Raw genomic sequence first — 71931 nt, forward strand, 5'->3', positions numbered from 1 at the left:
GACATGCTTTCCTTTTCTTTTCTTTTTTGCCGCGGTCGGGTGAATTAATTAATGCTCGTGATTCCGGCCGTGTTGGGTCCGAGATTCAACAAGCCGGTCGGGTTTTACCGTAGGCTAATTACAGGCAGTATGCCCGTTTATCACCAATAAACACAGTACCTAGATGAGGTGGGTGAGTGACTGAGCTGACTGAGGCTGTAACACGGGGGGGGGGGGGGGGGGGGGGGGGTGGGGGAGCGGTGCGGGTCTCTGACTGCAGCGGGACTATCATGTCTCTGCTCCGTGAGACTGACCGCCTGTGAGCGCTGTGGGACCGGGGCTCGCGGCAGCACCCGCTAATGGTTGAAAACAGCGGTGTTACGTGCTTCCACTTCGAGTTCAACAAACCAGAAACGTCTGGAACAACATTCGCTAAAGAAAAAAAGAGAGAGAGCGAGAGAGAGAGAGACCGCCGTGCCGTGTAAAAAACAACAACAACAACAAAAAAGTGTCACGTGTCATGACTTCCTGTATCTGGCCCTTCAAATTAAAAGCCTACAGCCTTTCACAGTTCAGTCATATTGATTTTGACTTAATTTTGACAAGACAGGGCTCCAAATGTTGTTGTTTTTTCCTGCAACCAATTGACCAAGGAAATTTTGGCAGCCCTAATTTATATATTATATAATTTATGTAGATATATTACTTAAATTAATAACATTTTAAAACTTTATATTAAAAAAAATAATCGGCCGATTAATCGGTTATCGGATTTTTTACCCCCTAATAATCGTAATCGGCATCGGCCCCAAAAAATCCATATCGGTCGGGCCCTAATATGTTGTCATGGCGATGTCGTATTGTTTATCTGACCCACGTTTTACCGGCTTTCTCTCGTCGAGTAAAATAACATCCAGTCGGTTTGCCGATGGCGTCACTCACGGCGTCATTCAGGTGTCTGACTGCACCTGAAGGCAACACCAGTGCCTCTGTCCTTCCTCACACTAGCCTACACGGTGGTGACAGTTTTAACAGGCGCTGTCTGGAAAACTTTCTCCCCGAGCCGAGAAGCTCCGGCGGCCCTTTGTTTCGCAAACCCGGCGTCATACTGACCCTTGTTGAGAAAGCTGTCAGAGCTGAAGTGACGATCACAAACCACGACATTTGGCTGAGGCCGTTGGTCAACAAAAACAAATCCTTCCCAGAGCTTTCTACTTTCGTTGTCTTTGGGCAAGGAAAACAGCTGTGAATGTCCTTCACAACCCAAAAAACAATAACGGACTGTTCGGCTTTTTTCAAAATTTCTTTGAAGAAGCAGGGAGAGATGCCGGCTGGGGGTGGGCGTCGTGGGTTTGTTTTGGTCAGAACCTGGTCAGAACCCTGGCAGTTCGGACAATAGTCCTGATTGGATGGTAAAACCTTATGTCAGGTTTTGCACAAATCTCGCGGAGATATCGTTACCAAGGGTACAGGGAGACTGAAGAGCAGGTGAAATCTCGTTGGGGGATTACAGCAGGACCCCTACAGCTCATGTTGTGCAACTTCACAGAGGTTCAGCATAGACATATGGCATTATAACATTGTACACATGATCTGAAATAGGGAACAGCATAATATGTCTCCTTTATCCCTCCTGTTGACCTAACATTGGGACATACGTCCCCTGATCTTTAGGGTCAAACTGTCTTCCCTCTAGGTCAGAATTACCCAGCTATGGCACAGGCCCTTATGCGTGTGTGTGTGTGTGTGTGTGTGTGTGTGTGTGTGTGTGTGTGTGTGTGTGTGTGTGTGTGTGAGAGAGAGAGAGAGAGAGAGAGAGAGAGAGAGGTGCAACATTGTTACCCACCAAGGGCAAAGGAAGATATTATTATTATTATTATTATCATCATCATCATCATCATCATCATCATCATCATCATCATCAGTCTCTCCTATTCTCTCTGGGTCTCATTTACCCAGCCAGGGCACAGGACTTTGTGTATGAAAGGAAAAGTCAGGAAACACACGCGTGTCCTCTCGGGTCAGAGTGTCCCATTTCTCCTGTCCGGGTCAAATGTGGGGACTGTGTGTGTGTGTGTGTTGTGTCTGTGTCTGTGTGTGTAAGATAGAGGACACCTGCACGTCTCTAGGGTCAGAGTGTCCACCGTGTCCTCCCCCCGGGTCATAGGTTCCACTTACTGCAGGGGACAGTGTGTGTGTGTTAGAGGTAAGATCGGGCCTAAAAAATCCAGCCCGACCCGACCCAGGCCCGCGGGATTAAAACCCGACCCGGCCCGAACCCGAGCAATTAACTTGATTTGCAGGCCCGAGCCCGAACCAAACCTGAAATTTCATATTTTATTTGTGAGGACTCAGAGACTCTAGCGCGGCACTTTAAGAGAGAGAGAGAGAGAGAGAGAGAGAGAGAGAGAGAGAGAGAGAGCGCGCGCGCAGAGAGAGAGACGGGGAGAGGGAGATTTTTTTTTGATTTTTAAAACCAAACTTTAATTATCAGTCCATACTATTGCACACAACTCTATCAAATTCAATCACACAATTGCAACAGAGAAAAACAGGACATAATCAACTGAGCAACAGAAAAAGACTCAGAAACTCAGGACTAGTGAGTCCTCCTGGACTGAACACAAAACACCATTTACAGCCCAGGTCTTTACAAAACCTTCTGTCTGGTCAGTCAGCCTGTAGAAGCTGAACTCCACCCTCAGCCGAGAGAGAGAGCGCGCGCAGAGAGACAAAGAAGAGCAATGACGGGGTGGATAATAGACAGACTTGGGCTTAAGATCTTGGGCTTACACTGCAAGACTATTCGTCTGTTCACATCTCAAACTGCACGAGCTTCCCTCTTCAGTCCTACGTCTCAGATCAGTCTCAGACCCCCACTAATTGCACGTCGTTCTACGATTGCTCTCCACCACGATTACCCTGCGATGCCGCTGAGATTTGTGCTGCTCTATAATTGCTCGATTGTAAACATCAAATTGACATTGGTTCCTGATGTTGGTTCCTATAGCAGAGTCCATGTGGACGATCAGACCGACAAACACACAGACAGACAGCGCGCATCACCTCCAAGCCCGGTGCTGCAGAGAGAGAGAGAGAGGGAGAGAGGGAGAGGACGGCGCTACTCTCTCCAGCCAGCTGACGTGTAGTTCACCTGCGGCTCACCTGCAGCTGTCAGAGGAGCCTCACTAGTTCTCTCTCTGGCCTGCACTTTAAAAGTTCAGCTGATCAGGTCAGCTGAGCTGAGCCAGAGCACAGTGGACGTGGCTGGTGTGTAGGCTCGCTATTTTATACTGTAACGGCAAGAAAAAAATAATCGTCCTCAATCGCTGATTGTCTGATAGTAGCCTACGTGTGTGTGTATTTGTCGGGCTGATCTTCCACCACGGACTGCGCTGCATTACTGATCATCACCCGGTCACCCTGTCTGTCACAGCTGTGGTCTAACTTCAGCTTCTCACTTCCCTGTCCCTCCTCTCTCTGTCTGCCCGTTCTAACTCCATCTGACGAAGTTCAGCATCACATTCAGGTTCATAAAGGCTCTGTGCTGTGATGAGGCGACTTCTGTTTTTTTGTGGACCACGGTGTCTCGTGGCCAAACTACTCAGTCAGGTCCTCGAAACGCATCAAAGTCGGCGCACTGTGATGTTAGTGTAGCAACATCACAGTGAGTTGTGACAAGATTACTGATTTAATCTCGGTGTTTCCTACACATCATGGCCCACGCCACTAACTCGGCTCTGCCTCTGACACTAACAGGGCATTTTGCAGCACTCATCCAGAGTCTGGCTCTGCGCTGCGGCTCCTGTCCTGTTTAGTTAAATAGCAATTACCTTACAGCGCCCTCTCTGTTTTTTTTTCCCTAATTATTTATTTTATAACAAGTATTCCTCAGTTTAGTATCTCCACACATCGTTTATACATTTCTATAAACATATATTAAAAAAAAAAAAAAAGTCAGCGAGAGAGAAGCCCGGCCCGACCCGACCCGAACGTAATGATTGACATTTTATACCCGACCCGACCCGAAATTCGGGTAGGGTCGGGGTCGGGCTCGGGCTTAAGATCTTACCTCTAGTGTGTGTGTGTGACCGTATCTCTCTCTCTCTCTCTCTCTCTCTCTCTCTCCCTCTCTGTGTGTCTTTCTCTCTCTGTGTGAGACAGAAGACACATGCACGTCTCTAGGGTCAGAGTGTCCACCGTGTCCTCCCCCCGGGTCATAGGTTCCACTTACTGCAGGGGACAGCGTGTCTGTGTGTGACCGTATCTCTCTCTCTCTCTCTCTCTCTCTCTCAATTCAATTTCAATTTAACAAGCTTTATTGGCATGACTGTCATTACAATATTGCCAAAGCATTACAAAAATGGTAAAATAACACATACAATATAAATAAATAAACAGATAATATAATAATACAGATGATACTAATGAACAAACAGTGTAGATATCATTTAGCAGGTAAAACTCAACAGGAGCAGCAGCAGCTGCTCATATAGAGGAGCTCATGTTGAGCAGCTCTTCTCTCTTTTTGTGACAGGCACAAACATATTTTGCTGCTTCTAGAGCAGTGGCTCTTTGTTCTCCTAACAAATTACAGAATTTGTCCTGGTCTGAGAGTTGGGTGAAGTTGGGTGTTGTTAGTGTGATGTTAGTGTATGTCTGTGTTCTGATGTGTGTGTATGCGTCACAGTGCAGCAGGAAGTGCTGCTCTGTCTCCACCTGTCTATGTGGACAGAGCTGACAGAGGCGCTGGTCTCTGGGCAGCCAGGTCTGTCTGTGGCGGCCGCTCTCTAAGGCCAGGCTGTGGCCGCTGAGTCTGTACATAGTCAAGGTTTTCCTCAGTCTGGGGTCAGTTACTGAACTCAAGTAATTTGCCATGGAGTATTCTTTGTTTAGGGCCAAATAGCATTGCAGTTTGCTTTGGGATTTGGTTGTACACGTCCAATAGTTGATGTAATTGTCTTTTTGTTTTTCTATAATTTGGTGGGGCCGGATTGTGTGAGGGTGGTCTTGGTGCTCGGTGCTGGTGGAGCTGAGCCTGTGGACCAGCTGGCTGAGGGGACTCCTGTCTTTGCTCTCCTCTTGGCACTGCAGGGCTCTGTAGTGGTAGGAGTTGGGGTCGCTGGCTTTGAGGTGTTGATAGAATTTTATTGCTCTTTTTTGGATCCGAATTAAAAGGGGAAATTGGCCTAATTCAGCTCTGCATCCATTATTGGGGGTGTTCCTATGGACTTTGAGGATGTTTTTGCACGGCACGGTGGCACAGTGGTTAGCACTGTTGCCTCACAGCAAGAAGGTCCTGGGTTCGAATCCCGGGCCGCCCAGGGCCTTTCTGTGTGGAGTTTGCATGTTCTCCCCGTGTCTGCGTGGGTTTCCTCCGGGTGCTCCGGTTTCCCCCACCACTAAAAACATGTCGGCTAGGTTAATCCTCCAGTCAGTGCCCCTGACCAAAGGCACTGGCTCATAATCTGGAGTTGGTCCCCGGGCGCTGCACCGCGGCTGCCCACTGCTCCTCAGGGATGGGTTAAATGCAGAGAAAGAATTTCACTGTACTAGCTGTATATGTGACTAATAAAGTACCTTTTTTTTTTTTTTTTTTTTTTTTAAAATCTCGGTATGCAGGCTTTCGATCGGGTGTTTGTCCCATTTCCCCCAGTCTTGGGTTACAAGAGGACCCCACACCTCACTACCATATAGTATAATAGGTAGAGTTGAGCCAGATACTCGGCTGAAACGAGTATCCGGTACGGATAAAGCACTTTTGCCGAGTACGAGTATTATACGAGTAATACGAGTCAATATCTGTGCTCGGAAAAAAAAAAAAAATATTGAATGAAAATCCTCATTGGGTAGCTGGCTGTGTCTGCGTTCTGTGATAGGCTACAGCCCCTCCCCTACACACATGCAGGTGTGTTGCTGTGTCCCGCTCTGATCACTCACACACAGAACAGCTGACAGCTCTGTCTCTCTCTGTCTCTCCTTCACTCAGGTCTTCTCCCTTAACGTTTAGGGTTTCTTCAGCTTCAGCTTTGTTATTACTTCAGTCACTTACTTATGAACCAGTAGAGTTCTGGTAAACGTGGGTTCGTTCAGACGTGGTGCCGACTCGCGTTGCGTCTCTGCCTGTCGGAGATTTTTTTTTTTTTTCACACACGCTCTCTCTCTCTCCCTCCGCCGTTCGTCGGAGTTTTTTGTTTTTTTTTAAACCGTCAGCTGGCGCTAATCAGTTCACGCACTGAGTGTCTGACACTTTCTTTCTGTATTTCTTTTAAAAAAATAGTAGTGGTATAAATAATAGGCCTATTACAAAACACACACAAACTCTCTCTCTCTCCCCCCTCCTCTCTCTCTCATGATCAGTGATACAGAATAATGAGTGAAGAGAGAGTAGCTGACATTCAGCTGTCGCTGTCTCTCTCTTACTCACACACACACACACACACACACACACACACACACACACACACACCTGGTGTGGAAATAAAATAAAGTTAAAAATTAAAAATCACACTGATCATTTAAAAAAAAATTAAAATTAAAAAAAGAAAGTTATGTTGAGTATGAAAACTCTTGTTCATTACATTTTACTTAATAATTGCAACCACATGTGTTGTATTCATTGTTGCAAAACTTGTTGTGTAAATGAATAGTTTGTTTGCTATCATGATCAAAACCGCATTGATCTGAAGCTCAATGCTGATGCTGTCCTGTAAATAGTTTTCTAATCAGCAATAAATATAACAATTTCTGATCAATCCATATCAATTGCATGCTTAAAATAACATACCGGTTAAAGCCTCGGCCATTTCAAGACAACCCGACCCACTTCTGGGTTAAACCCTGCCCACTTCCGGTTTAGGCCCCGCCCACTCCGAGTACAGATACAGATACAGATAATTCATATGGTTAACAGATACAGATACAGATACAGATAATGCTGTACTCGCTCATCCCTAATAATAGGTTCAATTACCGATTTAAATATTTTCATCCAGACTCTAACAGGGATATCAATACATGAGGATTTTTTAATGGACCAGAAAGCTCTTCTGCCCTTGTCTCGCAGATCGTTAATGGCCAGATTGAAATTTCCTATGGCTGTAATGTTTAATCCGAGGTATGTGTAGCTGTGTGTGTGTTGTATGTCTGTAGAGTCCAGGAGGAACCTGTGTTGGTCTTTCTGACACTTGGGTCGTTTCTGGAAGACCATGACTCTGGTTTTGTCCAGGTTAATGGTCAGGGCCCAGGTCTGACAGAACTTTTGCAGATGATCTAATTGCTTTTGTAAAGCCTCCTTAGATGGAGCGAGCAGGATTAGATCATCTGCAAAGAGTAGACACTTGACTTCAGTGTCAGAGAGGGTGAGACCAGGGATGTCTGACTCTACCAGGGATTTGGCCAAATCATCAATATAAATATTGAAGAGGGTGGGGCTGAGACTGCAGCCCTGCTTCACCCCTCTACTTTGGGGGAAGAAGTCGGTTTCCATGATTCCAATTTTTACAGCGCATTGATTATTTATGTACATTGTCTTGATTATATCATAGGTTTTTCCCCCAATACCTTTTTCTAGTAGTTTCAGAAACAGACCATGATGCCAAATTGAGTCGAATGCTTTCTTGAAATCTACAAAACAAGAGAAGATTTTGTTTTTGTTCTGGTGGACGTGTTTCTGGATGAGGGTGTGGAGGGTGTAGATGTGGTCAGTGGTTCTGTGTTGTGGAGTGAATCCAATCTGACTCTTGCTCAGGACATTATGTTCACTGAGGAAGTTTTGCAGACGGTTGTTTAAGATGCTGCAGAACAACTTCCCCAGGTTGCTGCTGACACATATGCCTCTGTAGTTGTTGGGCTCGTACTTGTCTCCACTTTTATGAATTGGAGTGATAATCCCTTGGCCCCAGGTGTCTGGAAAATGGCCGATGTTCAAGATGATATTAAATAATTTGAGTATGGCAGTCTTGATTTTATGGCTGCCGAACCGAAGCATTTCATTTAAGATGCGATCCGGTCCACTTGCCTTCCTTGGTTGCAGGGCCTGGATCTTGGTCAGTAGCTCCTCTTCACTAATTTCATGATCTAATGGGTTTTGGTTGTCTTTAACGACTGATTCAAGAGTTTCTAATTTGTTTAGCAGATTATTTTGGGCTGAATTCGGAGTGATTGTACTGTATAGATTTTCAAAGTGTTTTTTCCAAATTTCACCATTTTGAATTGCCAATTCTTCTTTGTGTGATTTGTTGAATGAATGCCATTTTTTCCAAAAATTATTTGAATCAATGGATTCTTCAATTTCTTCGAGGAGTTGCTGTTCGTGTTGCTTCTTTTTAGTGCTTAGTGTTTTTCTGTATAATTTCAATGATTCACAATAGCGAAGGCGGAGCTCATGATTGTCAGGTTGCCGGTGTTTTTCATTGGATAATTTACGGAGTGTTTTTCTCAGACACCTGCAGTCAGAGTCAAACCACTTTTCATGAGTAGATTTGTTTGAACTGTGATGACGAGGTTTGCTCAGATTGGACAGAAGTGCTGTTTTGTCAAATATGTCATTGATATCCCCAACAGCCTGATTGAGGCCATCTTTATTGTGGGGATATAAGGTGGAGAAAAAATGGTCCTACTTCATTTGGATAGTTGGGTGCCCGATGGCTCTCTGGTAGTCATCTTTGCTATGACTTGTCCACCTATAAGGCTGTTTGGATGGGTTGAGTCTGCTGGGCTCTGCTACATGGGGGTCTGTTGGGCTCTTCCTAATGTACAGGTTGATTTTGCTGTGATCTGATAGGGGCGTTAGGGGGCTGACGGTGAATGCTCTTAGATAGGAGGGGTCTAGGTCTGTAATACTATAGTCTACTGTGCTGTTGCCAAGAGGAGAGCTGTATGTGCAGAGACCAAAGGAGTCCCCTCGAAGCCGACCGTTGACTATGTACAGACCCAGCGTGCGACACATCTGCAGCAGTTGATGCCCATTTCTGTTGACTGTTTTGTCTAGATTGTTTCTGTGCTGATGTGGAGGAGGGGGGATGTTGATCTGTATGTGTATGTATGTGTTTGTCCCCATGTGTATTTATTAAGTCAGGTTCTGTGCCTGTTCTGGCGTTGAGGTCACCACAGATCAGCACGTTTCCCTGTGTCTGGTAATAGTTGATTTCGTCTTCCAGAATGGTAAAGGTGTTTTCGTTGTAGTAAGGGGACTCTGATGGGGGGATATAGGCTGTGCACAGGAATAGGTCATTGTCTGTGGAGACAGCCTCTTTTATTATTTTGAACCAAATTGAAAAATTTCCTTTTTTGATGAACTCTATTGAATGAGTGAGGTTTGCCTTGTACCAGATCAACATCCCCCCTGAATCTCTGCCTTGGCTTACATTCTTAAGTTTCATGGATGGAAAAACCACTTCTCTATACCCCAGAGGACAACCAGTGGGCATGTCTCCTCTATTCCAAGTTTCCTGCAACACAATGATATCAGATTGTTCTATTTCTCTATTAAAGTCTGGGGTCCTGCTCTTAAGGCCAAAAGCCGAGGACCTCAGACCCTGGATGTTCCAACATGAAATAACAAACGATTTAGAATTCATTAACTATAAAACTCAAATGATGCATTCAGTGTTAAAATGAGATAAACTTCCAATCCTACTGCCAATGAAGAGATTAATTCTAATGCATTTTAGGTATTCGTTTCAATCTAATAATATAATAATATTTAAAAATGAACAAATAAATAAATAATAATAGATATGATTGTCTACTGTACTTGGCCCATCAGGTGGGAGCAGAGCAGGCTCAGCATGTGTTGGATGTCTCTCAGCTGGCTGTGTGGGGGTGTAGGGGTGGGGGTAGGGGTTGGAAGGGTAAGGGGGGGGTCTGCTGCTCTCCTCACCACCTGGCTGTAGTTCAGTGGGCCGGGGCCTGGCTCCTGGTGATGGCGATGGGATGGGGCTCTTGGGGGTAGGAGGGGCTCTGGGTAGGTGTGAGGGGGCTCGTAGCTGCCCTGGGGTCTCCGTGGAGATGGTCTGGATGGTCTGGAAGGTCTGGAAGGTCTGGGAGGTCTGGGTGGTCTGGGTGGTCTGGATGTCGGTCTGGGGGGGCTGTGGGCCGAGCTGCTCCTTCTGCGGGGGGTGGACTGGTCTCGGTTGAGAGCGACGTCCTTCAGTGTCCGGGCGAAGACAGGGACGATGTTTTTAAAGAGGTGCACGTTGTCATAGAGGCAGCTGATGTCCAGGGAGGGGTGGTGGGCCAGGTGGACGTTGGGCCTCAGGACACAGTCTCTGGAGACGCTGCTGTTGATCCTGTGGATGGTGTCTGGGTGGAAGTCTCTCCTGGGTAGCAGGGTGGACACCACCACTCTGCTGGTGGGGAAGGTGCTGGAGGCTTTCTCTATGACTCCTCTGAGGGACTCTGACACTCTGTCCTGCTGCGTCCTCAGCTTGTTGGTGCCGGTGTGGATGATGATGTGGCTGGGGGAGCCCAGCTGCTCCACCGACAGCAGCTCCAGGGCCTGGCGGCTGGTTGGACACCACAGTTTGGACACGTTGTGGTTGGGGAACAGTTTCTTTTCATCTAAGAACTTTCCATTGGAGTCGATGAGGATGACGATGTCTGGTTGCTGCGCCGGACTGGATGGACGAGGGGTGGAGTCCACCAGAGGGCTGGGGGGGGGGTCTGGGTGTAGTGTTGGTCTGTGGACTAGAAGGGAGCTGCTGGGTTGGTGGGGCCTTTCGGTCCTGGTGGTTCTGAGTGGGTGGGGCCTCTCGGTCCTGGTGGTTCTGAGTGGGTGGGGCCTCTTGGTCCTGGTGGTTCTGAGTGGAGCTTCCAGGGTCCTGGTTGTGGTCTGGGTGAGGGTCTAGCTGTCCTGTCAGGCCTGGAGGGTCTCTGTCTCTGTCCTGGAGCTTCTGTGACAGAGAGGCCAGCTCTCTCCTGGTGTTCTCTCTCTCCTCTCTCAGCTCCTTTACCTCCTCTGTCAGAGCGCTCAGCGCTGCCATGTGTCTCTCCTGGTGCTGCTGCACATCTCTGATCTCCGTCCTCAGTCTGCTCAGCTCAGTCTGGTCCTGGTCTCTGTCCTGTCTCAGTCTGCTCAGCTCCGTCTGGTCCTGGTCTCTGTCCTGTCTCAGTCTGCTCAGCTCTGTGCTGAGGCTGCAGGTCTTCTCCTCCTCCTGGCTCGGCTGATGGCTCATCAGCTCTCTCAGCTGGACCAGCTCTCTCTCCAGCTCACTGAACTTCACCTTCATGTCGGTGATGGTGGAGGTCAGCTGGGGGTCCTGGGTCTGTTCAGAGCAGGGGGGCTCACTCTTCTCAGAGGGCTGGTCGGCAGGGGGGCAGGTGGGGGTGGATGTGGTGTCTGTGTCTGGCAGGGTGGAGGTGTCATCAGGCGGGGTGGTCTTCTCCAGCTGAGCTCTTTCCTTGATGAGGAGGAAGTCCAGCTCAAACTGCCTGAGGTTCCCCTGCACCATGACGGTCCCGTTCTTGTAGAGGTTGACTGAGGTCATGGGGAAGTCTGGGTCCTCTGCTTCTCTGATCTTCAGCTTCCGTCCGTTACAGATGCCCTCCTTCTTCACCGAGGGGTAGTGGCTCCTGATCGCTGAGTGCCATGCCAGTGGCTGCTCAGTAAAGAAGATGAAGTTGCTGATGTCTCCGGTCTTATAGGAGTCAGAGAAGAGTGTCTCTGGCCTTTCCCTCATAACCTTCTGCTTGTAGGCCTTCCTGCTGGTTTCATTCTTCACCTCTTGTGGGTAGAAGAGAGGAACAGCCTTCTGCGCTGTGTCTATGGATGGCAGGGTGTCTGTGACTGAGGCTCTGGAACTCTGCTGGTGCTGCATGGCTGTGTTCCAACTCCTTAGTGACCGTTGCTATGGCTTACTGTCTTGTTGGCTAGCTGTTAGCATTAACTACAAACTAACTTAAATTAGTTTGGTAGTTATTATTTTGTTTTGTAAGCCCTTTTTCAGGTTATACTTCCTCTGGTGTTGTCACTCACTTCAGTTACTGGTTGTTGTCCCTCTTCTTGGTCTCTGTCAGGTCTCTGTTTGTTGTCCTCAGGACTGTTTGACTCACTGTCAGTTTGTCAGTTGGCTGAACTTCTTTGCTGGACTCCTCAGTTCAGATGGATTTCTCCAAGTTTTCTTTGGTGTTTTCTTTTCCGTTCTTCTTCTTTCAGGGAGGTAATTGCTTTAAAAGTGTATCTTCTTCAAAATTTGACACAAAATTGAAAGTTCAGGCAGGCAGGCAGGCAGGCAGGCAGGCAGGCAGGCAGGCAGGCAGGCAGGCAGGCAGGCAGGCAGGCAGGCAGGCAGGCAGGCAGGCAGGCAGGCAGGCAGGCAGGCAGGCAGGCAGGCAGGCAGTCAGGCAGTCCGCTTCAGCGCATAGGTCAGCCTGGGCAGCGCACGCCGGGCAGAAGGGAGGCGAGCAGCTTTTGCACACGTATTTCCTACAGCCACAGCACTTTGTGTGGGTTTTGCTGTCTTTTTTCGTAGGGCAAACTTGACACCTCTTCCTCTTACTCGCCGCGGTCGCGGTGGTTTGAGTACGTGCGGCCCCCGCTGCCGCCGCCGCCTCGTGCCGCCGCTCCTCCTCCTCCTCCTCCCTCCCTTCCTCCTCCTCCCTCCCTTCCTCCTCCTCCTCCTCCTCCTCCCGGTGCCCCTCTCGTTCCCCCTGACCAGCAGCCGCGCGGGCTGCGCGCAGATCGCGAGCTTGGACCGCCGCGGCACGAACCTCTCTGACGAGAGCGGCCGAGGCTTGTGTGCGCGGCACGCGCGTCCTCCTTTCGATCGACGGGGTGACGAGCGCCTTTCCCAGCCGCTCGAGGAACACTCTCCTCTTGTTGAGCTTCCCGGTCAGCCACTCGGGGTGGGTCTCTCGCCAGATCACGAAGGCGTTGTAGGTGGAGACGTCGATCATGTTGTAGAAGACGACCAGGGGCCAGCGGGCCGTCATCCTCCTGCAGCTGTAGGTGCCCACCACCTTGTCCAGGTTATCCACGCCTCCCTTGTTGCTGTTGTAGTCCAGCACGATGGTCGGCTTCCTGTCGCCGCAGGTTTCGCAGACCTCGTCCGCGGTGTGTTTGGTGCTCATGAGAACAACGTTCTTGTTTCTCTTGGACACGTAGGACACCAGCGCGGTGGTGGGCGTGAAGGCGAACCGGGACGAAAACACGCCGCGCGGCGGCCTCGAGGGCAGGACCAGCGCGGGCGGCAGCTCGGGTTTGTTCCTTCGCACCGTGCCGACCATGGTCAGGTTCCTGCTCAGCAGCCGCTGTCCCAGTTCGTAAGAGGTGAAGAAATTGTCACAGGTCACGTTGCGATCCCTCAGTCCCTCGGTGAGTTGGAGCACCACCCGCATCCCCTGGTTCTTTTCTGGGCCCGGGCCCGTGCCCCTGCCCCTGCCTGGGCCTGCGCCTCTTCCTCTTCTTCTTTCTTCTTGTTCTTCTACTCCTCCTCCTCCTCCTCCTCCTCCTCCTCCTCCTCCTCCTCCCCCCTCTCCTCCTCCTCCTCCTCCTCTTCCTCCTCCTCCTCCTCCTCCTCGTTCCTCTCCCCCTGCTGCTCCTACCCCTACCCCCCCTCCCTCTCCCTCTCCTCTCCCAGGTTTCCCGGTGTAGACCTGCATCTTCCAAGCGTAGCTGCTTTTGGCGTCGCACGCTACCCAGGACTTGATGCCGTATTTGGCCGGCTTGTTGGGCATGTACTGGCGGAAGGGACAGCGGCCCCTGAACGAGACCAGCTGCTCGTCGACCGTGATCTCGGGCCCGGGCACGTACAGTCGCGGCAGTCGCTCGGCCCACGCGTCCCACACCTCCCTCACGGCCGCCAGTTTGTCCGTGGCCTTTCGCGCGGCCCTGGTCTCGCGGTCGTCGAACCGCACCAGTCTGGCGTAGCGGTGAAAGGTTTTGAGCGACATGGTGGCGCGGAACAGGGCCCTGCCGCTCTCCGCGTCCCACAGGCTGGCCGTGGCCTCGCCTCGGGACCTGTACACCCCGGCCAAGATCAGCAGGCCCACGAAAGCTCGCAGGTCCACCGGGTCCATGGGTTTCCAGCGCTCTTGTCCGTACCTGCGGACGCCCTCCCGGTTCGTGGTGTCCAAGATGATGTTCTCTATGTCGGGCGTCAGGAACAGGGTGAACGCGGAGGCCGGATCGCGGGCGTGCGCGCGCGCGTATTCGGTTGGACCCGAGGGTCCGGCCTCAGTGTTTCTCTGCGTCGCCGCGGCCGCCGCGGCCGCAGCCGCAGCCACAGCAGCGCCCGCCTGTCGTTCTCTGTCTCTGTACGGTACGCACGACCATTGAATTTGACCGTGTTTTGACACAAAATTCTCTCGTTCCACTAGACCGCCTTGTCTTCTTCTTCTTCTTCTTCTTCTTCTTCTTCTTCTTCTTCTTCTTCTTCTTCTTCTCCTTTGTTTCAGTATGAACCCTGCCGGCACCTGCTGCATCCCCGTGTTGTGCTCCCCAGCCCCTCCGGTACGTTCTCTCTCTCTCTCTCTCTCTCTCTCTCTCTCTCTCTCTCTCTGTCTCTGTCATACACACGTGCTCGGATCCACCTCCTCTCACCGGTCCAGCAGTTTGCTCCCAGCGTTCCCAGCCTGCAGGACTACAAGCCTCCGGAATTCCCCGAAGTCAGAGAGGGTGTGTGTGTGTGTGTGTGTGTGTACAGTAGACATGGGTGTTTTCCATATCGATCTAGGCTAAATGCGGGCTAATTGTGTATATGTTGGGACCGTATGGTTTCTGTAGGCCAAGGGGAATGTGTCGGAAGAGAAATAAAGACCTTTTCCTAAAATGTGTTGTGTCTATTTGTTTTTCTTGGTGCATCCTTTTTTTTTGTTCACACTCTGTCATCAACTGTTTATACACCTGTCAGCAAGCCACTAACAAGGAGTGCAACACCTTAGACCGGATCACCACCTCCACAGCCACATGAGTGATGGCAGACAGACTCAGAGCCAGAGGCAGAGGCAGAGGCAGAGGCAGAGGCAGAGACAGAGGCAGAGACAGAGGCAGAGGCAGAGGCAGAGGCAGAGGCAGAGACAACCGCTGCTGAGACACACAGAGACACAGACACGCAGACCCACAGAAGCGCAGGGACGTGCAGTGAGAGAAAGAGAAGGGGGAGGGGGGCGAGGGAAGGGAATGTGTGAGATACACACGCAGCAGGCCGCTCCCGCTGCCTGCCTCTAACCGCTGGGACACACAGAGACACAGACTCACAGAAGCGCAGGGACATGCAGTGAGAGCTGCTGCTGCTGCTGCTTTACATGACACAATACATTAGTTGCACATTGGCTAGTTATAGTCACAGTAGAAGGTATACCAGTGTGTGTGTGTGTGTGTACAGTAGACATGGGTGTTTTCCATATCGATCTGGGTTAAATGCGGGCTAATCGTGTATATGTTGGGACCGTATGGTTTCTGTAGGCCAAGGGGAATGTGTCGGAAGAGAAATAAAGACCTTTTCCTAAAATGTGTTTATGTGTCTATTTGTTTTTCTTGGTGCATCCTTTTTTTTTGTTCACACTCTGTCATCAACTGTTTATACGCCTGTCAGCAAGCCACTAACAAGGAGTGCAACACCTTAGACCGGATCACCACCTCCACAGCCACATGAGTGACGGCAGACAGACTCTGAGCCAGAGGCAGAGGCAGAGGCAGAGGCAGAGGCAGAGCCAGAGCCAGAGGCAGAGGCAGAGGCAGAGGCAGAGGCAGAGGCAGAGGCAGAGGCAGAGCCAGAGCCAGAGGCAGAGGCAGAGGCAGAGGCAGAGACAGAGCCAGAGGCAGAGGCAGAGGCAGAGCCAGAGGCAGAGGCAGAGGCAGAGCCAGAGCCAGAGCCAGAGGCAGAGGCAGAGGCAGAGGCAGAGACAGAGCCAGAGGCAGAGGCAGAGGCAGAGGCAGAGGCAGAGGCAGAGATAGAGATAGAGATAGAGATAGAGGCAGAGGCAGAGGCAGAGGCAGAGACAACCGCTGGGACACACAGAGACACAGACACACAGACTCACAGAAGCGCAGGGACATGCAGTGAGAGCTGCTGCTGCTGCTGCTGCTGCTGCCACCACCTCTAACTGCTGAGACACACAGACTCACAGACACACACAGAGACACAGACACGCAGACTCACAGAAGCGCAGGGACATGGAGTAAGAGAAAGAGAAGGGGAGGGGGAGGGGGATACACACACATCAGGCCGCTGCTGCTATCTCTCTCTCTCTCTCTCTCTCTCTCTCTCTCTCTCTGTCATATACACGTGCACTCCTCTCACCGGTCCAGCAGTTTGCTCCCAGCGTTCCCAGCCTGCAGGACTACAAGCCTCCGAGATTCCCCGAGGTCAGAGAGGGTGTGTGTGTGTGTGTGTGTGTGTGTGTGTGTACAGTAGACATGGGTGTTTTCCATATCGATCTAGGCTAAATGCGGGCTAATTGTGTATATGTTGGGACCGTATGGTTTCTGTAGGCCAAGGGGAATGTGTCGGAAGAGAAATAAAGACCTTTTCCTAAAATGTGTTGTGTCTATTTGTTTTTCTTGGTGCATCCTTTTTTTTTGTTCACACTCTGTCATCAACTGTTTATACACCTGTCAGCAAGCCACTAACAAGGAGTGCAACACCTTAGACCGGATCACCACCTCCACAGCCACATGAGTAACGGCAGACAGACTCTGAGGCAGAGGCAGAGACAGAGGCAGAGGCAGAGACAGAGGCAGAGGCAGAGGCAGAGGCAGAGGCAGAGACAGAGACAGAGGCAGAGGCAGAGACAGAGACAGAGACAGAGGCAGAGGCAGAGACAACCGCTGCTGAGACACACAGAGACACAGACACGCAGACCCACAGAAGCGCAGGGACGTGCAGTGAGAGAAAGAGAAGGGGAGGGGGGGTGAGGGACACGCATCCACCTCAGTAGCACTTGGCACTTTACACTTATTTATTCTTATATTTATTAAGTTACAGACATAGATCTCTGGCCTTTTTGAAAATGTTATGTCCTTGTCCTTTTTTTGATCCCAGGCTTGAGCCTTTTTAAAGTGTCTTCATTGTGTCTGGTATATCTTTGTGTGTTCTCTTTTTTTGTTTCTCCACCTGACCTGGAACAACCGCACAAAAATTCCTATGTGTGTATGCACAACTGGCAAATAAAGATTTTGACCTCGAATAAAGATTTTGACCTTTGAGATACACGCACACACACACACACACACACACACACACACACACACAGCAGGCTGCTCCCACTGCTGCTGCTGCCTCTAACTGCTGAGACACACAGAGACACAGGCTCACAGAGACACAGAAGCGCAGGGACATGGAGTGAGAGAAAGAGAAGGGGAGGGGGATACACACACAGCAGGCCGCCGCTGCTGCTGCTGCTGCTTCTGCCTCTAACCGCTGAGACACACAGAGACACAGAGACATAGAGACACAGAGACATAGAGACACAGGCTCACAGACTCACAGACACACACAGAGACACAGAAGCCCAGGGACATGGAGTGAGAGAAAGAAAAAGGGAAGGGGAGCGGGCTAGGGAAGCGAATGTGTGAGATACACACACACACACACACACACACACACACACACACACACACACACACACACACACACACACACACACACACACACACACACACCAGGCTGCTGCTGCTGCCGCTGCTGCCTCTAACCGCTGAGACACACAGAGACACAGAGACACAGACTCACAGACACACACAGAGGCACAGAAGCCCAGGGACATGGAGTGAGAGAAAGAAAAAGAGAAGGGGAGGGGGCGAGGGAAGCGAATGTGTGAGATTCACACACACACACACACACACACAGCAGGCTGCTGCTGCTGCCGCTGCTGCCTCTAACCGCTGAGACACACAGAGACACAGAGACACAGACTCACAGACACACACAGAGACACAGAAGCGCAGGGACATGGAGTGAGAGAAAGAGAAAGGGAAGGGGAGGGGGCGAGGGAAGCGAATGTGTGAGATACACATACACACACACACACACACACACAGCAGGCTGCTGCCGCTGCTGCCGCTGCTACTGCTGCCTCTTACCCGGGGGTGGGCAATTATTTTTTCTAGAGGGCCACACTGACTCCAATAAAGTGAGTGAAGGGCCACACGATTCGAAATCAAATTGAAACATCAAATATTTATTGCTGAATTATATATAATTATATATTAGCCTATATAACTACATATATTTGGTGGAAACGATTGCATTACAATAGGCTGACAGCCCACAATCCATGCAATCACATTTTCAACTTATATCCATCATAGATCACTGATGAAACATGCTGTATTATGATATAAATATGGACTCAAGGCAGATTGTTTTATCAAAACTTACTGACCATAAATGACTGCACCAATTAATAATGTTCACAGACACCTGGGGCCGGATTCACCAATATGTTCTTAAGAAAGATCTTAAGAAATGTCTTAAGAAGAAAATTAAGAAGTTCATAAGAACGTTCTTAAGTGCAATTCCTCAATATTTTCTTAAGAACTGTCTTAAGAACAGTCATTTCTTACGAATTTCTTATTTTTCCTACTTAAGAACTTCTTAAAATACGTTATTGCATTGCATTGTATGCACCATCAGCAGCATAGCAGGTAGAGTGTGGAGTTTTGTTCGTTGCAGTTTGTAAACAAAACATTGAAACTCAGCCCCTCCTCTGGGGCTAAGCTGTGTAGCCTCTTGCCCCAGACAGCAGCAGTTGTCAGGACTGCTAAGGAGAGGAAATACAGTCTGAAGCTCTGGAGCCGTGAGCCGATAACCGACCGTCACAGGAGCCTCCGGCGTTATGTAGTTATGCCATCGCGGTGAGCTGGGAAGACGGTGTTAGCGGCGGATGCTAACCGCTAGTTAGCATCGAGCTAGCTCACTACAAGTACCCTGTGTCGGTCGGGAATCGGTCCGCGGCTCTAGCGCTTCATTCAGACTGTATTTCTTTTTCTTTGCAGTCCTGACTGCTGCTGCTGAGGGAGAGAAACGTGCTAGCACTCAGCAGCATCAGAGACAGCTAAGTTAGTGCAGCTAGCAGCCCTCAGCCTCCTACTCTGCTCCACCTGAGCTCTGTCATCAACTCTCGCTCTTCACCCAGAAACGACCCTGTGCACAACAAAACAAAGCAACCACCACACAGGACTAGAAGCCCATTAGGTGATAATTAAAACGGATTTCATATGTATAAGTCTAACATTTAATTTTGGGCACAAATATGACCTATAGCTACTAGTCTAAACTTGTCTAAAATTTGTTGAAAAAGGCGATTTTAGAGGTTTACCTATACACCGTGGGAATTTAAGACAGGTCAGGGTTGTCTTAAAGTTAAGAAAAAAGTAAAGAACAAATTTGAGAACTTTGATTTCAAGAATACCATTTGATCTTAAGTTTTTTCTTAAGAAGAAACTTAAGAACAAAGTTGAGAAAATACTTAAGAACTTTTTTGGAGAATATGACTTCTTCTCTTTTTTCTTCTTAAGACAGAAGTTGAGAAAAAAATTACACTTAAGAAGATTTTTTTTCTTAAGAACGTTTTGTGAATCTGGCCCCTGAATATTATAATTAAGCACTCAGATCCTTTTCAGTTCTGATTCAGTGAGACTGTTCTATTTGTATGTAGATAACCTTTTATTTATGAAGAAACACAATACTCATTTGCTGCTGCCTAACAGCACCGACATGAAAAAAAAAGAGACTGATTTGATTACAAGCGTAGCCATTGGTGGATGGAGGCTTCAGACGCACGTGGCTACAATCAGTCATATGGTCGATCACGTCAGAAAACCCAGCAATCTCATAAAATGCTCTTTTAATCACAGTTTGCTAAACCTTAGTGTTTGGGAAATAATAATTAGGTGCCGTGATGAGGCTTTGTAACCGTCAGCAGTTACGATTCGGCTGACGGAGGGTTGTGAAACACCGGCCCGGTCTAGCCTACCGCTGACAGGTCGTGGTGGTCAGAAACTCCGCTGTGGAGAAAACCTGCACCAGAGCGGCTGCTCTCTCTCTCCTCCGTCGGAGCTCCGGTGTCTGACAGAGAAAGAGACTGAGCAGCCGTTCATCTCTGTCTTCTACCTGGAGGAGGCTACTTTCTGTCTGCGATGCGCAGGCTCCTGTCCTAACAGGGTTGTCACTGTTTCAAACAGCTGATTAGTGCGCATCAACGTAATAAAAGCAATCGGGTCACGATAGCAGTTCGGCTCGCACTTCGGCTCGCGGGCCGGATTGAGACTGCATGCGGGCCGTAAAATGCCCATGTATGCTCTAACCGCTGAGATACACAGACACACAGAGACACGGAGACACAGACTCACAGACTCAAATGGCGCATTTCCACTAGCACGGCTCGGCTCGGTACGGCTCGGCTCGGCGCGCTATTTGCGTGTTTCCACTAGCACGTAGTACCTGCAACCAGGTACACTTTTGGTATCACCTCAGCCCTGGTTCCAAGTGTTGGGGATTTGCATAGGAGTTTGGTGATTGACAATAATTATTAAGCATTACTAATCAATAAGCAGGTCAACTAATTTATTAATTATTGAGTTTAATTGATAAATTAATAAAGTTAGGATTATTATAGGATTATTATTGACTAATAATTACTAGAAAAAAAGAATAGTTGTATTATTAATTAAAGTGAATTAATTAATAATAACTGCGGGGCACCACCCTGAAATCAGGGATCAATGACCAAACAATCAGTCTCGATTATAGAAATCTCTTATAGAATAGAATAATCAATTAAATACGAAGGCGTAAAGTCGAGCACAGACCCTGATAACCAGCTTTAGCGTCACAATAGAATGTACACAAACAACCACAGAACAACTACTTGAGTTCAAGGACATTTATTACTAAAATCATCTAATAGTACACACTCAAGTTCAGGTAATTCAAAGGAATAAACAGTTCAGCAAACATACACTCTCAATGGCTTAGAATGAGCGTATGATGTGTGTGTGTGTGTGTGTGTGTGTGTGTGTGTGTGTGTATATAGGCTATGTGTGTGTGTGTGTGTGTGTGTGTGTAGCCTAAGAGGGGGAGGAGAGACGTCGAGTGACGTCAGAGGGCGTCGAGTGACGTCGGATGGCGTCACGGACGGCGCGCTCGCTCGAGTGAGACAATGGACACGATGTGGCTGTTTCCACGTGTTCCTCAGGTCTACACACAATGATCACTGTCCCGTCGCTCACACTGATCACTCTGATACGAACTCTCGTGTTGGGACGCGTGTTTGGGGCGGAGTCCCTTATGGCGGCCCGTTGTGTTACATAGGCAGGTATATGTGTGTGGGTGTGTGGGTGTGTGTGTGGGTGCGCGGCTGCGCACCTGTGTGTGAGTTAGTAGAGAGGAAAAAGGAGAGAGAGAAGAGGGATAACGGCGGCTAAAAGGGGCGATCGGTTATATTAGTCAGGGCTGAACCCAATCGGTATCCAACTACCACAGTGAGAATAAAAGAGCTGCACTCTGATATCTTACTGGTCTTCTGACGCGGATACGGAGAATTGCGTTCAGCACGTGACTAAGACCTAGTTAATATAACTAGTAAACATCGATCGACCACTCTAGTTAATACAACTAGTAAACATACAGCAAAAACACAATCAACATAACAGGACGCGGAGGTCCTAATAAAATCACGCTTAATTCTAGTCGCTGCCCAGACAAAAGCTCTCTTACTGAAGCGTGCTTCCCAGTGCTGATGAGGTCCGTCGACCTGATGGCCTGGGGCTGCTGTAGCGTCCCACAGCGGGATAAAACTGGTCGTCCTCTGGAAGGGTGGCAGAAAGGAGGGCCAGCTGAGTTAACTCTGTATCGGCGGGATCCTCGGCGGAGTCCGGCGTCGGCGCGTGAAGAAAGGCGTTCTTCACTTCTGCGGCAGATGTAGGAGGGAGAGAGCGGCGGGTTGCGCGGCGGTCTCCACAGGATCCAGGTGTTTCAGATGAAAGTTGAGGCAGTTTACTTGTCCAGCAAGCTCAGAACTGCGGCCTAGGTATATTGAGTCCAAACGTTTGGTGCGCCCCCTTTAGTAACTGGTCGCGTGAAGCCGGAGCTCCTTGCAGCACTTCGTTACCTGGGAAAAAGCATGGGGCTGCGCGTCGCCGCAGCATTTAAACCTTCGGTGACGTCACGGGGTTCCCTGGGGTTTCCCCCAGGTACTGACCAATGGGAGGCCAGAGTTTGAACGTCTGGGTGGAATCATACCTAGGTGTGATTTAACGGGCGTTGTCTGCTGTCGCGCATTCCTTGTCCCCTGCTGGTTTTATGGCCCTTTGTTTGAGAACATGTGGGTTGAGGTCCCAACACAAGCAAGCCGAAGCGTTACTAAAACGTGACGTCAGCCGACTGCCTTCCACTGATTGGCCGATGAGTGTCGTCACTGGAAGCGACGACCAACAACAGAAATGTTCCTGCTGAAGCCTGAAGCCTGTTATTACCAGAGAATTTCTAATATTTAGACTGGCTCTGTTATTACGTGACTTTATTAAGTTTTAATATTTTTTCATGCGAGAAAGTAACTGTTTAGATCCCCATGTGCGGTTAGTTTATCCAAACGACGGCTGTTTAGAAGTTTGCCCCGATGTTTTTCGGAGAAGTGAAGCTCCAGGTCCGAGTAGCGACCGCGACATCACAGAGGCAGCAGCCCGGCTCCTGACATGCTCCGCCGGCCAGCCTACCATCGTCACCCCGAGGAGAACAGACCGCTAATTAACTTACCCGATGGCTTTTTAGAGGTTTACCACCGGCTGGTTAAACTCTTAAATGTTGGTCTCATTGATGAAATCTAACAATTGTGGCTGTAGCAGAAGTTTGTTTGTGGTTAGACAGAAGAGCAGCACTGCCTTGGGGTCTGTACGCACAGAAAACACCACATTTACATCAATAAATAAATGTTTTACAATGAACCAGGCCGATCTCAGAGCTGGCAAGACTCTCCGGTAAGGCATATTGAACGGTTAAATGCCGTTAACGGGACGAGAGCAGTCAAAACGGCGGTTTAAAGCTAGCTACAGCGATGGTAGGTTCACTTCCTGTTTACAAAGTAAAAGCACCAATTCTATCGTAATGGCTTTCCTTATGATAAAAGGCAACGGGTATTTTATTTTGTGAAAATAACCGGAAGTGCGTTGCTCACTACGGCTAGCTTTAGTAACGCCGACTTCGTTGAAACTAAATTGTAAACAGCTGGTATTTTGTCATATTTTCAACACGTTGGGGATCTAAACGACTACTTTCTCGCCTGAAAATGTTTCAAATGTTGCTAAAGTTATATATTTACAGAGTTTAGAGCGTTGCTCGGCGCCGTGTAAATGACGTCACGGCGGCACTAGTGATACTCAGTTGTAATGGAAACACAACCAAACCCAGCCGTGCCGTGCCGTGCCGAGCCGTATCGAGCCGAGCCGTGCTAGTGGAAATGCGCCAAAAGACACACACAGAGACACAGAAGCGCAGGGACATGGAGCGAGAGAAGGAGAAGAGGAGGGGACGAGGGAAGCAAATGTGTGAGATACACACACACATACACACACACACACACACACACACAGCAGGCTGCTGTTGCTGCTACTGCTGCTGCATCTAACTGCTGAGACACACAGAGACACAGAGACACAGACTCACAGACACACACAGAGACACAGAAGCGCAGGGACATGGAGTGAGAGAAAGAGAAGGGGAGGGGGCGAGGGAAGCGAATGTGTGAGATACACACACACACACACCAGGCTGCTGCTGCCGCTGCTGCCTCTAACCGCTGAGACACACAGAGACACAGGCTCACAGACTCACAGACACACACAGAGACACAGAAGCCCAGGGACATGGAGTGAGAGAAAGAAAAAGGGAAGGGGAGCGGGCGAGGGAAGGGAATGTGTGAGATACACACACACACACACACACACACACACACACAGCAGGCTGCTGCTGCTGCCGCTGCTGCCTCTAATCGCTGAGACACACAGAGACACAGACTCACAGACACACACAGAGACACAGACTCACAGACTCACAGACACACACAGAGACACAGAAGCGCAGGGACATGGAGTGAGGGAAAGAAAAAGGGAAGGGGAGCGGGCTAGGGAAGCGAATGTGTGAGATACACACACACACACACACACACACACACACACACACACCAGGCTGCTGCTGCTGCCGCTGCTGCTGCCGCTGCTGCTGCTGCCTCTAACCGCTGAGACACACAGAGACACAGACTCACAGACACACACAGAGACACAGAAGCCCAGGGACATGGAGTGAGAGAAAGAAAAAGGGAAGGGGAGCGGGCGAGGGAAGGGAATGTGTGAGATACACACACAGACACAGCAGGCTGCTGCTGCTGCCGCTGCTGCCTCTAACCGCTGAGACACACAGAGACACAGAGACACAGACTCACAGACACACACAGAGACACAGAAGCCCAGGGACATGGAGTGAGAGAAAGAAAAAGGGAAGGGGAGCGGGCGAGGGAAGGGAATGTGTGAGATACACACACACACACAGCAGGCTGCTGCTGCTGCTGCTGCCGCCTCTAACCGCCGAGACACACAGAGACTGCCTGTGTGCCTGCAGAAACTGCTGCAGGCACACAGACGCACAGGCGAGCACACACACACACACACACACACAGAGGCTCACAGGCTCACAGACACACGTACGGTGGAAATAATGTCAAGTAAGGGTTTGTTTGTTCGTTTTGATTTTTCACTCCAAAGATTTTTATTGCAAGTCTTACACACAAATCACAGATCACTGTTGGCTGGACAAAGCAGGCTACAGGCGGGGATAAAACAAAGCATCTACACTGTGGTACTCAAAACTCACAAGAAAAGAAAGAAAAAAAAAACAGAATAATGCAATGACTTGAAACGAAACAATGAAACAAAGAGTGTGTAGACTAAGTGCAGCGCGAATCACGGGGTTGTTGCCGGTGTTTGTTGTTGAGCCTCCAGGTGTGTACGATCAAGCGTTGTTCCAAAAGGCCCTGGTCGTCCTCGGGAACCTCGTGTGCACGTATGTAGGATTCCTGGATCGCGGTCATCGCGTAGCGGCCGGACCGTCTGAGCGTGGCGAGCGTGGCCTCCACCGCTCCTGCGATTTTGCCCCGCGAGCACAGTATCCGCTTCAGGAAGAGGTAGCTTCGAATCGTGTGGATAAAGTTCTCGTTCCACAGGTGGTTGAGAATGGCCTCGTGGTTCGTGGCGAAATAATCGCTCGGCACGTCTTTCAGGCAGGCGTGTTGTTCACCGCTCGGTTGGCCCAGGAGACAGGCGCCGCATTCGTTCAGCCACACCGCGTTTGCTGAAAAGCTGAGCAGCAGAAGCACCGCGTATCTCACGTGCTCTAGGAATCGGGCGCGGGTCTCGGTGGGCATGAAAGTGTCTTCCTTGTCCACAAACACTTGGTCCGCCTCGCGGGCTGTGCTCGGTGTGTCTGGAGACGCTAACCCTCTAAAACGGAATAAGATCTTGTCCTCCTCCTCATCCTCCTCCTCCTCCTCATCCTCCTCCTCCTCCTCCTCTTTCAGCTCCGGCTGGCACTCCTTAGGGATCCGGTCCGCTGTAGAGAAGCAACCCACACACGCACACGCACAAAGAATAAGATGAAAAAATAAATACATATCAGGAGAGCATGACAAAACTGTTGATTTCTTTTTTTTTTTGTGTTAGAAAAAAAATTAAAAAACTAAAACATGATGTGTCATACAGTATGAGACACTCACCGTCAGTCATCTTTGTTGTTTTCCTCTGGGGACAAAAAACAAACGAGCTGGGGTCTTGCAGTACACTGTGTCAGGGGATGGATGGTCAGCCTGTATTTGTCTTCTTTTTCTTCTTCTTCTTCTTCTTCTTCTTCTTCTTCTTCTTCTTCTTCTTCTTCTTATATAGTATCCAAGATCCGACTGAGCACTTTCGAGAGTTTCGCGGTTAGGCGGTGTTTGGGCGGCGGGTGTTTGGTTGCAGCTCAGGGGCAGCTCAGGGGCTCCATTCCAAAGGCTAGGGTATTTCTGACCCTCTAGGGCGGTACACTGGGGTAAAACCGTTCAGGATGGGCTTTTCTGACCCACCGGGACAACGGGAAGGAGATGTTTGGGTTGTCTAGGGTATTTCTGACCCTCTAGGGCGGTACACTGGGGTAAAACCGTTCAGGATGGGCTTTTCTGACCCACCGGGACAACGGGAAGGAGATGTTTTGGTTGTCTAGGGTATTTCTGACCCTCTAGGGCGGTACACTGGGGTAAAACCGTTCAGGATGGGCTTTTCTGACCCACCGGGACAACGGGAAGGAGATGTTTGGTTGAGGCTCTGGGGGGGGGGGACATGGAGTGAGAGAAAGACAAGGGAAGGGGGAGGGGGATACACACACAGCAGGCCGCTGCTCCTGCTGCTGCTGCTAACTGCTGAGACACACAGAGACACAGACTGACAGACACACACACAGAGACACAGAAGCGCGGGGACATGGAGTGAGAGAAAGAGAAGGGAAGGGGGAGGGGGATACACACACAGCACGCCGCTGCTGCTCCTGCTGCTGCTGCTAACTGCTGAGACACACAGAGACACAGACTGACAGACACGGGTATTTCTGACCCTCTAGGGCGGTACACTGGGGTAAAACCGTTCAGGATGGGCTTTTCTGACCCACCGGGACAACGGGAAGGAGATGTTTGGTTGTCTAGGGTATTTCTGACCCTCTAGGGCGGTACACTGGGGTAAAACCGTTCAGGCTGGGCTTTTCTGACCCACCGGGACAACAGGAAGGAGATGTTTGGGTTGTCTAGGGTATTTCTGACCCTCTAGGGCGGTACACTGGGGTAAAACCGTTCAGGATGGGCTTTTCTGACCCACCGGGACAACGGGAAGGAGATGTTTGGGTTGTCTAGGGTATTTCTGACCCTCTAGGGCGGTACACTGGGGTAAAACCGTTCAGGCTGGGCTTTTCTGACCCACCGGGACAACAGGAAGGACATGTTTGGTTGAGGCTCCATTCTAAACTCCATTCTAAACTCTCGGGTCTTTCTGACCCTGGAGGGCAGCACAAGGGTTAAATACAAAAAGAACAAGTTACTGAACATTTCTGTCTCCACAACAAAGGAAGGAAGACACTGAACCTGACTGTCACTGATGATGTCACTGATGGACTCACCTGAACAGGTGATCTCCACGGTGGAGGAAGAGGAAAGTGATGATGATGATGAACACTCCTTCAGGGTAGATCCAGACTGAACACAGTCAGTGTTGATCCACCACACAGACCTCCAGGGGCGTCACTAGGTTTTAAGGACAGGGGGGGCTTAGCCCCCGGTAGATGCACAGGATGTGAGCGAATGTAGTGCGCAAGCACAAACTTTCACAATGGCCCAGAAAAAACACAATATTTAGAATTTAGAGTAAATTTAGAGTATTGAATCATGGGCTAGTTGAATCTAAGAATAAGTAAAGTAGTACATCTAATGAGTAACTGGGTAAAAGTAGATGCTAAAAAAAGTGAACCTGAGTAATTTTTCAGGTGTTTGACTATCATGGATATGTCCAGGTGGACTGGAAAACTAATTATATTTCACTAGTAGCCTGTGTCATAATGGTTATACACTCCATCCAAATACAGCTGTTTTTGGCTCATTTTGATTTCACCCAGACCTCCTCACATTTTCCAATTCAAATAAGACCAGACAACAGAAATGAAGTGTGACTCCAACTGGAGCAGATATTTATGGTAAAGAGTGCACATTTCACCCTAGAAACCCCTTCATCTTCTACACAACCAGGACCTTCACAAGAAATTTCAGATTTTTTTTTTTTCTGAGCTGAAATAGACATTGGGGGGTTGTGCAAATGACTGACCCTGAGAATCATTTTAATTTGAATATTCTGCTTTTATTAGTAGTTTTATTTGGACTAGGTTTAAAAATATATATATATTTATACCTAGCCTATATTGTTATCATGCTGTTTTTATATATTCCTGTGTCTTACCTGATCTTCTGCATCTTCAGGGCATGTCTCAGTCTGGCCTCTCCCTACAGCATTTCTCTCCCTGTCTGTCTGTGCTGCCTGCAGTGTCACCAGATATCATTAGTATTTTAAATTAATCCATTAAATAATCTGTTTTTACTGCTAAATGTTATTTTCTTTAACACAGCCAAGCTATAAAGTACCAGATGAATGTTACAGTAACACATTACACACACATACACAGCACATAGCCTACACACACACACACACACACACACACACACACACACACACACGGCACATGAGACAGAGAGACAGACAGAGAGAGAGAGAGAGAGAGGAACACACACATGATGACAGGAGTGTTCAGGATCCCCGTTTAAAAGTTTTCCCCACCAGAATCTAGCCGAACTTTGGAGCATTATTTAGCCCGTTTTCTGACAAGCTATCACGACATGGCTGGTACCAACAGAAGCCTAGCGTCTCCTGGTTTCATATGATATCTGTATCTTCACTCTAGCTTTAAAACTGATCCGTTTACAACGCAATTAATATTTCACATGAATTCAAATTTTATCGCGGTCATTTTGACAACACTACTATTTAGAGATGTAGTAGCTTACTGTCTGATGCCTGCTAGTCCTCTTTTAGCTACAGGTGGACTGACTCTCTCCCTCTTCTGACATCAGAGCTCCTGTAGCCCGTCACTGCAGGCTCGGAGCGGAGCTTCAAACAAGCCGCCGCTTACATGGGCGCAACCAACTGACAGCTGGGAGGGGGGTGGTCACACACTCAACAAACTAATTAAATTAAACAAATCAGAAATAACAAGAGACAAATGCGGTGACCGCTGGGGTTCTTAAAAGGAGAATATATGTCACATATATATATAAAAAAAAAGGTCACATAATAAAAGAACACCAAATTATTTGGGGGGGCTTAAGAATATTTTAGGGGGGCTTCAGCCCCCCTAAATTGGGCCTAATGACGCCACTGCAGACCTCTTTGAGGACTCATCTCTTCCTCTTGTTGAAACAGCAGAGCCACAGTCCAGATCTCTACAGATTACAGATGCTGCCTTCAGGTTCCAGGTGAAGCTGTCCACTGGTCTCCACTCTCCTAGTTTCACCTGCAGGTCACCTGCACAGCGACTGGCTCCTCCCACCAACCTGACAGGCTCTGAACACAGAGAAGAGAGTGAAGAGTAAAAGAAGTGAGTTTGATTCAAACAGAAATGAACAAATCCAACCTGTAGCTCCACTTGTACCTGAGCAGGTGAGTCCAACAGCTTTGCCAGGTGAGCAGCTGGTTCTAGTTGAGCCTGAGCTTCTACAGTCCAGCAGTGGGTTGCACCAGCTGTGCGTAAGTTCAAACGTAGCCTAGTTTGAACGTAAGTTCTATCTTAGGATGGAGTTTACGCACTACTAACATTTTAAGTGTTGCACCAGCTGAGATAGTTACAACGTAGTCATAAGTTATAACTTAAATCCTACACTTAGTTCTTGGCAGGTGTAAAGTCATCCGTAGTGGTTGTCATGGCGCAACGTTTGGAGAGGTGGGATGATTTGGAGGAGGGGGAGAGAGATCAACTTCTTCTCCCAGCTGTTTTACATCGGCCGCGTGTTCTTCGTGACAGAATACACCCTTTAGATATTTATGATGATGTGGATTTATATTCACGGTTTCGTTTCCCACGAGCGGAGATTCAGCGGATCACTGATCTACTCGCCGCGGAACTGGAGCATCAGACGGAGAGAAACGGAGCACTCAGTCCCTCACTGCAAGTTTGTCTGGCACTTCGCTACTTTGCCACCGGGTCTTTTCAAAACTTGGTTGGGGACTCGATCCGTGTGCACAAATCTACCGTGTGTAGAACAATAAGAGCTGTCGCGGTAGCACTGTGCCAGCGCTTTAACCAATATGTGAAGTTCCCAACGGCTGAAGAACAAAATGCGACCCGTCAGAAGTTCTATCAGATCGCAGCTTTTCCAGACATCCTTGGCTGCGTGGATGGAACACACATCAGACTGAAGAGGCCACAGAAGAATGAAAACGACTTTGTAAACCGAAAGGGGTTTCCTTCGATCAACGCCATGGTTGTGTGTGATGCTGATTTGAAGATAACCAACGCTGTCATCAAATGGCCAGGGGCAAAGCATGACAGCTTCATCCTCAGGCAGTCCAGCCTCTGGAGAGACTTCGAGGCAGGAAGATACCCCGGGAGGTTGCTAGGCGACTCGGGGTACCCCCTGCGGAAATGGCTGATGACACCGTATTTAAACCCCACAAGTGCCAGTGAGCAGCGCTACAATTCAGCTCATATCCGAACAAGAAATGTGGTGGAGCGATGTATTGGTGTCCTCAAAAATCGATGGGCCTGTTTGCAGAGAGGTTTGCATTATATTGAATTAATGTACCTAATTCGTTCTTTATTTGTAGACTAATAGCCTAATGGAACATCATATTAATAATTTATAAGATTATTGTTCAGGTAGCCAAACATCATAAATGATCAAGATTGCATATTCTATAGGGACTGACTTATTCCACTTTGTCGTGCCTTTGGTCACAGGCATTTTAATGGAACCTGACAGAGCTGCTGCAGTAACGGGTGCCTGCGTTGTCCTTCACAACCTTGCGATGATGTGGAAAGTGCCACTAGTGGAGGAGGAAGTTATGAATGAAGATGATGGCGACCTACAAGTTCATTTTCACGAAGACCATCTACAAAATGAAGCTGCAACTGTTCGTGCCTATATTGCAGCATCCTACTTTGGCTGACAAATCAGAAAAGAAGAAAAGGAACATGATCATAACAGTATTGCTTTTATTATAGGCTACAGATTAATACACACACAAAAAAAATTCTAATTGATATATCATACACATACAAAATGATCTAATTTCCATTTTCAAATAATACATAGCCTATTGAATCAAACAATTAGCCTACTTATTTTCTATATTGAATCAAACAATTACTTATTTTCTATATTTAATCAAACAATTACTTATTTTCTATATTGAATCAAACAATTACTTCTAATTCTATCTAATAATATTTTTTCAAATAATAGGCCTACATATTGAATCAAACAATTACTTATTTTCTAACTCTATCTAATAATAATTTTCTAATTCTTGTTCAATTACAAAACAAGAAAGAAATACAAATGCTGTATAATAATAAATAATCAAAATCGAATGTAATCATTAGTGTGTGTCTGATGGTATCCTAAGGTGTAAGTGCAGTTGTAAGTGTGACGGTGTATCCCTGTGCTTTCAGATCCTCTTCCAGTTTGAAAATTTCTAAATTCAATTTTACTTTTTCAAGTTCAATTTTTTCTTTTTCTGCTTTGATTTTTTGTGTCTCATGATTTAGTTTTTCAATCTCCGCATTAAATAATTGGCATCTGAGTTTATGTAAGTCCTCAGACATGATTGGAGCAGGAGGCATGTGTTCTTTAGGACGCTTGGCTGGTGGTGGCACAGGCGGGCTGCAAGCTTCTTCCTGGATGCGGGGTTTAGGCCTACTCTTTCCTGCACGACAGGAGGGCTCAGGGTGTTGGTGAGATGCTGGTGATGGCACAGGTTCTTCAGCTGGTGAAATGAAGGTTGGTGAGGCTGCTTTAGGTGGAGAAGCTGGTGTAGGTGGTGACGGGGTTGCTCTTGCAGCTGGAGGTTCTTGGGGACTTTCACTTTCAATCCCATCTGAAAGTCCAACAACAGAGGGAGAGTCCTCTCCGATGATATCCAGCACCAGCGTCGAGTATGGCCCCATGTCAGGCTTAGGTCCTCCTCCTGTGGGGACATGACGAGGAAAGTCCTCCACAGCTTGCATTTTCAGGTCGCTCCACTTCTTCCGTACCTCCTTAACGTCCCTGTGCTCGACTCCTTTCGCATTTATGGCATTTGTGATGTCATCCCAGATTTCTTGTTTTTTTTTATTTGTAACAAAGTTGTTGAATTTCGATTCCAAGATTGCTTGATGTTGTTTATATTTAGTAATTAATATGATTATCTCTTCATGTGTGAAATTTCTTTTTCTTGCTCTGCGGTCAGTCATTGTCAAACCCCTGCAAGAGGACACAAAGTAGCGTTAATCAATCAGTCAAAATGTAGTTATAACTCAAATTTACAAATAAACCAATTTGCCTCAGAGAACTTTACAAGCAGTAGCTACTACACATATCTGCCGTTAGAGTGGTGAACCGGGTGAGGAAAAACTCACGGGGAGATGCAGATATCACAAAGGCTACAAGTTAACACTCGCACCGCCGCCCGGTGGACGCTACATATGTAACCGTCTTGAGTCGTTAATAAAGCATTACTTTGTGCTTTATAGGTATAGTCTTTTAACACTACACTAAAATGTAGGTTTCCTCTCAGGTGTGTGTGTGTGTGTGTGTGTGTGTGTGTGTGTGGGGGGGGGGGGGGGGGGGGGGGGGGGGGGGGTTGCGACACAGCAGCGCGATCCGGTAGGAGCTGTCCATGGTTACAAACAAAGAAAACTGACTGGTCAAAGTTATCATGACGTGAACCCTACGTCACGGTAAAACATCAAATAATAGCAAATAATAATCATAATAATAGTAATAAAGAGATCGTTGATTCGGCGGAAATCCGGCTTTACGGGGACGGGACCCTTATGCGGGGCTTTAGCCTACATGATCAGGGAGTCTGTCTGTTCCCTGTGCTTTTTTTTTTTTTTTTAACATTTGTCCACTAGTTTGCTCCTAAATAGCCTCATATTTAATTTAGGATCCAATTTAGAAGGAAGAAATTTCGATTTTATTTTTCCTCGTAGCCTAGTCATTAAGGCAAGCCCGTGCTAACGGATATTACCGGTCAGTTAACGGACAGCTGTGCTCCGTTATGGAACCGGATCGTCCGTTGACTTGACAACGGACGGATACACAGCGGCTCTAAACGTTTGCCTAACTGTTTGTATTTGTCCCTCTATCTTTGTTAAAAATATTTTAATGTTTTCACAGCTCAACAAGTGACTATTTAACGATTTATTAATTCACAAGGGATGTTGGATCTGACAAAAATTAAGCTGTCAGAGCGGTAGGCTGCTGTGTGTCAATCATGCTTGTTAGTTACATTGTTTCAACTAACGTGATGGCCTAGTACATAAAAAATAAACAAAACAAAACAAAAAAAACTACCGTGATTTATTGTGAATGCCTCAAGCCAACCTTACCTTGTAGTCGACAGTTTCGCCACTCGATGTCGCTGTGTTTTTCTCCAGTCGTTGACCGGTTGAGGGAGGATTTCACATGAGACGTTAAACACTGCACGAGGAATGATACTTTTCTCTCATTGGCTACTTTATGTGATTACGTCACCATCTGCGACAACGTCTTGCTTAGTTTAGACGTTGTTAAGATGAAACGTAAGTCTCTGTGGTGCAACTAAACAAAGATACATCTTAAGTATCACCTTAACTAGTTTCAACGTATCATTTAGTGTGGACTTTACACTCTAACTTAAGGTAGAACTTACACAGAGCTGGTGCAACAGGCTGCAGGAGAGCTGACTCGTTGCCTCCACACTGGAACTCTTTGGTCCACATTGGAGCCTCCACTGCTCCATAGAGCGCCCCCTGGAGGACTGAAGGAGCCCCACAGCCAAGCTCCCTACAGACCACCTCTGCATCCTGCTGGTCAAAGTCATCTTCACACACTGAGGACCACCACTGGTCAGACTGGTTGGACTTGACCTCCAGTCTGCCTGAACACAGACTGGTCCCATTCACCAGCCTGACAGAGTCTGCAGAGAGAGACACAACATTTAAACTTTGACCCTGACCTTTATTTACTGTCATATCAACTTTAAAGTCATCAGCATACACCACTCACAAAACGTCAGGGATACTCGACTTTTGGGTGAAATGTATCTAAATTGTAAAAAGTTCAGTGATAGTATATCATGAAAGTAGGGCTTTTCAGTAGAAGTATGTAATGGTAATTTCTTCAATATTCTTGACCCAGATGTCCTAGCCAGCTATCGGCCTATATCCAACCTTCCTTACATCTCTAAGATCCTTGAGAAGATTGGGCCTCATTCACGAACCGTTCTTAAGAACAAATTTGTTCTTAAGTCCTACTTACGAAGTTTTTACGAAGATTGTGGCATTCATGAATGTTTTCTTATCCAGAATTTGTTCTTAACTAAGAACAAAATCTACGAACAGTCAGGAGTATACTTACGCACTTTTAAGTGCTGAGACTTCTGCAAAAATAACCGATTATAGTGTTTTCTTTTGTTCTGCAGTTGTATGATATTATATGATTTGAATAAGAATTATTTTCTTATCTTTTATGATGTTTTTAACTCATTGAGTGCCAACCATGTAATTTCTCGTTTTTCGTTCCCATGCGTTGAGTGCCAAAAACGAGATTTTTCGTTTTTTGCTTTTTTTTTTAAATTATGAAAATAGACACTTTAATACACATTATATGTAAATTTGGGGACTCTACGACGAGGAGAACTGAAATAGATGACGATCAAAGTCACATGACAGCTCATGATCTGGAAGTTTTTATCATAACTCGGCTTCTGCAAACGGAGTTCTGCATGCAGATGCAGCGCAGCTGCTCTGCTCTCACCCGCGCTGCTGCTCCAGCTGCTCGAGCTGCTCGGAGCAGAAACAGGAAGCTCTCAGCCGACAGTCCCGCCCGGTCTTCATCTGGAGCAACACCGTGTCCTCCCCAAAGTCCTCCCGCGGTAAAATCTGATGGTCTCTGGGCCAAAGCAGACCGGCATCACCGACCCGTACCACAGAAGGACCGCGACCACCGGCGGGACCGGTGTTCCCGAGCCGCGGTGGCCGACAGACCCTCACGTTCCGCGGCGAGAGGCTGTGACACGGCACGGTGCGTCTGTGTTATTGTTGTTTAGTGGCGCCCCCCCCGCCCCCGATGGTGGTTTTGTGAATAGAACAACCATTGTTGTATATATTTATCTTATACGAGCCCTTTGATCCAGAAATGCGAGTGTGAGAAGAGCGACAGACACAAACAGAGCACCTTTCATAAAAGACGCTCTATCTCCTTTTCTAGAAAAAAAGGAGGGATTTTGGTGAAACCCAGCCATGTTTAGCTTGACTTTTCTCAGGAACGGAGGCACGTAGAAACAAACGGTTTGTGGCCACTTGAAGCATTAAGTTAAACCTTTCAATTGAGCTACAGTATGTGTTGGTGGCAATAATATAGAATACACTATGGCTCTAAATAAAAAGTCAAAAATGGTCTAATTTGCCGGTACACTTGACTAAAACTTTGGAAAGGAGCGCGGCACTCAATGAGTTAATAATTCTATATTAATAATAATAATTGGCAAATCATTGCAGTTTCTTAAAAAAAACATTATAGACACTTAATTCATATCAGTTTTTTTTTTTTAAGTGTTCACACTACACACAACTGTTTTTTTTTAATATATGATAATATGATGATATTTATGATGGCACACGTGAGAGTGTGGTCTCTCTGATAACAACCCGAAGAGCTGCATCCACTGCTGGCTACTAAATATAGCCTAAATATAAATATAAATATAAATATAAAAATATAAACTAAATATAAGCCTTTTGTTTGTTTCTTAGTTTCATTCCTGCCACAGTAGCGCCACTTCACTACTTTAGTTCTTTTTATGTTTGGAGTCTGGTGCTCCCTCCCAGATTTTCATTTGAGCATTTCAACTTTCTTTCTCACTTCACCTTCTCTGCTCAGTGCCTGTGGCTTCTGTGTGCACACGGCCCTGCAGTCTCATGCCCTTTTACGGGCATTGATGGGGCTGTTACCTATGCTAATCCTATGTTAATTAGACTCACCTGGCACACGCCCTCAACTTACGAGGAGATGGCATTCATCAAGTAGGAACACAGCTGCGAACAATTCTGAGGCTTACGAACGCGTTGTTGAATCTGACGTAGGGTTTTCTTAAGGAACCTCTTAAGAACAACTTAAGAAAGAATCTAAGAAGGTTCTTAAGAAGATATTGGTGAATGAGGCCCATTGTCCTGGAGCAGCTACATGAACATCTGCACAGCAACGAGCTCTTTGAAGCTTTCCAATCTGGATTCAGAGAACACCATAGCACTGAAACAGCACTTGTCAAAGTCTCTAATGATCTTCTTATAGCTTCAGACAGAGGTCTCGTCTCTGTTCTTGTACTTTTGGACCTCAGTGCTGCATTCGACACCATCGACCACAGCATCCTGCTGCAGAGACTAGATCATGAAATAGGGATTAAAGGAACTGCCCTAAAATGGTTTAAGTCATACTTATCTGACAGGTTTCAATTTGTTAATGTTAATAACGACCACTCAGAGTATAGCAGAGTTACGTATGGTGTACCGCAGGGTTCAGTCTTAGGGCCAATCCTCTTCATTCTTTACATGCTCCCATTAGCTGGCATCATCCGGAAGCACTCAATCAATTTTCACTGTTATGCTGATGATACGCAACTCTACTTGTCCATGGAGCCAGATGACAGAAGCCGCCTCATCAATCTGCAAGACTGTCTGAAAGACATTAGATCCTGGATGTCCTCTAACTTCTTGCTACTGAATTCAGATAAAACTGAGGTCATCGTGTTTGGACCTAAACATCTCAGGGACACGTTCTCTAATCAGATCGCTACTCTAGATGGCATCACCCTGACCCCGAGTACAACCGCGAGGAACCTTGGAGTCATTTTTGACCAGGACCTTTCCTTTAGCTCCCATATAAAACACGTGACTAGGACCGCCTTCTTCCATCTGCGCAGTATCACTAAGATTAGGAATATCCTCTCCCAGAGTGATGCTGAGAAACTAGTACATGCATTTATCACTTCTAGGCTAGACTACTGCAACTCTCTCCTGTCAGGATGTCCGAAAAACTCTCTAAAGAGTCTCCAGCTGGTCCAGAATGCCGCAGCGAGGGTTTTGACAGGAGTTAGGAAGAGAGAGCACATCTCTCCCACCTTAGCTTCTCTCCACTGGCTTCCTGTAGGATTTAGAATAGACTTCAAAATCCTTCTGCTGACTTATAAGGCTCTTAATGATAAAGCTCCAACCTATCTGAAAGAACTAATCATTCCTTACTGTCCTACCAGAGCACTCCGCTCCCAGAACGCAGGTCTGTTAGTGACTCCCAGTATCTCTAAAAACAGACTGGGAGGTAGAGCCTTCAGTTACCGGGCTCCTTTACTGTGGAACCAGCTCTCTCCATGGGTCAAAGAGGCAGACACTCTAACTACATTTAAGTCTAGACTTAAGACCTTCCTTTATGACAGGGCTTTTAGTTAGGGCTGGTTCAGGTAGCTCTGAACCATTTTATAGCTACGCTGCTATAGGCTTAGACTGCTGGGGACACATCTGGTTACACAGAGCCCTCTCCTTTCCTCTCCTCTCCTCTCCTCTCCCCTCCTCTCCTCTCCTCTCCTCTCCTCAGTATATTTTTGAACTGTCATTTTCTGCTGTACTTTGTAGTTTGGCCTTGGTGTCTCGCACTCTCTCTGTGTTTCCGCAGATCCACCGGAGCTCCATCTCTCTGCACCAGCCGCCGCCTGCATCGCCCCCCTCCCACCCCTTCCCCTGCTGTTAGACCGGCCTCCCCTTCCTTCCCATGGACCAGTCTGCCACCCAGTCCTCCCATCGAGCTGACCGGCTCTCCCTGCCCCCCCCCCAAGACTGCCTTCATCAACTCCTGCTAACATTTCCATATTTCGCACATTCTGTGACAAACTGTAAACTGTTTTCTTGTCTGTAACAACATCTCTGTCCCGTCTGTCCGTCCTGGGTGAGGGATCCCTCCTCTGTTGCTCACCCTGAGCTTTCTCCGATTTTTCCCTGTTAAAAGGGTTTTCCATGGAGTTTTTCCTCAGTCGATGTGAGGGTCTAAGGACAGAGGATGTTGTTACGATGCCATGTAAAGCCCTTTGAGACAAACTGTTTGTAAAAACGGGCTATACAAATAAAATTGCCTTGCCTTGCCTTGCCTTGCCTTCAATATCAACTCTTGACTTGCTTGAAGTAAATAAACTTCTGGGTGCATGTTTGAGTCTCCATCTGACGCTGTCTGTGGCTTTGAGGGATGGAAACAGCCTAAGCAGCAGAACTTCAATCCGCTCCCATTCATCGCTGCCGTGGCGATGCGGGGACAGACACAACTACCGCAAAACAGGAGACATTAAACTGAAAATCTTCAGATTCCTTCTGTTAGACCTAAAATGTTAGGAACATACAGCCCCGAGGTGCATTTGCCCGGAATTGTCCTTTAAATGTGTCCCATACACATTCATAGTTTCCTTGAGGAGCTCGGCCTCAGAGACCGTGTTTCACCATCTCTGTGTTCAGGATTTAATGGGCGGGTCTAAAACTTTAACCCCGCCCCCTGCTGCGCTCTAGGTATAAATACATTCAGCCAACTGGTTTCCATGGTTTTCCTCCCACTTGCTTTTGAGTCCTGCTGAAAGGGGAAACAGCAGCTAACTAAACGTAGTTCATGTTCACACACAGAGGAGACCACTACTGTCTGGTTCCATCATTTAACGAGTTTATGGTGTTAACGTATTCACTCTGTGATAAACATCAGTCACCGCGGGGAGAGAGGCTGAAAACCTCTAGACACACACCGAGGATCCTTCACAACGTTACACACACACACAAACACACACACTCTCTCCTGCCTCTCCACTGTAGCTGCTCTGAAGCAGTGGGCTGTGTGTCTGTTCCTCTGACGTCTAGGAGCCACTGGCCTCACCAAGACGCCTCTCTAAAAACAGACGTTTTGGAAGGCGGGAACACTGATGGCGTGTTACTGAAGAGGCATGAACAGTGGATGAACACCGTCGAGCTGCTCTCTATCTCGCTCCCCATTGGACAGTGACCTCACGTCTGACGGGTTCATTTGCATAAAGTTGAGCTGCGGTCAAGTCTGAGGAAAGGGGCTTGGACTTTTGACGTGTGTATTTTCAAAATGTGGCCTGATGGAACCGTTTTTCCAGGATTTTTAAATATCAGTTGTTTTTATTTAATTTTTTTCTCAGGGGAATAAGTTCAAGATAAAACACCAGTTATTATGGTGAAGTTAAATTTACATGAATAACAGTGTCTTTTTTACTAAGTTTGGCCCTTAATGCAATAAAGGCATTTTAATATTTATATTCAAGATGAATGCCTTGGTATTCTCTCTTTTTTTCTTATTACATAAATAATACTTTAAGATAAATAAGATATTAAAATGTACAAATAAATTCAGTTTAAAATGTGTGACTTATTAAATATAATAAGACTTAAACCTCTGGGTGGAGCTGAGCATGAGGAAGAGGGAGGAGCTGAGAGTTAATGGCGTGGAGTCGACAGCAGTGGACTGTGTGTGTGGTAAGCAGTGTTGTGCTAGTTACTGAAAAATAGTAACTAGTTACAGTTACTAGTTACTTCATTAAAAAAGTAACTCAGTTACTTAAACCAAAAAGTAATGCGTTACTGAAAAAGTAACTTTTTCATTACTTTAAAACGTTTTTTTTTCCAATGCTCCCATTAAAGCTTCAGTTGGTAACAATTATTCAGTCATATTTGCTGGAACTGTCACTATATTCTGATGGTCAGACATTAAATGAGTAATTTAGGACAAAATCCAACTCCTCTGGCTCCACCTACAGCCTGTAATCGTATTTGGCAAAATCCACCGCGCCCGACGATTCTCCACCAGTCAGGTAGAGGGAGCAGGAGGAGCAGCCAATCGCCGCTCCTACACGTCGTGCTATGGATACGGTACATCTTCTGTGGGTGCGTTTATGGCTACTTTGTGTGTGTCTGTGTGTGTGTGGGGCGCTTGGCAGAGGCAAAGACGGTTTATAAACTCTTTGGCAGAGGTTCATAAAGGGACCTGACGGAGTATTGTCTTGAAATTTCCGACCAAGTCGCGGAGTTTACTTTCACTTTCGTCAACTTACCAACTGGAGCTTTAAATAAAGGTTGATTGAATTTAACCTCATTTCAGTTCTGTACTGATGCCGATGAAAGAACGTGTTTTTATCTGTAAAATTTTACCATCATCATCATCATGCTGCATGGTGTCAGCATGGACAGCAGCTTTGACCTAACAGAACTGCAAACAAATCTTGAGGATACGTCACTTTGACTGAGTTACATTCAAGAGCCTGTTTTCAATGACGGAAATAAATTCACTCCAGCAGTAATTTTTTTCAATCGATCATCTGTGTTTACCCAGAGCGATCGCTCTGTGTTTAGCGTTTCAGGCGTCATAATTGGACTCCAACCGCTGCTGCTCGGTGGAGTGGCTGCTTGTGTCTCGCTGTGACTCTGGAGCTGTGTCCCAGTTCAGGGGCTGCAGCCTGAACTGACACACAGCTTCGGTCTGTGATGCTGCGTTAGCTACGCTACCTTAGCTCGCCGTCATGCCCTGACCTGACCTGTCCAGTCCTCTTCATGGGAGCGTGTTTGATTACGTGTGGGACGCTAGAAGGCGGCCGCAAAGTGCTTTGTTTTTCACAGTGTTGCAGTGTGCTCTGTCTTTCTTTCAATTCAATGAAACTTTATTGATCGCTAGAATGTTATGGGAAGTGCTTGCCGCTGTAAAACTCACCCAAAGGAACGGAGTAACGCAGCGTTTGGTAACGGAAACGGAGTTACTGATTTTAAAAAAACAACGCGTTACGTTATTAGTTACTGAAAAAGGTAACGGCGTTACGTAACGGCGTAACTAATAACGCGTTACTACCCAACACTGGTGGTAAGCGTTGTGTTTTATCAGTAACGGACTGTGAACTGTTGTCGGACGACGCTCTGTGAGTGTGTGAGTTGGGACTCCATCACAGTTGAGGTGTTTGGTGTTCTAGCAGACAGGAGCTACGGGTCGCCACGGAGACTATCACCACCAGACCTTCACCTTCACTCACTTAAATACTAAAGGAACAAGTTACTGAACATTTCTGTCTCCACAACAAAGGAAGGAAGACACTGAACCTGACTGTCACTGATGATGTCACTGATGGACTCACCTGAACAGGTGATCTCCAGGGTGGAGGAAGAGGAAAGTGATGATGATGATGAACACTCCTTCAGGGTAGATCCAGACTGAACACAGTCAGTGTTGATCCTCCACACAGACCTCACTGAGGACTCCTCTCTTCTTCTTGTTGAAACAGCAGAGCCACAGTCCAGATCTCTACAGACTACAGATGCTGCCTTCAGGTTCCAGTTCCTGCTGTCCACTGGTCTCCACTCTCCTAGTTTCAGCTGCAGGTCACCTGCACAGCGACTGGCTCCTCCCACCAACCTGACAGGCTCTGAACACAGAGAAGAGAGTGAAGAGTAAAAGAAGTGAGTTTGATTCAAACAGAAATGAACAAATCCAAACTGTAGCTCCACTTGTACCTGAGCAGGTGAAGATTAATTACTTTGGCTCCATCTTGTGGTGGCATGCAGAATGACACTGATATAAAACAATTATAACAAGAGGCACAGTAGGAAGACAACAAGAGAGTTGCTATTACAATGTACATTTAAGTCACAACCTCTGACACCAAGGAGCAAAGGAGCAGCCTTCATCTCACTGAGCTGATTGGGAAACATGATCTTATCTGTGGCTTCACTAAATGACTAAGTCAAACACCAGGATGGCAGCAGTTGTCAAGGCAGATTTCAAACTGATGTCAAGACAGAAAAATGAAAATACACGTATGGTATTAAAGGAGTTCAGTCTGATAGTAGCGCTACTGAGGTATTTAACTCCAGAACAACCTGGTTGAGATGCTTCTTCTTGACCGATGCTCTCCTACCGTTGATTGAGTGAATGTCCACACTGTTACTTTAGTTGCAACACAGTGGGTTTATTGCTGTGTGTGTCAAATGTCCATAAACAAAGAAAACAGCAGCATGATGAGTATTGTCAAAAACCGTTTGCCCTTCCTAGTCAAAAACCTGACAATGAGAGTGAACAATGATTCCTATATCACATGACCCCCCCAGGTGATACCACAGCAACCCCCCCCCCACACACACACACTGAGTGCAGTGTTAATTTCATTGATGAAGACTATGACGAAAAATATTCGTCAAACCTTTTTCACGGATGAAAACTAAATAAAAACTAAATAAAAAGTCAGCTGTGATGACAAAGACGATGACGAATACAATATTATATATAATATAATATATAACAGTTTAGTCAACGAATAAAAACAAGACGCAAATGTTGAGGGATGAATGGAGAAGAGGTCCAATCATGTTGATTTCTGGCACATGAAAAGTTTCAAACAAAACTGGTCTCGCTAGCATCCTGTGGTATGACAGCATGTTTCATGAACAACACAGAAATATCAGCACTGGGTTTAGGACGGAAACAAAGAATTGATCATCACAACACCCTGTGTGCTGCACACACACACACCAAATTAGAACACAACACATTTAGCTCCTATATAAGGTGAATGGTAAATTGTCTGTATTTATATAGCGCTTTACTAGACCTGTAACAATACCCAAAGTGCTTTACATCGCATCGCATTCAACCATTCAGCAATGCACCTCTGGAGGGGGCGGAGACTGAGCTGATCTGCATGTTGATGGACTGGACCATGTGCAAAGTTTTAATGCATGGGAAGTAGGATTTCCTCAGAAGAAGAAGAAGGATCAGCAAATAGGGGCCTAAACCTTGATGTACGGCAACCTGTCTGTACAACTGAAGACACAAATTCATCGTCTGGTACAACATGCCATGAAAATTATGGGCGTCAAAGATCATGTTTCTCTTCAAACCTTTTACGAACAATCCACCTTGAGACACGCACGCAAAATTCTGTCTGATCAATCTCATATTCTCCATTCAGAGTCCCAGCTGCTTCCCTCTGGGAGGAGATTTAGAGTTCTCCGGAGCAGATTGAACCGTTACAAACGTTTATTAACCGTTACGTTTAGTCCAACATCTGTTAATATCCTGAATGCACATCTGTAGTTTAGTGTGTACAGTTGACAAAACACTGTGTACTGTAATGGTTTGAGCAACTGCCATTTATTTATTGTTGCGGTGTGCTGTGACGGTTTGTAACCAATCGATATGTGTTGTTTACTGTGTACTGTATCAGTACGGGTGATTGATTGATTGATTGATTGATATTTTTATGCTGCTGTGTACTGTAATAGTACGGATAATTGATCGATTGCTGTTGTGTACTTGTCTACCATGTGTGATGTGTGTCGCCTGGTGTGATCATTCAGTGTTGCTGTTCTTCTTTTATTTGTAAACTGCGGACCATCAGAGAGTCCACAACAAGTTTCCCTACGGGGACAATTAAAGTATATGAAATGAAATGAAACGTGCTGATGGAGCAAAGCCTTGGAACTGCTGGAGATGTTAACAAAGTAAATGGAGCTTCATTAGTGGTTGTTCCTCACCCATGGGCAGTGGCTCATGAGGTGGGTCGTCCAATAACCAGAGGGTTGGCGGTCCAGTCTCTGTCGTAGTGTCCTTGGGCAAGACACCTTACCCACCTTGCTTTGTGTGAATGTGTATGATCATGGTGGTGGGAGGGGTCGTTTGGCTTCCATCAGTCTGCCCCAGGGCAGCTGTGGCTACAGACCGTAGCTCACCACCATCGATGTGAGTGTGTATGAATGAATAATGGTTACTGTATGTGCTTTGGATATCGGGTATAAATAGTAAAGCGCTATTTAAATGTAAACCATTATTATTATGAGCAGCAAACAGAGCAGACTCAGCTGATCTGGAGGCTCAGTAAGTCAGTACAGTTGGTTGAGATGATCCTACTCTCCTATTCACTCTATATCAGGACGGTCAGTAACCCTTGTAAACTATCCTTATTGAAATACATCTACTTCTTTACTTTTTCACTCTTGGAACTCATTTTAAATGTAAAGGAGATGGTCTGTGACCAGGAAGGACCATCAGCTGGTGATCAGTGTTGACAGTGAAATCATTTCACCACACTCATCCATCCACCAGCACCTTCATGTGTCCTCATCCTCTCTGTTTACCTGTGGAGCTGTGTCTTCCTTCAGCCCAGAGTCCTGAGGAGAAAACCAGAGAGGAGTCATCAGTGAGGTCTGTGAAGACAGCCACGTCACTAAGAAGCAGAAACAGTTGCACCATCACACAGTTTAACCATAACCAACAATCAACCTTTATCAACCTTTCTGACCATAATTCAACGTTGATTCAATGTCATTTTACTATCTGGGAAACAAACAACTCAATCAACTGACTCTGAGCAGAGAGAAGTGAGAGTCCCTGAACGCAGCACGGTGACGGACATGAAAGAGCTGAAGTCAGATACTGATGTGTGGGTTTCTGTGTGTGTGTGTGTGTGTGTATGTGTTTGTTTTTGTTTCATCAGTTACACAACTTTCAGAGAAATATCTAAAAACAATGGTTCAAAGAGCTGCAGAGAGGACCAATGTTCAGTCTCCCTCTGACCTCTGTAATTGAAATTTTTATGTTATGACCCTTGATTGAACTTTGAAGATAGTGCAAGTTGCACTTGTCTGCTGTGCATAGAGCAGTATGCAGGTGTCCGACTTGGTTCCTGTTATTTTGTGATGATTACGCTTAAGCAAGCAGTTGTCTCCATATCCAAAACCACAGTGAGATGTCAACGAAATGTCAACATGCCGAAGTGTGAAAAAACCACAACAAACCTTAGGTTACAGACAACCACTAGCTTCCTGCTTTTACGAGTTAACCTTATAATAGCCCAATGGTATGTCATGAGCGCTAAGTGCAAACTTGTACTATGCAAGAATGCAATAATGTTATTGGACAATGTATGATGCCGCCTCCAAGGAGGAGCACATGGCTCCTTCCTGCTCTTGTGCCTATGTAACCTGACGTTACCAATTCTCAGTGTGCACTCTCGTACAGACTTTTGTGTGTATGACAGTCCACCTCTTGCAAGATAAAATAAAGTACTTAAAGTGAAACCTCAATTTGCTGGACTTATGATTTTCTCTCTCACAAGTTAAAGGAAATTTCCACAACACCTCTGACCTCTGCAGCTGTTCTGACCTGAAGGAGTTTGTCTAGTCTAGTTGTCTAGTTGTTGTCTGTTGTCTGTTGTTAAGTAGACAAGGGCAAGGTAAAGCAAGGCAATTTTATTTGTATAGCCCGTTTTTACAAACAGTTTGTCTCAAAGGGCTTTACATCCCATAATAACAACATCCTCTGTCCTTAGACCCTCACATCCAGGAAAAACTCCATGGAAAACCCTTTTAATAGGGAAAACCAGGAGAAAGCTCAGGGTGAGCAACAGAGGAGGGATCCCTCAGCCAGGACGGACAGACGGGACATAGATGTTGTTGCAGACAAGAAAACAGTTCATAGTTTATGACACAGAATGTGAGAAACATGGGAATGTTTCTTGTCTTTCAGAATAAAAATGTCTGTGTCTCCGTCACACTTCCTTCCTGTCCCTCTGATGTGACAAGAACATGACGAGTTCCAACGACCCCGAGAAGAATTAAAAAGACAGAAGATCAAACCAACAAGAGCCTGAACACACACACACACACACACACACACTGACCTGAGCGCTCCACAGAGACCAGCAGCAGAACCAGAACCTTCAGAACCTCCATCCTGCTGCTGCAGAGACCAGAACCGACTGAGTCCTGAGACCAGCCGGGTTTGTTTTAAGGGATTTCCCGTAAAGTTCATCAAACCTCTGAACTTCCCATAATGCAACAGGTTGCTCTGTTTACCTGGTAAACACACTGACACACACACACACTGGAGAGTAACTGTGGGTCAGTGTCGCCCTCTGCTGGAGCTCGTTTCCAGTTTTCATTTTAAAACCATTCAAATATCAATAATCACATGAATATCTGGCTCCATGTGAACTCAGCTACTGTTGGACATTTATTTATGTTAAAGGTGTTCAGAAAAGAAGAATGAATTTGATTCCACTGTGGGTCTTAACATTAGTGTAATAACTCATCTATCAGACGATGGAGCCCAAACTTTGTACAAACTTCAAATTTTTTTCCACACTGGATAATGCAGGCGCACGGATTATACATCACGCTGCTCACGATTCACCAGCCACTGATATTGGACCTGTCATTGTCATGTTCCAAGGATGAGGCCGTGTTGATAGCAAGTAACTTAGTTTAATGTCTCACGTTCTCAACAACATACATGTGGCTCCATGCAGTCTTGCTCTACCCTGTTATCTGGTACGGTAAGCTGACTACTAACCAGTACTGCCGCCTAGCGGTCAAACATGTAATAACATCCAATCATAACAGTCATCCGTCAATCAAACGTCTGAGACACACACACACACACACACACACCGAGCTCGGTCTCGCCCCAAACTCGATAACGACCAATCAAATTTGTTTGTTCGGCAACTCGTGGAAACTCAGCGCAACAAACAGGACAAACGGCCATTTCTGAACACCTTTAAACCGGTATAGACTTGTTGTTGTGTCTGTGAGGCGTCTGATTGGACGGCTGCTTGGAAATTTGGAAGTGAAAACATATTGATTACTAATATTATGTATTAGTATATAGGCCTACACAATAGAACATCTCATTACCACAGATAGGGAGACTGGGGTTGGTTGTCACATTTTAAGATCTTCACTACTTTTCTTCTGGGCTTTTACACAATGGGTTTGTAACAAAGAAATTGAAACCATTAAAAAGTATGAAGGGAAAACTATAGTTTTAATTGTCATTTGGTAGTGAACATGTTACAGGATGGTTGTAAACTCAGTTTTTAGCAAAAAATGTCAGTGACTCAATGCAGTAGTATTGTTCGACCATTATGAATTATTTTCTGTAGTTCTACTGTGATTCTATGATGGTTCTTTTCTATGATTTTCTTGAATGCTGTGATTTCAGAGTTCTGCATTTTTAACAACAAAAATCACGAGTCCCATGTGTCATGTTTATGTTCCGTGTTTTTCATGTCATTTGAATAAAAAATCACTTCATTTTTTTCATGTGACAACCAACCCCATAGCGTGTGTGGTCTGATGTGTCAGATTGTCTTTGATGATTAATAAATAAATGTTGAAATAAGCTGGAGAAATGAGCTGGATACCCATTGAAACCCAAGACTTTAAGCTGCTGCCTTGTAATGTTAGAATGACTACTCCAGGATGTTGTGATGAGGAGATATTCACACAAAACTAATATGTAACAACCAACCCCAGTCTCCCCCAAAGTGAGCAGGAATATCAGTTGTAACCAGCATGAACAATCAGGTGTTACGAACCTTTTGTCTTTTTTTTTTTATTATTGTTTTGCATTATTTATTTATAACTGCTCTTGCACTATTTATTTATTCAATGTTGTCATTTTAACTAGTGTTGTTTTTCATTATTACTTGCTTTTTAATGTTGCCGGAGGTATCATCACGGAGTAAGAACTTCATTGTAGGCTACTGTGTGACGCTGTCTTCAGTATATATGACAATAAAGATTTGAATTGAATTTAGACAGTTCCAGTAAACCTCCAGTAGATGGTAGTGTTCCCCTGGTAGTGTTTTTATTCCCCGTGATGAACCTAGGTCAGGTACATGGATGTAGTAGGCCTATTATTTATATTATCTAATAATAACAGACCCATGGTCAGGTGTTGCGTGTATTGCGTGAAGTCTGCACCTGAGAGCAGACGCCATTTTCCTCTCAGACACGAGGCAGACAGCAGTGCTGTGTCTCAAATCGCACACTTCTCTCAGTGCACTGCTTTACAGTACACTGTAAGGCAGTGCACTGCCTTGTGCAGTGCACAAATTTCGACAGGTTAGTACCGTCTCAAATCAAACACTGCTGCTGCGCACTTACAGGAAATGACTCGACAGCTGCTTCTTCTATTTTCTTAAATTCTGATTGCAACCATAGCAACCGGCCGCTGGAGCCCTATCGCCGACACTTGACAACGCTTTTTGCCGATCAAAACGAGCTATTAAGTTGTGTTTTATTGTGTTAGTGTTGTTGTTGTGCTGTTATTAGTGTTTTTTAAAGACATTTACGCCGGTGTCAGCTCCGTCGCTGCTCAAAGCAACCGCCGCCGTTTGAAAAGTAGTGACGTGTTTCCGCTACGTCACCAAGATGGCGGCCGTTAAGTGTGGAAAGTGTCCATCGATCCACACTCAATGTTCTGGCCGTTTGAGCATTTATGTAGGTTGTTTTTTCTGAACCACTGCCCGAGAAACAGAGAGAAAGAGGCGGTTGAGACGGCGAGCCCAGCCCAGCGGTTCAGAGAGAGAGTTGGAGACGCGGTGTGGCCAGCTGCAGAACCTTCCTCTACGACTCCATCATCTGAATCTCACACTCCGAGAACAGATAAGAACAGATAACACACACACTCAGTGTTTCCTCTAGGATTTTTTTAAGGAGTGGCGCTCAGACCCCCAGACCCCCCCCCCCGCGCACCTGTAAAGCCGGGTTTCCACCGAATCAACATCTCTTTTTTTTTTTCATGACAACTTCATGTCATGATGTATATTTGCTATTCAAACAAACTACCACAGGTCATATTTCTCTTAGTTTGATAACCTGGGCCTTCTTCAGGAGACTTTTGGTTAAGTAACCGCACAGACAGCTCCTACACAGGATCGTTCTGCCGTCTCGTCGTTGTCGGTGTCGCTGCCGTCATCGCCGTTACCCCTCCTCCCACTCGCACCAGCGGACGGCCGCGGAGAGGAGGGGGAGTTTATGCATGTTTATGTTACAGCGCAGTAGAGGATATGTCCTGTTAAACTTACTGTATGCGCTACAATAACATCATCATAAGCCCGACGGACTGACACACACTTTTTAGTTTTTTTTTCTTTTCCACCAGCACTGAGCGCGACGTCCGACACGAGAATCAAACCCGCTAATTAAAAAAAAAAAAAACACCGACCACTGATCTGTCCTGAGTCTGTTGTCATTGTGTCACCTGAGTTCAATGATTCTGCGGAAAAACAGGCTGTGGTCTGTCATCGAGGTGCAGAGGGGGTGCAAAGAGTAGATACTGAGCAAGATAGTTATCTGTAGTTTACCTTAGTAGCTACTCACGAGGTGCAGTGCAGGACTCTGCTGTGAAGGTGGAGGCATGTGGCGGTGGTGGATTAGCGACAATTTAAAAAAAAAAAAAAGAAAGAAAGAAATTTGAAGCAGTGGCGGCTAGGATTTAGCTGTGGCGGTGCGCCACTAATGAATGTAGAGGAAACACTGCACACTCCTCACCTACCCGGGTTGACGTAGTAGTAATTATAGAAATTGGGGACAAAGAAAGTGAATTGACATTGATACACAGAACATACACATTGGATCCTTCTTGAACTGAACTTACCAGAATACTGAGTAGGGCTGTCAATCCTCCCTGGTAACGCTTTAATTTACAAGCCGTTAATTACGTCGTAATGTCAAGAAATTACCAAGAAATAGCCTAATAATTAATTGCATAGTAATGTCAAGAAATAGCCTAGAAATAACAGTCAATTTCATAGTAATGTTGAGAAATATATCCAGGAAATAACTTTTAACTGTGTAGAAATACCCCAGTAATAATGGTCAAATGTGTAGTAATGTTGAGAAAAATAGCCCAGAAATAACAATTAATTGCATGATGGTAATGTCAAGAAATATAGTAAAGAAATGACAGTCTAGTAAAATAGACGTAATAACAAGTTGTAGTAGTAGAATTGCAGTGAATTACTGCTAAGTATTGGGTAATTACAGAGTAAATAGCCTGTCGTTTCCATGATATAGTCAAGTACTTTCAGTGTGATTAACCTGATGTAATTGTAATTTCCACAGTCTTACCTTATGGTTAGCTGCAATATCTGTTTCCCAAAAGCAAATGGTAGATGTGGCAACTGCTGGAAATGTCACCGTAGTTAACCCATAATTACCTTTCTGCTGCCTGCAAAGTGTAGTGGGCTTTGTTCCTTAGAAACGTATGGGTAGTTTCAACATAACTAACACGGTAATAAGATCTTCCACTGTAATAGTCTTGCCCAGTAACCCATTTGGATCAAATGTGTAAATATTTTCCAACAAAGATAAGCTACGTACCATGAAATGTCACAACATGAACTCTTTTTAGGAACATAGAAGCCATTTCCAAATGATGGAGGAGATAATTACCTTCACATTTTATATCAAGTGTACAATATTCCTGCTATAACCTATCCACCTTTTTCTGAACTTCATAGAAGAAAGGCAAAGTAGATGAGAGTACATGAATGGGATGTTGTCCTGTTAATTCTCAAAACTCATATTCACATGTTCCCATGAAGAAAATACAATGAAGCTGTTTTCAGTTGTTTTTAATAATTTCCCTGCTTATGTCAGCGTATTGGAACATTCCCAGTAGAGTTATTCCGTTTCCGTTACCAGTGTTGGAAATGCCTCCGATACCACCGTAAATGTTGGCATCGGTATCAGCAGTAGGCTACTGGACCCCAGGTGTATCCGGGACGGTCTGCAGGCCCCGACTACTGCGTTGTGTTCTGTTCATTCCTGTATGATGGCCACATAAAACAAAAAGGATGTGAATTAAATGGTCATCTTCTCCATAAAAGTCCTCTCTCAGTCAGGAACAGCGCAGACTGACAAATGCAGCACTATTTCTCCCAAAAAACTATCACATCTCTTCACATATATGCATATATATAGGTGATAGTTTGTATGTGTATATATATAGGTATATTTTATTCTTTTATATTATTGCTACATCTGTCTACATTAGCTAAGTACTTTTTTTCAGAATGTTTGGAGGAAATTCATATGTCAGCTAGATGAATTTCCTTTGGGATTAATAAAGTATCTATCTATGTATCTATGTATCTATGTATCTATGTATCTATCTATCTATCTATCTATCTATCTATCTATCTATCTATCTATCTATCTATCTATCTATCTATCTTCACATGGTAAAACACAAGTAAACATCTCTAACATAACAATGGAGGCTGAGCAACCACACACATACCTGTATGATGGCGACATAAAACAACATGGATGTGAATGAAATGGTCATCTTCTCCATAAAAGTCCTACCACACAAAAAATAAAATTCATTTAGCATGTAGGCTACATAGAGGACGCACTGGTACATCACACACACACATGCACGCACACACACACACTCACGCACACACACACACATGCACACACACTCACGCACACATACAGGGAGAAATCGCGGCAAAATAACTTTGTCTCTCTTGCTCAAAACAGCTCTTAAAACACACTACACGACAGAAAACACCATTCCAAACAGTTTTAGATGAACATTTGTTCATTAAATTGAATGAAAGTTTTTACAAAAGTTTGTAAAAACTAAAGAAATACAAAAATAAAACCACAAAAATGTGAATTATACAGTATTAACAATAACAATACTCCATATTTTAAGTAAAAAGAAACCAAAACACATCATCTGATGGATTTTGGTGAAATTAATAACGATAAAATAAACACCAAAATGTGTAGTTTCCTTTTTCTGTTTATCTGTGGGTACAACATCATTTTAATTATTATTATCATAATTATTATTTTATTCTAGCTGCATGTTACAGTATAACCCACAGATAAACAGATACACGTGGTGTTGGATCGGTGCCTGTGTAACAGATAGAAAAAGGAAACAACACATTTTATTGTTATTAATTCCACCAAAATCCATCAGATGATGTGTCTTAAGTTCTTTTTACTTTAAATATGGATTATTGTTAATATAATTAAATTTTAAAGTTTACCAAACATGATCCTGGTGAAGCTGAATCATCCTGCTGACGTCTGACTCATCATGTAAAACCCAGTTTCTCACCATCATGGTGCTCATGTCCCTTCACTGGATCCTCTCCTGTCGTGGACTTTTCACTACAGCAACATGGACGGATGAAGAGACAATGGGCCCCTGAGCACAGACAGGTGAAATGTGCTTCAACTCACCTGAGACGGTGAGGGACAGTCGACGGCTCTCAGAGGAGAAGTGATGAGAGAAAACGTAGAGGTGATAAACACAGCTGTAGCTTCCTTGGTGGGCGGGCTCTGCAGCAGGAAACAGGAAGGAGGCGGAGTGATTGACAGCTGGCTGGGTGTAGTTGTCTGTTGTGTTGGAGGAGGTGAAGGTGAGCTGGAAGGAGCCTCCTGGGTACTGTGGCTGGATGGAGCAGCTGATGCTGAAGTTGGAGCCCATCAACACTCCTGAATAACCCTGCTGCTGGGCCTGGGAGACCCCGTACATGGAGGACACAGAGATGATTGGCTGGACCAGCAGGTCTGTAAACAGAGAGATGATTGGCTGAATGTTAACAGTCAGACATAGAGCTTTCTTCATTATTTATGTTTATTAGTGCTTTATAGTAGTTTTAGATCAGCTGAACTGCATCAAAGTATGAAAGTTGATTTGTTGAAAATGTTTTCCTACATCTCCAAACTGTCTAAGTCAGGGGTCTCAAACTCAAATGAGCTGGGGGCCACTGCTGGCACTGTCATCTCAGTGAGGGGCCACTAAAGTTTTCAAGACGAGTATAAAAAAAAATCACAAATATTTCTGAAAACGGGGTTTATTTTCAAATATTGTATGATAATTAGGGCTGTCAAACAATTAAAAAATGTAATCCTTTAATTTCCTGAGTTAATCACATAGTATTTTTCTTTTTTGCTTGAAATACCAGCAAGATGAATGGAAAGCATAAGAAACATCCAGATCTGGACGTTTCTTATGCTTTCCATGCTTTCCATGCTTTCCAAATACCATTTTCATGGTAGTATTTAAAAACTAGAAAATTTCCTCTCGGGAAATTTTGAAAGGCCCACGGGGCTACTGCCGGTTTTGCCATCTCTGTCAACATGGGAATCAAACCCACGATCTTAAGGTCAAGACAGAGCTGATCAGACAGACACATGATCATCTTTCTATAAGCACTGATATGGAGGAGCTGTAACCACATTAGGTTAAGTGTGTGTGTGTGTGTGTGTCTGTAATCACATGAAGCTGGCTCTAGAGTCTGTGTGTGTGTGTGTGTGTGTGTGTGTGTGTGTGTGTGTGTGTGTGTGTGTGTGTGTTTGTGTGTGTGTGTGTGACTGTAATCACATGAAGCTGGCTCTAGAGTCTGTGTGTATGTGTGTGTGACTGACTTGACACATAGTTAGTTAGTAGCTGCATCCTGTGTCAGTCTGATTTAGCTGTGTCTGTGTTTATAAACATTTAAACGAGCGCCAGGTGGATTGTTTATGAAGTTAACGAGCTCTGGCCTGAGGATCAAAGAGGTTACCACGGCGATAGGGCCCCCCGCAGGCTGAGACAGACAGAAACGTGGAGAAATAGAGCCATTTTCTGCCTCTGCACCAGTCTCACATTTAGGCTTAGGGTGAGAAAACGGTAACTCCTATCAGAACAAAACACAGATCAACGTTGCTCTAAGGACTTCCTGAAAATTTCGGTACGATTTGGTGTTTCTACAGTAAATATTTTGGCGACGCTGGCAGTTTTAAAACATCAGGCCGTTCTGCTTCCCTCAGAAAATATTTGTATTGGACTCAATGAGGAGCAGAGACAGACGTGGCCGCACTCAGAGGCTGATTCTGTCAATTCTGTAAGTCTCTCTGATATTTTGAGCACATGACATGAGAGATAACAAGTTTGTCTTACAAATTCTGAAAAAATTATGTCTGTAGAGTGTAAATTGTGGCCGTGCTGACAGTTTATCCAGAAAAAATACAGAATGTTTCTTCACTCTCTCCCACTCTAACCGATGATGTCACGCACTCTGACACGAACATTCCGTGCAATACACAACCATTATAATCTCATAATTTCTCCAAAAATGATCATGGTCATTGATCAGGGATTGATCAAAAACTATATGACCTATCAAAACGTGGAGTAATATGACAATACACAAGACTTGTGTCTACAGTTTAAAGTTTAAATGGAGTCTCTAGGTGAAAGTATGCCTGAGCAGTAGACGTAGACGTTTTTTTTTTGCGTAGTTTTTCGCGACTTATGTCGCGAAAAATTCGTACACAGTTGAGAAAAGTAATAGCACCCCGATCCCGATCGAACCGCACATTTTGAAATATAATTTAGCGAATCGAAAATCGTCCGGAAGATGAAAAATAATAATATTATGGAAGAAAAAATCCACACAATAACAGTAGTGCCCGGTGCGATTGCCCGTGGCCCTAAAAATCAGCTGTCAGAGAAGAGAGCAGCCTCGTTTGGTGACAAGAAGAACAAGTTCTCTAGTGTAGGAACATGAGGAGAAAAAACATATGCAGGTTTTCTGTAACATCATAAGACGTTTTTAACGTTATTAATCTAAACAGAGCGCGAGAGAGGAACACACACACCTATACACATACACATGTGGCAGTGTAACGCGTTATTAGTAACGCCGTTACTTTTTTCAGTAACTAATAACGTAACGCGTTGTTTTTTTAAATCAGTAACTCCGTTTCTGTTACCAAACGCTGCGTTACTCCGTTCCTTTCCGTTCCTTCTGGTGAAGTTTTACAGCTGCACACACGTCCCATAACATCCTAGCGATCAATAAAGTTTCATTGAATTGAAAGAAAGACAGAGCACAATGTGACACTGTGAAAAACAAAGCACTTTGCGGCCGCCTTCTAGTGTCCCACACGTAATCAAACACACTCCCATGAAGAGGACTGGACAGGTCAGGTCAGGGCATGACGGCGAGCTAAGGTAACGTAGCTAACGCAGCATCACAGACCGAAGCTGTGTGTCAGTTCAGGCTGCAGCCCCTGAACTGGGACACAGCTCCAGAGTCACAGCGAGACACAAGCAGCCACTCCACCGAGCAGCAGCGGTTGGAGTCCAATTATGACGCCTGAAACGCTAAACACAGAGCGATCGCTCTGGGTAAACACAGATGATCGATTGAAAAAAATTACTGCTGGAGTGAATTTATTTCCGTCATTGAAAACAGGCTCTGAATGTAACTCAGTCAAAGTGACGTATCCTCAAGATTTGTTTGCAGTTCTGTTAGGTCAAAGCTGCTGTAGGCTACATGCTGACATCATGCAGCATGATGATGATGATGATGGTAAAATTTTACAGATAAAAATACGTTTTTTTATCAGCATCAGTAGCTACAGAACTGAAATGACAGTTAGAGGGGAATTCAATCAACCTTTATTTAATGGGAGCATTGGAAAAAAAACGTTTAAAAGTAACGAAAAAGTTACTTTTTCAGTAACGCATTACTTTTTGGTTTAAGTAACTGAGTTACTTTTTAATGAAGTAACTAGTCACTGTAACTAGTTACTATTTTTCAGTAACTAGCACAACACTGCACATAGGCTACACACACACACAGCTGAGGGGAAGAAGCGCTTGTCGACCGGCGCGGAGAAATAAGCGTCTGTGAACAGGAAGGCCGCGGCTCGCATGCGATTTTCATGGTGCTTCGGCGGCCGGTGTGAACCCGGCGCAACGATGTGATGTGGAAGTGACGAACACGTCCGGATAAGTTCCTCGGTGCTAGTGCTACTGCCAAGTAGCCTACGAGTCATTCAATGGGCCAAATTTAAAATGCTTGCGCGTTGAATTGCCACTCAGAATCTCAGAATTAATTGCGTTAATTTTTATAACACATTATGTATCAAAGACTCTTATTCTGAAGCAGCATGCTCTTGTTGTGAAGGAGCGCCTCAGGAAATGACGCAGTCACCACCAGTGAAGAAGTGAGAGCACACAGGAAAAAGTCGAGCTGACAGAGTTTTTTTCTCCTTTTCCTTTCCCACCTGCGCTCACTGTGGACTTAATAGTATTTTTTGCCTGAAACACGGTCGTTTTTTGTTTGAAGAGGGTTATTGTGCCACTCCAAATGTTTAAGTGAATGAACAAAGTGAGTATCGTTTCATACTGTGTTTACTAGCACACTTAGCTAAATATCATGTGCTTTCTGCCGCCGGACGGTAATGGAGGTCCGTGGTGTTTACATTGTTCATGAATATACTGTGAACGCTGGTAGCCGAGTGTTGTGTGTGTGTCCAGCAAGCTAGCTGTCGGAACGCAACGTTGTTTGGGTCGTTAATTTATCAGCTGTAGGCCGGCATGTGCGCCGAGTGTTGTCTTTTGTTTATACCCTGCTTCGCCAGGAGAGGGAGCTATTGACCACTAGTTAACCCATACCTGTGCTCCTGTGGATTTAAATGCATTACTGTTGCATATAAAGAAAAGACACTTATATTTTCTGATTGTGTAAACATTTATTATTCCTTTTATTATTTGAATACATTTATTATAATGGTTATGTGGTTTGTTACTATTTTGCAGAACTATACAACAACATTGAGAGCACAATAAATGCCACCATCAGCGAACCTGATTCAGGCCTCATTACTGTGTCCTGACCGGCACCTCATCTTGACCACTGTAACAACCTTAAAAGAGCTAGCCCTACACCTTACCTCTGAAACACATTCATTTGCAGTGTAATTCATTAATCTAATTAACGCGTTAAACTGACAGACCTAGTTACTGAACATTTCTGTCTCCACAACAAAGGAAGGAAGACACTGAACCTGACTGTCACTGATGATGTCACTGATGGACTCACCTGAACAGGTGAGCTCCACGGTGTAGGGAGAGGAAAGTGATGATGATGATGAACACTCCTTCAGGGTAGATCCAGACAGAACACAGTCAGTGTCGATCCCCCACACAGACCTCCACGAGGACTCATCTCTTCTTCTTGTTGAAACAGCAGAGCCACAGTCCAGATCTCTACAGACTGCAGATGCTTCCTTCAGGTTCCAGTAGCTGTTGATGTTTGCCACTGGTCTCCACTCTCCTAGTTTCAGCTGCAGTTCACCTGCACAGCGACTGGCTCCTCCCACCAACCTGACAGGCTCTGAACACAGAGAAGAGAGTGAAGAGTAAAAGAAGTGAGTTTGATTCAAACAGAAATGAACAAATCCAACCTGTAGCTCCACTTGTACCTGAGCAGGTGAGTCCAACAGCTTTGCCAGGTGAGCAGCTGGTTCTAGTTGAGCCTGAGCTTCTACAGTCCAGGAGAGCTGACTCGTTGCCTCCACACTGGAACTCTTTGGTCCACATTGGAGCCTCCACTGCTCCATAGAGCGCCCCCTGGAGGACTGAAGGAGCCCCATAGCCAAGCTCCCTACAGACCACCTCTGCATCCTGCTGGTCAAAGTCATCTTCACACACTGAGGACCACCACTGGTCAGACTGGTTGGACTTGACCTCCAGTCTGCCTGAACACAGACTGGTCCCATTCACCAGCCTGACAGAGTCTGCAGAGAGAGACACAACATTTAAACTTTGACCCTGACCTTTATTTACTGTCATATCAACTTTAAACTCATCAGCATGTGTCCAGAAATGAGTTCCTTCTCTGTCCCCAACTCAACCATTAAAGAAACTCAAAGTCCAGCTCTTGAGTCAAAGACTCAAGTCAACCAACCAACGGTCTGGACTTCAACATAATGATAATAATAATAATGGATTACAAAACAACGTTTTTTTTAATTGATAACTATTTGTGACTCGGATTTATTGATTGAATTTGGTTTGAAGCTATTTTTTATTTGGTTTGTTCTTAGTAATAAATGTTGTCAAATTGAATGGCATATCATTATACAGTCATTTTTTAACTGTTGACGTTAAGGGCCTCCAAATAACATTTTGCTTAGGGCCCCAATTTGGCCAGCAGCTGCCCTGGTCTCTGATGTCTTTACAGCAGAAATAAACCAGAGAGAAATCTGTCAAACTCTGAAGAATGAGATCTGTCAGAGATGATGAGCTCAAAGAGACTGAAGGGTTAAAACAGTTGATGTTAAAGAAAATAATGAAGCAGAGGAATGAGAGGAAGACGACTCACTACAGTGAAGGCTTCCTATAGGACATAGAGCTTTCTTCATTATTTACCATACATGAGGTCTGTTCCTCTCCAGCACTGACCAGGGGGCTGCCTACACCTGTACATGCAGGAAGCCCATGGGGGGGGGCTGCTTTATAGTACTTTTAGATCAGCTGAACTGCATCAAAGTATGAAAGTTGATTTGTTGAAAATGTTTTCCTACATCTCCAAACTGTCTAAATGTAAGTGGAAAGTGGAAGTTGACTTCTTGACTAAAGTCGATGATGTAACATGTTGAGATATTAAATGTCTTGTTTTCAGACCTTCACTCACTTAGATACAAAAAGAACAAGTTACTGAACATTTCTGTCTCCATTTGAACCTGACTGTCACTGATGATGTCACTGATGGACTCACCTGAACAGGTGATCTCCACGGTGGAGGAAGAGGAAACTGATAATGAACACTCCCTCAGGGTAAATCCAGACTGAACACAGTAAGTGTTGATCCCCCACACAGACCTCCTTGAGGACTCCTCTCTTCCTCTTGTTGAAACAGCAGAACCACAGTCCAGATCTCTACAGATTACAGATGCTGCCTTCAGGTTCCAGGTGTAGCTGTCCACTGGTCTCCACTCTACTAGTTTCAGCTGCAGGTCACCTGCACAGCGACTGGCTCCTCCCACCAACCTGACAGGCTCTGAACACAGAGAAGAGAGTGAAGAGTAAAAGAAGTGAGTTTGATTCAAACAGAAATGAACAAATCCAACCTGTAGCTCCACTTGTACCTGAGCAGGTGAAGATTAATTACTTTGGCTCCATCTTGTGGTAACATGAAGAATGACACTGATATATAACAATGACAACAAGAGAGTTGCTATTACAATGTACATTTAAAGCAGAAGTAAGTGATATATTTGTGTTAATATGAGTCTTAAATAGTTATATCTTCCGACAGCAATCACTTACATAGAGTGTTTGGACTGAAACACGGGTCTCTCAGTCCCTCTGCTCTGCTCTGAGCCGAAGAGAAAACATTTATCGTATCCTACAGTTTTTATCCAATGAGGAGAGAGAACGGCATGCAGGGCTGTGTGTGCAGCCAAGGAACGCCGTGAATGTGGCAACGTGGGGACGAGGACTGTTATGGTGCGTTCAAGGAAACTCGTATTTTTCCGACCGTGAAGTGGTACCAGTTCGATCTGGTACGAGTTCACGGGTCAGAAGTTACGAGTGGCCGTTATAGTGACTTTCACCGGTAAAACAGGTCGGAAAAACACGAGTGGGTTGCCTGAAACGCTACAAAGTCGTAAGTTGTGACTTGAAGCTGTAATTTACGATTTCAAAAGCCTGCCTGGAACGCAGCATTAGCGAAAACGACCGGACCACTTACTTCTGCTTTAAGTCACAACCTCTGACAGCAAGGAGCAAAGGAGCAGCCTTCATCTCACTGAGCTGATTGGGAAACATGATCTTATCTGTGGCTTCACTAAATGACTAAGTCAAACACCAGGATGGCAGCAGCTGTCAAAGCAGATTTCAAACTGATGTCAAGACAGAAAAATTAAAGTACACATATGGTATTAAATTTCAAAGGAGGTTAAATCGAAAGCAACTGGACTTAGTTATTTGTCTAGGAAGACGTTTCACCTCTCATCCAAGAGGCTTCATCAGTTCATGTACGCATCTGACCAGGCTGGGACTGGTCCAACTATCTGGTGTGGAGACTCACTATTTAACCTCTTGTGTGGGCGTTCACAAGGGTGATGATGTCACTGGTTCCCTTTAGTGCTCCAAGTGCCAACGACAGTCGTTTAAATGACTGCCTTTGATGGAAAGTTGGTTTCGACTTCGTTAGTGCCCTATTGTGTTATAACGACAGTCGTTGGAGTCACTTGCCACTTGTGAACAGTGGTTGTTCTTTGAGGCTAGATTGTTGAATCTCCTGGGAAGGGATGAAAGGGCAGCATTGTAAATTGGAGATAGGTGGTGTCTCAGGCCACCTCCCCTGTTGAGGGATGGTTTCTCTACTTTTACAAAAATGGCTTCTTTGACTCCTCTTTCAAACCATCTGTCCTCTCTGTCTAGGATTTGGACATTGCTGTCCTCAAAGGAGTGGGCTTTCTCCTTGAGATGTAGATGGACAGCAGAGTCCAGTCCTGAGGAGTTTGCTCTCCTGTGTTGGGCCATGCGTTTATGCAGTGGTTGTTTTGTTTCTCCAATGTAGAGGTCTTTGCATTCCTCGTTGCACTGGACTGCATACACCAGATTGCTTTTGTGGGTGTGTGGTGTTCTGTCCTTGGGATGTACCAGTCTCTGCCTGAGTGTGTTGCTGGGTTTGAAATACACAGGGATACGGTGTTTGTTAAAGATCCTCCTGAGTTTTTCTGATACTCCAGACACATATGGAATGACTATATTGTTTCTCTTGTTTTGTCTTTCTTTCTCAACCACTTGGCTGGTTTTCTTTCTGGAAGCAGCTGCAGTTTTCACAAAGGTCCAGTTAGGGTAACCACAAGTTGTGAGGGCGCCTCTCAGGTGCTTGTGTTCTGCCCCTTGGGCCTGTGAGCTGGTGGGCACGTTATCAGCTCTGTGTTGCAAAGTTCTGATAACACCAAGCTTATGTTCCAGAGGGTGGTGAGAGTCGAAAAGTAGATATTGGTCTGTATGTGTGGGTTTTCTGTATACCCCAATGTGGAGGCTCCTGTCCTTTTTCATATGGACGTCACAATCTAAGAAAGGCAGACTATTGTCCTTGACATCCTCTCTGGTGAACTTGATGTTTTTGTCCACTGAGTTAATGTGTTCGGTAAAAGCTTGCACCTCTTTGGTTTTGATTTTAACCCATGTGTCGTCCACATACCTGAACCAGTGGCTCGGTGTTGTTCCTTCAAAGGAGTTTAAAGCCTTGTTCTCTACCTCCTCCATGTACAGATTTGCCACAATAGGGGATACTGGTGAACCCATGGCACAGCCGTGTTTTTGTCTGTAAAATTTGCCGTTGAACTGGAAGTATGTGGTGTTCAGGCACAAATCCAGAAGCTGGCAAATATGTTCAGGTTTGAGTTTAGTTCGGTTTTGCAGAGAGTTGTCTTGTGTGAGTCGTTCTCTTACTGTGGCCGAAGCCTCCATAGTTGGAATACAGGTAAAAAGAGAAGTCACATCATAGGATACCATAGTGTCATCTGGTTCCATTTGTATGTCCCGGACTTTACCCACAAAGTCTATAGAGTTTTGGATGTGGTGTGGGGTGTTTCCCACCAAAGGAGCCAAGATATTAGCTATGTGTTTGGCTATGTTGTAGGTGACCGAGTTTATGCTGCTGACAATGGGCCTGAGCGGGGACCCTTCTTTATGGATTTTGGGGAGTCCATATAGGCATGGGATTGAATCCTGGGGATAAAGCCGGTAGTATTGTGTTTTGTCAATGACCCCTTCTTTTTGTAATTGTTGTAGACATTCTATCACCTTCTTTTTATAACCACTGGTCGGGTCTCGTTTCAGAGTTTCATAAGTGTTAGAGTCGCTGAGTAATGTAGATATCTTAGCCTGGTAGTCAGTTGTATTGAGCACAACTGTGCATCTACCCTTGTCTGCTGGGAGGATTGTAATGTTTTGGTCTTTGCTCAAAGCCGTCACTGCTCTCCTCTCCTCAAAGGTGAGGTTAGAGGGGGGGACCTTAGCCTCGGCCACCGCTGCTGACACTTTTAACCTTAGCTGATCCGCCTCAGTTCCGGTTAAGTTGTTTTTCCTTATAGCAGATTCTGTAGCTGTAATCAAATCCACTAAAGGTCACATATGGTATTACTGTAAAGGAGTTCAGTCTGATACTAGCGCTGCTGAGGTATTTAACTCCAGAACAACCTGGTTGACACGCTTCTCCTTGACCGATGCTCTTATACCGAATGGTAATTACCTCATGGTCCCCAAAGTCAACAAAAAATCAGCAGGTGGAAGAGCATTTTCCCACCGTGCCCCACTCCTCTGGAACCGGCTCCCGCAATCAGTCAGAGATGCAGATTCCATTACCACTTTCAAATCCAGACTAAAGACCCATCTATTTTCTCAAACATACGGTATAGCCTGATAGCACGTTTTATTTCTGTTCTGTTGTTTGTTTTGTTTTTGTTTCATTTTTGTTCTTTGTTTCGTGTCGTCACTGTTTCTGTTGTTGTTTCTGTTGTTGTTGTTGTTGTTGTTGCTGCTCTGTCATGTTGGCCTAATTAGGGCCACGGGCAATCGCACCGGGCACTGGTCGCAACAGCTATGAAATAGCTGCAGGGACCAGTGCCCGGTGCAAAGCCCGGGCACTACTGTTATTGTGTGGATTTTTTCTTCCAGCATTCACACTATTGTTATTCAAATCTTTATTCAAATCTTTATTCAAATCTTTATTCTCTTTTTTTATTAGTGTGACTATTGTTCTTCTGTTTGGCCATTTTCTTCCGCCTTTTTACGGTCTTCTTCTAGTCCTTCATACTTTGTGCTATTTCAATAATTAGTGTGACTGCTGAAGCAGTCACACTATTGTTCTTCTGTTTGGCCATTTTCTTCCGCCTTTTTACGGTCTTCTTCTAGTCCTTCATACTTTGTGCTATTTCAACAATTCATATATCAAAACGTGCAGCTTTTTTTGAACTTTATCGGCATTACTTTTCTCTTTTTAACTATTTATACTTTTTAAAATATTTAACTTTTTCACAAAAAATCTCACATTCATCAAAGTCTCAACCTCTCCTCTTCACAACTCCACTGTAGTGTAGGGGTTAGGGTGGATGTTTGCCAACCCTAAGGTCACGGGTTCGAATCCAAGGGAAGAACTCTTGTTATGTTATGTTGAATTCTGCTCTCCTCCCCCGCCTTCAATTGGTTACAGGTGTTTGTTATCTCCTTGATTACTCATACCAGTTTGCAGCACATCATCACATTACAATGAATGACAACAGTTGTGAAAGCAGTGTGCTCTCTGTAGCCGAGTGGCAGAGTAAAGGTTTAATGATCATATGGTCATGGGTTCGATTCCTGCCTCAGTCTTTTCACTTCATTGCTTGACTTTTGATTCCAATTATTCAGCTGTCATTGGACAGTCTTTGATTCCTCATAGTATAAAGCTCATTGTAACTCAGGTTCTCTGTGGCCATATGGTTAGTGCTCAGCCTGAAATTCACAGACATTTTCATTCTAAGTCATTCAAGCTTGACTCTCAAGCTTTCTTGATGTTGACAGTGTGCAGATCATTAACAGACAACAGTCTCTGCAACTGTGTGTGCACTGTGGCCTAGAGGCAGAGTGGAAGTCTACTGACCATGAGGATGTGGGTTCGATTCTGACCTTGGTCAAACATTTGTATGGTGATCACAGCTTGCACTATTTGCTAATTCTGCAACAGCGTTCAGTTGCTGTCAGCAGTCACACCATTTCCATTCTTGGAAATGCTTTTTCTAGTTCATATATCAAAACGTGCAGCTTTTTTTGAACTTTATCGGCATTACTTTTCTCTTTTTAACTATTTATACTTTTTCAAATATTTAACTTTTTCTGATTTTTTTCAGCTTTATAATGTGTGTGTATTGCGTCTAACGAGCAGAGCTAGAGTGGTGCCAGAGTGGAGAGAGGCAAAAAAACATTCTAGAGTTTTTCTGGCTAAACTGTCAGCACGGCCACAAATTAAACTCTAGACAAATTATTTTCTCCAGTTTTGTAGCCACACTTGTCTTCTGGCTAAAATTCTGGTCAAAAATGCAAAGAGACTTAGATAATAATTTAAAATATTTTTTAAATGCAGCCAGGGAGCTCTCTGCTCTCATTCAACCCAGTGCTGAGAGTTCTCCACAACTCTGTCTGTAGTCCAGTTGGTAGGGTGGCCGCTTGCCAACCCCAAGGTCACTAGTTCGAATCCATGCTGAGCAATCTTGTTACGTGATGTTGAATTCTGCTCCCCTCCCCCACCCTCAATTGGTTACAGGTGTTCGTTAAGAGACGCATTAATTGCTTCTGCCACCGTTTGCAGCACATCGTCACATTACAATGGCAACATGCTTATGTCTGTGCTCTCTGTGGCGAAGTGGCAGAGTAAAGGTTTATTGATCATGAGGTCATGGGTTCAATTCCCTACTTTTTTTTTTAAGCAGAAGCCAGTGATCTTCTTATCAAAGGTTTTCTTTACCCCTCACATACTGTCTCTGTCTGTAGCCTAGTGGTTAGCTTGCTGGTCTGGAGACCTGAAGGTTGCTGGTTCAAATCTTGCCTCAACAACAATTATAGTGAATTATTTTCCCAGTCGTCCTCTGTTGTCTTCTGATAACTTGCTTCATGTTGAAACTGCTACTCTCAGCCTGAAATTCACAGAAATTTTCATTCTAAGTCATTCAAGCTTGACTCTCAAGCTTTCTTGGTGTTGACACAGTGTGTTTCCAACAGGTGCAGCTTTGGGCTCGTTAACTTCAGAGTGAGACAGAGTGCAGCTCATCAACAGACAACAGTCTTTGCAACAGTGTGTACACTGTGGCCTAGAGGCAAAGTCAAAGTCTTCTGACCATGAGGTTGTGGGTTCGATTCCGACCTTGGTCAAACATTTGTATGGTGATCACTGCTTGCACTATTTGCTAATTCTGCAACAACGTTCAGCTGCTTTCAGCAGTCACACCATTTCCATTCTTGGAAATGCTTTTTGTTCTTCTGTTTGGCCATTTTCTTCCGCCTTTTTACGGTCTTCTTCTAGTCCTTCATACTTTGTGCTATTTCAACAATTCATATATCAAAACGTGCAGCTTTTTTTGAACTTTATCGGCATTACTTTTCTCTTTTTAACTATTTATACTTTTTCAAATATTTAACTTTTTCTGATTTTTTTCAGCTTTATAATGGGTGTGTATTGCGTCTAACGAGCAGAGCTAGAGTGGTGTCAGAGTGGATAGAGGCAAAAAAACATTCTAGAGTTTTTCTGGCTAAACTGTCAGCACGGCCACAAATTAAACTCTAGACAAATTATTTTCTCCAGTTTTGTAGCCACACTTGTCTTCTGGCTAAAATTCTGGTCAAAAATGCAAAGAGACTTAGATAATAATTTAAAATATTTTTAAAATGCAGCCAGGGAGCTCTCTGCTCTCATTCAGCCCAATGCATTTTTTTCACATCAGCAGGAGAAGGAGCTCAACTTTGTAACTTGCTGTTAAGTGCTTTTTAATTCATTTTAATTCACCAAAAAATAGTCACAGGTCACAAAAAAGTCCTCTCCTTACTTGGTGTGGCTAATCTATACTCATTTCTTTTTATTTTAAGCATCATTGAAAAATCTCACATTCATCAAAGTCTCAACCGCTCTTCTTCACAACTCTACTGTAGTGTAGGGGTTAGGGTGGCTGTTTGCCAACCCTAAGTTGAATTCTGCTCTCCTCCCCCGCCTTCAATTGGTTACAGGTGTTTGTTATCTCCTTGATTACTCATACCAGTTTGCAGCACATCATCACATTACAATGAATGACAACAGTCTTGAAAGCAGTGTGCTCTCTGTAGCCGAGTGGCAGAGTAAAGGTTTAGTGATCATGTGGTCATGGGTTTGATTCCTGCCTCAGTCATTTCACATCATTGCTTGACTTTTGATTCCAATCATTCAGCTGTCATTGGACAGTCTTTGATTCCTCATAGTATAAAGCTCATTGTAACTCAGGTTCTCTGTGGCCATATGGTTAGTGTGTTAGGTGTTGTGCTATTTCAACAATTCATATATCAAAACGTGCAGCTTTTTTTGAACTTTATCGGCATTACTTTTCTCTTTTTAACTATTTATACTTTTTAAAATATTTAACTTTTTCTGCAAATTAAACTCTAGACAAATTATTTTCTCCAGTTTTGTAGCCACACTTGTCTTCTGGCTAAAATTCTGGTCAAAAATGCAAAGAGACTTAGATAATAATTTAAAATATTTTTTAAATGCGGCCAGGGAGCTCTCTGCTCTCATTCAGCCCAATGCTGAGAGTTCTCCACAACTCTGTCTGTAGTCCAGTTGGTAAGGTGGCCGCATGCCAACCCCAAGGTCACTAGTTCGAATCCAGGCTGAGCAATCTTGTTATGTGATGTTGAATTCTGCTCCCCTCCCCCACCCTCAATTGGTTACAGGTGTTCGTTAAGAGACGCATTAATTGCTTCTGCCACCGTTTGCAGCACATCATCACATTACAATGGCAACATGATTACGTCTGTGCTCTCTGTGGCGAAGTGGCAGAGTAAAGGTTTATTGATCATGAGGTCATGGGTTCGATTCCTTACTTTTTTTTTTAAGCAGAAGCCAGTGATCCTCTTATCAAAGGTTTTCTTTACCCCTCACATACTGTCTCTGTCTGTAGCCTAGTGGTTAGCTTGCTGGTCTGGAGACCTGAAGGTTGCTGGTTCAAATCTTGCCTCAACAACAATTATAGTGAATTATTTTCCCAGTCGTCCTCTGTTGACTTCTGATAACTTGCTTCATGTTGAAACTGCTGCTCTCAGCCTGAAATTCACAGAAATTTTCATTCTAAGTCATTCAAGCTTGACTCTCAAGCTTTCTTGATGTTGACAGTGTGCAGATCATTAACAGACAACAGTCTCTGCAACTGTGTGTGCACTGTGGCCTAGAGGCAGAGTGGAAGTCTAATGACCATGAGGTTGTGGGTTCGATTCCGACCTTGGTCAAACATTTGTATGGTGATCACTGCTTGCACTATTTGCTAATTCTGCAACAGCGTTCACTTGCTATCAGCAGTCACACCATTTCCATTCTTGGAAATGCTTTTTCTAGTTAGTGTGAATGCTGGAAGCATTCACACTATTGTTATTCGGTTCGGCCATTTTCTTTATTAGTGTGACTGCTGAAGCAGTCACACTATTGTTCTTCTGTTTGGCCATTTTCTTCCGCCTTTTTACGGTCTTCTTCTAGTCCTTCATACTTTGTGCTATTTCAACAATTTATATATCAAAACGTGCAGCTTTTTTTGAACTTTATCGGCATTACTTTTCTCTTTTTAACTATTTATACTTTTTCAAATATTTAACTTTTTCACAAAAAATCTCACATTCATCAAAGTCTCAACCTCTCTTCTTCACAACTCCACTGTAGTGTAGGGGTTAGGGTAACTGCCTGCCAACCCTAAGGTCACTGGTTCGAATCCAAGGGAAGAATTCTTGTTATGTTATGTTGAATTCTGCTCTCCTCCCCCGCCTTCAATTGGTTACAGGTGTTTGTTATCTCCTTGATTACTCATACCAGTTTGCAGCACATCATCACATTACAATGAATGACAACAGTTTTGAAAGCAGTGTGCTCTCTGTAGCCGAGTGGCAGAGTAAAGGTTTAGTGATCATATGGTCATGGGTTCGATTCCTGCCTCAGTCTTTTCACTTCATTGCTTGACTTTTGATTCCAATTATTCAGCTGTCATTGGACAGTCTTTGATTCCTCATAGTATAAAGCTCATTGTAACTCAGGTTCTCTGTGGCCATATGGTTAGTGCTCAGCCTGAAATTCACAGACATTTTCATTCTAAGTCATTCAAGCTTGACTCTCAAGCTTTCTTGATGTTGACAGTGTGCAGCTCATGAACAGACAACAGTCTCTGCAACTGTGTGTGCACTGTGGCCTAGAGGCAGAGTGGAAGTCTAATGACCATGAGGATGTGGGTTCGATTCTGACCTTGGTCAAACATTTGTATGGTGATCACAGCTTGCACTATTTGCTAATTCTGCAACAGCGTTCAGTTACTGTCAGCAGTCACACCATTTCCATTCTTGGAAATGCTTTTTCTAGTTTTTCTTCTTACTACTTTCCGCCTTTCTACGGTTTTAAACTAGTCCTTCATCCTTTGTGCGATTTCAACAATTCATATATCAAAACGTGCAGCTTTTTTTGAACTTTATCGGCATTACTTTTCTCTTTTTAACTATTTATACTTTTTAAAATATTTAACTTTTTCTGCAAATTTTTTCCCATAGGAATGCATTGAAAACGTCTTCAAACTTTTAAAATCTTCTTACTACTTTGAACCTCTAAAACTTCAGCATACTTTCTCCCACAGACTCCATTTCACTTTTAAACTGTAGACAAACTTTTAATCTATTCACATATTACTCAGCTTATTGATATCTTCAACAGTTTTTAGGTATTTGGCTGTTTTAAAATCATTAAAATTTTCGACAAAATCCAACTTTATAATGGTTGTGTATTGCGTTTAACGAGCAGGGCTTAGAGTGAGTGACATCATCGTTAGAGTGAGAGGGATCGAAAAAACATTCAGGATTTTTTCTGGATATATTGCCAGCACGGCCACAAATTAAACTCTAGACACATGATTTCCTCACCGGTTTGTAGCCACACTTGTCGTGTCTCATTTAATGTGCTTAAAACAGCAGAAAGACTTACAGAATTGTCTCAATGAGCCTAATTGTCCAGCTAGACCCGCTCCAGTGGCTCATCCACTTCAATATAAAAGTAGGAGCTGATTTTTTTAGAAAAGCAGAAATGCCCCCCTTTTCTACCTTGCGATTCTGAGAAAAGTTTTTGCCCTACAAACATTTAATGCACATCAATGTGCTCAGGAAGGTATCCTTGCCCAGAAAATTCTGGGCAAGGATTCTGATAAGAGTTACGGTTCTCTTTTTATGGGCTGTTTTGGGAAGCTGCACAGAGCTCAAATCTCTCTGCTCTGCTCTGCTCTGTGTGCAGTTGGTCCAGCTGTAGGGGCCAGCTCGTTATCAAAGTCTATTAATAGAACAGTGCAGGTGCAGCCTGGCCGCTCGTTAAGATGTTTTTAAACACAGCCCCACACACACACATGATAAACCAGACTGACAGAGGATGTCCACGCACAAACACAGGCATCACACTCACACAGACAGACACACACAGACACTCACACACAGTCACACATGCACGCATACACAAACAGACAAACACACAAACACAACACTGTTCCACACAGTAAAATGTAAGCATCTATCTATCTATCTATCTATCTATCTATCTATCTATCTATCTATCTATCTATCTATCTATCTATACCCCTCCCTATTTTTTAACCCCTCTGATCTATCTATCTATCTATACCCCTCCCTATTTTTTAACCCATCTGATCGATCTATCTATCTATCTATCTATCTATCTATCTATCTATCTATCTATCTATCTATCTATCTATCTATCTATCTATCTATACCCCTCCCTATTTTTTAACCCCTCTGATCTATCTATCTATCTATCTATCTATCTATCTATCTATCTATCTATCTATCTATCTATCTATCTATCTATCTATCTATCTATCTATCTATCTATCTATCTATCCATCTATCTATACCCCTCCCTATTTTTTAACCCCTCTGATCTATCTATCTATCTATCTATCTATCTATCTATCTATCTATCTATCTATCTATCTATCTATCTATCTATCTATCTATCTATCTATCTATCTATCTATACCCCTCCCTATTTTTTAACCCCTCTGATCTATCTATCTATCTATACCCCTCCCTATTTTTTAACCCCTCTGATCGATCGATCGATCGATCGATCTATCTATCTATCTATCTATCTATCTATCTATCTATCTATCTATCTATCTATCTATCTATCTATCTATCTATCTATCTATCTATCTATCTATCTATCTATCTATCTATCTATCTATCTATCTATCTATCTATCTATCTATCTATCTATCTATCTATCTATCTATACCCCTCCCTATTTTTTAACCCCTCTGATCTATCTATCTATCTATACCCCTCCCTATTTTTTAACCCATCTGATCGATCTATCTATCTATCTATCTATCTATCTATCTATCTATCTATCTATCTATCTATCTATCTATCTATCTATCTATCTATCTATCTATCCATCTATCTATACCCCTCCCTATTTTTTAACCCCTCTGATCTATCTATCTATCTATCTATCTATCTATCTATCTATCTATCTATCTATCTATCTATCTATCTATCTATCTATCTATCTATCTATCTATCTATCTATCTATCTATCCATCTATCTATACCCCTCCCTATTTTTTAACCCCTCTGATCTATCTATCTATCTATCTATCTATCTATCTATCTATCTATCTATCTATCTATCTATCTATCTATCTATTTTTTAACCCCTCTGATCTATCTATCTATCTATCTATCTATCTATCTATCTATCTATCTATCTATACCCCTCCCTATTTTTTAACCCCTCTGATCTATCTATCTATCTATACCCCTCCCTATTTTTTAACCCATCTGATCTATCTATCTATCTATCTATCTATCTATCTATCTATCTATCTATCTATCTATCTATCTATCTATCTATCTATCTATCTATCTATCTATCTATCTATCTATCTATCTATCTATCTATACCCCTCCCTATTTTTTAACCCCTCTGATCTATCTATCTATCTATCTATCTATCTATCTATCTATCTATCTATCTATCTATCTATCTATCTATCTATCTATCTATACCCCTCCCTATTTTTTAACCCCTCTGTCTCCTTTTTTTCTTTCTTTCTTCTACTCCTTCATTTGTATTTTACGTAACTTTTTCTATCCTTCCCTCTCTATCCATCCATCCATCCATCCATCCATCCATCTACCTCTTTCTACCTATCATCCCCCTCTCTCTTTTTCTTCTTTCTTTCTTTCTTTCTTTCTTTCACTCCATTTCTGTCTTTTTACTTCTTTGTTTGCTTGATTGTTTCTTTCTTTCTTTCTACTCCTTTTCTCTTCCTTTGTTTTTCTTTCTTTCTTTCACTCCATTTCTGTCTTTTTACTTCTTTGTTTGTTTGTTTCTTTCTTTCTTTCTGTCCTTTTCTTTTTTCTCTCTTGTTTCAATCTTTCTTTCTTTCTTTCTTTCTTTCTTTCTTTCTTTCTTTCTTTCTTTCAACAATTTCTTCAGCTCATTCAGCATTGCTTTCAGCATTCACACCATTTCCATTCTTGGAAATGTTTTTTCTAGTTAGTGTGACTGCTGAAGCAGTCACACTATTGTTCTTCTGTTTGGCCATTTTCTTCCGCCTTTTTACGGTCTTCTTCTAGTCCTTCATACTTTGTGCTATTTCAACAATTCATATATCAAAACGTGCAGCTTTTTTTGAACTTTATCGGCATTACTTTTCTCTTTTTAACTATTTATACTTTTTCAAATATTTAACTTTTTCTGATTTTTTTCAGCTTTATAATGTGTGTGTGTTGCGTCTAACGAGCAGAGCCAGAGTGGTGTCAGAGTGGATAGAGGCAAAAAAACATTCTAGAGTTTTTCTGGCTAAACTGTCAGCACGGCCACAAATTAAACTCTAGACAAATTATTTTCTCCAGTTTTGTAGCCACACTTGTCTTCTGGCTAAAATTCTGGTCAAAAATGCAAAGAGACTTAGATAATAATTTAAAATATTTTTTAAATGCAGCCAGGGAGCTCTCTGCTCCCATTCAGCTCAATGCATTTTTTTCACATCAGCAGGAGAAGGAGCTCAACTTTGTAACTTGCCGTTAAGTGCTTTTTAATTCATTTTAATTCACCAAAAAATAGTCACAGGTCACAAAAAAGTCCTCTTCTTACTTGGTGTGGCTAATTTATACTAATTAATCTTTATTTTAAACATCATTGAAAAATCTCACATTCATCAAAGTCTCAACCTCTCTTCTTTACAACTCCACTGTAGTGTAGGGGTTAGGGTGGATGTTTGCCAACCCTAAGGTCACTGGTTCGGATCCAAGGGAAGAACTCTTGTTATGTTATGTTGAATTCTGCTCTCCTCCCCCGCCTTCAATTGGTTACAGGTGTTTGTTATCTCCTTGATTACTCATACCAGTTTGCAGCACATCATCACATTACAATGAATGACAACAGTCTTGAAAGCAGTGTGCTCTCTGTAGCCGAGTGGCAGAGTAAAGGCTTAGTGATTATATGGTCATGGGTTCGATTCCTGCCTCAGTCATTTCACATCATTGCTTGACTTTTGATTCCAATTATTCAGCTGTCATTGGACAGTCTTTGATTCCTCATAGTATAAAGCTCATTGTAACTCAGGTTCTCTGTGGCCATATGGTTAGTGTGTTAGGTGTTGTGCTATTTCAACAATTCATATATCAAAACGTGCAGCTTTTTTTGAACTTTATCGGCATTACTTTTCTCTTTTTAACTATTTATACTTT

At 44.6% G+C, this 71931-nt stretch overlaps 4 protein-coding genes across 4 annotated transcripts in view; all 4 read right to left on the reverse strand.

Moving 5' to 3' along the window:
• Positions 1-7468, reverse strand: part of LOC146982246 (uncharacterized) — an 11269-nt gene extending 3801 nt beyond the window's left edge. The window contains exon 1 of the mRNA XM_085785560.1: positions 7367-7468. Within this exon, the coding sequence (XP_085641686.1) occupies positions 7367-7468 (102 nt within the window). The remainder of the gene's footprint in view (positions 1-7366) is intronic.
• Positions 7469-33383: 25915 nt separating this feature from the next.
• On the reverse strand, positions 33384-45607 carry LOC146982247 (CD5 antigen-like). Its single transcript, XM_085785561.1, has 4 exons — positions 45479-45607; positions 43935-43967; positions 40940-41227; positions 33384-33694 (listed from the first exon to the last, which is right to left on the reverse strand). The coding sequence occupies exons 1-4, from the start codon at positions 45528-45530 to the stop codon at positions 33384-33386; spliced, it is 684 nt and encodes a 227-aa protein (XP_085641687.1). The 5' UTR covers positions 45531-45607.
• A 4598-nt stretch (positions 45608-50205) lies between these two features.
• LOC146982248 (uncharacterized) overlaps positions 50206-71931 on the reverse strand; it is a 191345-nt gene continuing 169619 nt past the window's right edge. The window contains exons 3-4 of the mRNA XM_085783274.1: positions 51855-52184; positions 50206-50414 (exon numbers count right to left, since the gene is read on the reverse strand). Of these exons, the coding sequence (XP_085639400.1) occupies positions 50347-50414; positions 51855-52184 (398 nt within the window). The 3' untranslated portion in view covers positions 50206-50346. The remainder of the gene's footprint in view (positions 50415-51854; positions 52185-71931) is intronic.
• Positions 56105-60888, reverse strand: LOC146982249 (scavenger receptor cysteine-rich type 1 protein M130-like). Its single transcript, XM_085785483.1, has 4 exons — positions 60871-60888; positions 58175-58544; positions 56877-57191; positions 56105-56788 (listed from the first exon to the last, which is right to left on the reverse strand). The coding sequence occupies exons 1-4, from the start codon at positions 60886-60888 to the stop codon at positions 56409-56411; spliced, it is 1083 nt and encodes a 360-aa protein (XP_085641609.1). The 3' UTR covers positions 56105-56408.

This window comes from Trachurus japonicus, chromosome 8 (genome assembly GCF_045865225.1).
Source record: "Trachurus japonicus isolate A0001 chromosome 8, Traja_1.0".
Lineage (NCBI taxonomy): Eukaryota > Metazoa > Chordata > Actinopteri > Carangiformes > Carangidae > Trachurus > Trachurus japonicus.

Excerpts from the sequence above, each read along its gene's own strand:
- LOC146982247 (XM_085785561.1), bottom strand. The coding sequence starts at position 45,530 with ATGGAGGTTCTGAAGGTTCTGGTTCTGCTGCTGGTCTCTGTGGAGCGC. Across the intron at positions 43,968-45,478 it reads GGTCTCTGTGGAGCGCTCAG|GACTCTGGGCTGAAGGAAGA; the intron begins GTCAGTGTGTGT and ends TTTTCTCCTCAG. Across the intron at positions 33,695-40,939 it reads CCTGGAGATCACCTGTTCAG|ACTCTGTCAGGCTGGTGAAT; the intron begins GTGAGTCCATCA and ends CTCTCTCTGCAG.
- LOC146982249 (XM_085785483.1), bottom strand. Across the intron at positions 57,192-58,174 it reads CGTGGAGATCACCTGTTCAG|ACTCTGTCAGGCTGGTGAAT; the intron begins GTGAGTCCATCA and ends CTCTCTCTGCAG. Across the intron at positions 56,789-56,876 it reads TGTTGGACTCACCTGCTCAG|AGCCTGTCAGGTTGGTGGGA; the intron begins GTACAAGTGGAG and ends CTCTGTGTTCAG.